Source organism: Benincasa hispida, chromosome 2, assembly GCF_009727055.1.
Source record: "Benincasa hispida cultivar B227 chromosome 2, ASM972705v1, whole genome shotgun sequence".
Lineage (NCBI taxonomy): Eukaryota > Viridiplantae > Streptophyta > Magnoliopsida > Cucurbitales > Cucurbitaceae > Benincasa > Benincasa hispida.
The window spans coordinates 45835256-45907344 of record NC_052350.1 but is presented as its reverse complement, the minus strand read 5'-3'; the positions used below and the strand labels follow the sequence as shown (position 1 = coordinate 45907344).

The 72089-nt window shown below is 32.5% G+C and overlaps 2 protein-coding genes, 1 long non-coding RNA gene and 1 other non-coding gene across 4 annotated transcripts; 1 reads left to right on the top strand and 3 right to left on the bottom strand.

Moving 5' to 3' along the window:
• Positions 1-26888: 26888 nt before the first annotated feature.
• TRNAL-CAA lies at positions 26889-26972 on the bottom strand. Its single transcript has one exon. It is a non-coding gene; the product is annotated as a tRNA-Leu (tRNA).
• A 3222-nt stretch (positions 26973-30194) lies between these two features.
• On the bottom strand, positions 30195-33634 carry LOC120071849 (leucine-rich repeat protein 1). Its single transcript, XM_039024243.1, has 6 exons — positions 33187-33634; positions 32928-32999; positions 32072-32215; positions 31679-31750; positions 31488-31559; positions 30195-30542 (listed from the first exon to the last, which is right to left on the bottom strand). Exons 1-6 carry the CDS (start codon positions 33414-33416, stop codon positions 30470-30472), a joined length of 663 nt encoding a protein of 220 aa, XP_038880171.1. The 5' UTR covers positions 33417-33634; the 3' UTR covers positions 30195-30469.
• Positions 33635-47651: 14017 nt separating this feature from the next.
• Positions 47652-48788, bottom strand: LOC120072124 (lamin-like protein). The gene is made up of 2 exons (XM_039024535.1): positions 48599-48788; positions 47652-47971 (listed from the first exon to the last, which is right to left on the bottom strand). Exons 1-2 carry the CDS (start codon positions 48786-48788, stop codon positions 47652-47654), a joined length of 510 nt encoding a protein of 169 aa, XP_038880463.1.
• Positions 48789-58770: 9982 nt separating this feature from the next.
• On the top strand, positions 58771-64264 carry LOC120070637. Its single transcript, XR_005480000.1, has 3 exons — positions 58771-59158; positions 63868-63969; positions 64046-64264. It is a non-coding gene; the product is annotated as an uncharacterized LOC120070637 (long non-coding RNA).
• The last annotated feature ends 7825 nt before the right edge of the window (positions 64265-72089 follow it).

Below are 72089 nucleotides of genomic sequence, written 5' to 3'. Positions count from 1 at the left end.
ACTTGGCCGCAAACTATGAATTTTACAATATTTGCATACCATGGGACATTAACGCATACCGTCATAAGTTGCTCGTCAGGGAATCTCTCTTCAATCTCTTTCTCTTTCTTTTGAACCTCGCAATTTTCTAATCGTGATAAATGATCTGGGACTTGGTTCTCAGTGCCCTTCCGGTCTTTGATCTCCAGGTCAAATTCTTGTACGGGTAATACCCACCTTATCAGTCTTGGTTTTGCATCCTTTTTCGTCATGTGGTATTTGATTACAAAATGATCAGTATACACATCTACATTTGATCCAATCAGGTACTACCAAAATTTCTCCAGGGCAAACGCCACTGCAAGCATTTCTTTCTCTGTGGTTGTATAATTTTCTTGTGAATCATTCAGCGTCTTACTGGCATAATAAATAGGATGCAAAATCTTGTCTTTGCACTAGCTCAAGACTGTGCCCACTACATATCCACTGGTGTCACACATCAATGCAAACGGTTGGGTCCAATCGGGCGCAACCAGAATAGGTGCGGTGATGAGCGCATTTTTCAGTGCATGGAACGCTTCAGTGCATGCATCATTAAAATCATATTCATGATCAATCTCGAGGAGTGCACTTAGCGATCTTACGATCTGAGAAAAGTTGCGGATGAATCTTCGATAGAACCCTGCATGTCCCAGAAAACTCCTAAGTGTTTTCACATTGACTGGTGGTGGTAACTTGGATATTGTGTCAATTTTTGCTTGATCAACTTCCAACCCTGCCTTTGATATCTTGTGACCTAGCACTATTCCTTCTTCTACCATGAAATGGCATTTCTCCATGTTCAGAACCAAATTCGTTTCAATGCATCTCTTCAAAACTTTTTCCATATTTGATAAACAAGAGTCATAGGTGTTGCCAAAAACCGAAAAGTCATCCATGAATACCTCTACTGACTTCTCCAGGAAATCTGATTGTTGATTGTTGTTTTGATAAACAAGAGTCATAGTTGTTGCCATATTTGATAAACAAAAGGCAGTTGATTGTTGTTGACCTCACTCATAGACAAGCAATGCATTAGCCTATAGATAGGCATTGCAACAGCTTCACACTAAGCAAATAAGGTTACTCACACACTCGCGCAATGCACACCTCTTGGTGGGTTGCTACATGCTTCATATTCCTAATCCACATGACTAAGTATGCAATACCCAAGTAATCCCACTAAGTGCTGCAATAAAAGTAAAGATGCTAAGCAAAGAAGATGGAGATGGAGTCGAGGGAACAGAGAAATGTATTAAAAACAGATTGTATTAATTCCTTAATTCCAAAATGTCATACAATACAATGTAGGAAAAGAAAGGAAAAAGAAATGACCATCTGGAAGCAAAGCTTTGCTTCCAGCGGATGTGCGTCAAGGCTGCCGGTGGTGCCATGATGCGCGGAGGAGCTGACTCTCTCAAGATCTAACTTCGGTCGAAGGCTCTGGTCGTCACTCGGAATGGATGAAGGAGGTGAAGAACTCTCAGCCCTCTTCTCACGCGTTTGTCTGGATCGCAAGGATCCACCATAAGCAAACCTTAGGCGAAAACCTTGGATAAAATGAATTTTAGCTCATCGACTTCTATTTATAGAGCTTGGGTCACCGACAGCATTGATTGGACTACTTTAAGTTTGACATTCGGCGCGTTAGTCCTTTTCTGAACCTCTGCCACTAACGGCGTGGTAGGTGAAATGTCAACATCGTCTTTTGATTTTTTCAAGGTAGATGTGTTGATGCGTTCATTCCACCTACCTTGCGTTGATCCCATTAGAATGCGTTGTCGCGTAGCTGCAATCATTTAATGGCCGCATTTTCTTAACACCGTAACTTTACATGGTGACCGCAATTGTTTGACGAGCGCAACTCCCATGCGATGGACACATACGGCTGATTACCACAACATCCATGCATTGATCGATATGTTTGCCTTGCGATGGAGTGTCTCTTCACATACGATTGTCTATGTGAATGTCTGATTCCCATGCTTGCGTTCATTTCTTGCATTGGCTACAAAAATAGAACATTGGATGCAAAATTAATGCAATATAACGGGTTAGCTGAGATTCGACATGTTGATCGACACAAGCTCATATTCTTGTGAATCCTATCATGATCGATGCATATTCTGCCTAACAACCTTCATAATTCTAAGTAAAAGGCCTAAGATGACACGAATTTCTGCATGTCATCACACCCCCAAACTTAAAATCATGTTTGTCCTCAACAATTCGTTATACTCAAGAAATTCTAACTCACCTTCATTCTTTCCTTTGCAATGACTAGCTTCTCAGAATATAATTTATACATACCTTTGACCATCACCGCAATGCTCTCCTCCACTTTGGCTACTTCTTCAAAAAGATCTTTTCTAAGTTTAAATCCGGCAAGCCTTTACTCAAAAACTTTTATTCATTCACCACAATTTTGGCTTTTTGAGATTGCGTTCATTCAAAATATTTCAAAACTTTTGCGATGGTTTATTCAAATACGGCGTTGAACTTGGTTACGCCCTTCATTTTAGCTTACCCCAACGTGTGTCATGCAAGCATCTAACTTCGGTTGCGTTCCATATTCAACTTTAACTCTTGTCTCTTTTGATTTGGCTTGTGTCGGGCAGAGGAGTTGTGCTAATGCGTTGATCCTGGCGACTTGCCTTCGTTTTGGCTTGCCCCCACGTGTGTCATGCAGACATCCAACTACGAGCAAGTGCCTTTCACGACTTAACTCTTATCAACATGGGTTTCCCCATGGCGTTGACAGTGGAGTTATTATTCCCAAAAGCTCACTTCAACTTTTTTTTTTTTGTTCATTCATTTTTTTTTTCAAATGATCGCAATATAATGAATGCAATTCTCCGAGACCGCTGCAACCCCCAAACTTAGAGGTTGGCAGCATTCTCACCGCAAAGCTAAAAAAAAATTACAAGAATGCGTTAATAAATGTTTGAACAAAGGTTTGCACAAGATAAAACTCAAGACTTTCAAAATTTGAAGAAGCTAATAAAAGTGAAGAATGTCTTGCGTTGATTAGTTAGAAAATGCGGTGAACTATACGTACCCTCATAGAAACATCGCAAAACAACGAAATCGGGAAAAAGAGAATTTCAAAAGGATAAGGCATAAAAGATAACAAGAAAAGACCTTAGGCGGAGCAACACATGCGCTCATGCATTGGAATCCACGCGATTGAAGCCATGTGTTGAAGGGTGAAAGGAATTCTTCCATTGAACTACAAACCAAGGAGACTTATTGATGCACCTAAAAGAGTAAACGTACCACAACCAAGGAAGCAACCATATATCCAAAATAACAATGAAAATAAAATAGAAATAACCTATACTAAGAAAGCAAAGTAAAGATAGAGTAGAAGACGTCCCTGGAAAAATAAGAGTGTTGTTACCACAAGGTGTCTTCCATGCAGGAGATGGTTCTCAACTGCTAGGGTCAAGTTGCCCTGACCATTGGAACTTCCGGTAATTGTTAGGCGTATGTTGGCCACCATGTGCTTAGAACTACCTTTGGCTCTTTTGCGACTGATTGCCCTCCTACTTTCGGGTCAATGCTGACTTTCAGTGCATCGCCTACACTTCAATATTGTTTGCAACCTGGTCGCATAAGCTGCAATACGCCCAAGATAAAAAGTTGCTCGTAGAGATAGAGAACTTAACAAACATTTAGCTGCCAAGTCCCCGGCAACGGCGCCAAAAACTTGATGCGTTGATTTTATTGAATGGAAATATGGATGATATGCATTGATGGATTACATTGTGCACTCAAGTTTTCTTGCGTTCACACCAAGTATAACATGGACGCAAGTTTCTCGGGTAATCCGAGGTCGAACACAGGGACTTGTAACTATATTTTTCGATGATGTGCATGCGGCAGTTTGAATAAAAGAATGGAGGGGATATTGCTATGTTAATCCTACTCCTACTTCTATCTATCAGACAACGCAATGAGAATATGCATGAAAGGTAGAGATGCGACAAACCTTGACATGGAATAAATGTATGGGAAAATAGATAAAATGCAGAGATGAATTCATTGCAATACTTAAGAGTGACCGCAAGGGCAACCCTAGTCAACACAAACTAATGCGATCATGCAACACTCATACAATAGTAAACCACCTCTCGGTGAGAATGCTACGACTTCTAATGCTAGAACGCATGTGATGTATGTGTAGAGGTGTCTATAAGGCCTACACATAAGCCTTTAATTCTTGTCTATGCGATGATACACAAACAAGGTGACCACATATCATCATTCCTATTACTAGGGTGCATGTGATGCAGTGTTGACAAACAGAGCTTATCTCTAAGTCCCTATCTCTTTCTTATGCCGATCTAATCTCGCTTTCTTGAGTCTAGATTCTAACTTAGCTCTCTCGAGTAGGTTCTTTCTTTAGACTCTCTCTCGAGTAGCTCTAAATGGGTGTTGGGCACAGCATAAAACAAGACAAACGCATGAACTTGGTTGACGCAAGATTGTTACTATCCCTAGTGAACAACGCATACCTTGCCTAATACGTGACTAAGTATGCAATACCCAAGTAATCCCACTAAGTGCTGCAATGAAAGTAAAGATGCTAAGCAAAGAAGATGGAGATGGAGTCGAAGGAAGAGAGAAATGCATTAAAAACAGATTGTATTAATTCCTTAATACCAAAATGTCATACAATACAATGTAGAAAAGAAAGGAAAAAAGAATGACCGGCTAGAAGCAAAGCTTTGCTTCCAGCAGATGTGCGTCAAGGCTGCCGGTGGTGCCATGATAGGGCGAGGAGTGACTCTCTCGAGATCTAACTCCCGATCGAAGGCTCGATCGTCACTCGAAATGGATGAAGGAGGTGAAAGAACTCTCAGCCCTTCTCTTAAGTGTTTGTCTGGATCGCCGAAGGATCCGCCATAGAAGAACCTTAGGCGAAAACCTTGGATAAAATGAATTTTAGCTCATCGGCTTCTATTTATAGAACTTGGATCGCCGACAGCATTGATTAGACTGCTCTGAGTCTGACGCTCGGCGCGTTAGTCCTTTTCTGAACCTCTTCCACTAACGGCGTGGTAGGTGAAATGTTAACATCATCTTTGGATTTTCTCAAGGTAGATGTGTTGATGCATTCATTCCACCTACCTTGCGTTGATCCCATTATAATACATTGCCGCGTAGCCGCAATCATTCAATGGCCGCATTTGCTTAACACTGCAGCTCTACATGGTGACCTCAATCGCTTGACGAGCGCAACTCCCATGCGATGGACACATACGGCTGATTACCGCAACATGCATGCGTTGATCGATGCGTTCGCCTTTCAATGGAGTGTTTCTCTGCATAAGGTCGTCTATGCGATGGTCCAATTCCCGCGTTTGTGTTCATTTCCTGCATTGGCTACAAAAATAGAACATTGCACGCATAATTAATGCAAAATAATGGGTTAGCTGAGATTCGACATGTTGATCGACGCAAGCATATATTCTTGTGAATTCCTATCATGATTGACGCATATTTTGCCTAACAACCTTCATAATTCTAAGTAAAAGGCCTAAGGTGACATGTATTTCTGCATGTCATCATTTAACTTCTTGAAGATTGACAAGGGCATCAGGTTTATATTTGCCCCTAAGTCACACAGCACATATCTGACTTCTTTACCCCCTATTGAGCATGGCAATGTGAAACTCCCTGGATCTTTCATTTTCTTGGGGATGTTATTCTGGAAGAGCGCATTACATTCACACGTTAGTGTGACAGTTTCATTGTCCCCTATCTTCCTCTTGTTGGCGAGTATGTCCTTGAGGAATTTCACATAGCTCAGCATTTGTTCCAGCGCTTCTACTAAGGGGATATTGATATGTAGCTATCGGAGAACATCCAGGAACCTCTTGAATTGTTTACTATCATCTTTCTTTTTCAGCCTAGTCGGAAAAGGTGGAGTATCCCACCGTACTTTTTGATCATTTGACTGCACAATGAGGTCCCTTGCTTGCTGTATTTTTGGGGCTGGAGGTTACGATGACTTTGATTCTAAGTCTTGTTGAGATTCATTCTTTATAGAGGTAGTTGCTTCTGAACTGGTAGATCTGTTGTTGGTGATTGAGTGGTCATTGTTGGTGATTGAATCTCCGGGCCGTTTTACTGATTCCGGTACTGGTGGCATGGGGACTGTCTTCTTGCCACTTCTCAATGTCACTACTTGACATTGTTCCTTGCCACTTGGTCCCGGTGCTTTCTCTTATACACATCTAGATGTGTATAAGAGACAGGGCTTGCGCTGCACTTTGAGAGAGATGTCCTTGATTAATAGCCATAGTCTGGAGGAGTGAGGTTACTGTGGCCATCTGGGCGGCCAGGGTGGTCATTGTATCAGCTGGTACAATGGCTGTCTCTTATACACATCTAGATGTGTATAAGAGACACGGCCAGGGTGGTCATTGTATCAGCTGGTACAATGGCACTTTCTGCTCTTCTTCATTCCGGGCCTCTTCCCCCTGTCTCTTATACACATCTAGATGTGTATAAGAGACAGGTCTAGAGGAGCGAGGTTACTGTGGCCATCTAGGCGGCCAGGGTGGTCATTGTATCAGCTGGTACAATGGCACTTTCTGCTCTTCTTCGTTCCGAGCCTCTTTCTTCATACCTGTTACTGTCTCTTATACACATCTAGATGTGTATAAGAGACAGGTGGTAACTGTGGCCATCTAGGCGGCCAGGGTGGTCATTGTATCAGTTGGTACAATGGCACTTTCTGCTCTTCTTCATTCCGAGCCTCTTCTTCCATACCCATTATCCATCCAATCATCTGTATTTCGCAAAATGCGATCTAAGATGATCTTCGCTTCTGTATACGTCTTGTCCATGAACCCTCCTTCCGCGAAGGCGTCAGCAACTGCTTGCGTTGATCGAACCAAACCATTATAAAAAGGTTCCATCAGAACGCAATCGAGACCCCGATGTGCGGACAGTTCTTCACTAATCGTCTGAATCGCACCCAGGCGGTGCTCAGAGTTTCATTAAGCCATGAATCAGGAAATGGAGTCTATATACTTCAATTCCGTCTAAGAACTTGTAGATCAGCTTGATGGGGTAAAACTTAATGGTGATATACTATATACTTCAATTTCAAATATGACAACTGCTACACTAAATTTTCTTGTCACCGATAAACTTAATGGTGATAACTACACTACATGGAAAAATACTATCAATACAGTGTTTATCATTGATGACCTGATATTCATCCTCATTGAGAAGTGTTCTCAAGTTCCATCTGCTAATATCACCCAAAATGTTTGGGAGGCATATAAGCAATGGGTCAGGGCACATGAAAAGGCTTGAGCATATATCTTGGCAAACTTATTTGAATTCTTGGCCAAGAAGCATGAGCCCATGTTCACTGCCCGTGAGATAATGGAGTCCCTATGGGGAATGTTTGGACAACCGTCCACTCAGCTCAAGCATGATGCACTCAAGTACATCTTTAATGCTCGCATGCCAAAAGAGGCCTCTATTCGAGAACACGTTTCGAACATGATGGTCTACTTTAATGTGGCGGAGATGGATGGGTGTCATTGATGAAGCCAATTAGGTTAGCTTCATCTAGGAAACTTTACTTGAAAGTTTCTTACAGCTCCGTAGCAATACTATTATGAACAAGATTTACTACAACCTAACCACCCTGCTCAATGAGCTACAGACTTATCAATTCTTCATGGAAGTCAAAGAATAGAAGGGTGACACAAATGGTTCCTCATCCTCCAAAAAGTTCTACAAAGGTTCGTCCTATGGAACCAAGTATGTACCCTCTTCTTCCGGCACCAAAAAGTGGAATAAGAAGAATGAAGGCTAGGGGAAGGCTAACCCACTAGCTACTGCTCACAAGGGCAAGAAAGCTAAGGCTACAAAAGGAATTTGTTTCCGTTGCAACTAAGAGGGACATTGAAAAAGAAGTTGTCCCAAATACTTGGCAAAAAAGAACAAGATCAAGCAAAGTGAATATGATTTACTTGTGTTGGAAACGTGTTTAGTGGAGAATGATGATTCACCCTGGATAATTGATTCAAGCACCACTAACCACATTTGTTCTTCATTTCAAGGAATTAATTTCTGACGGCAACTGAAAATTGGTGAGATAACGATGCATCTTGAAACTACGCACATCATCGCAGCGAAGGTAGTGTGAGGACTCCGCCTTTCTTAACAGAAATCTTGTATTTTGTTAGAAAATGTATATGTTGTTCATGTTTGGAAAGTAACTTGATTTCTATAAAGTGTTTAATCGAACAAAATTACACTATAAATCTTTATGTAAATAAAGTATTAATGGTGTTTAGATTTGTTCTATTAAGTTGGAAGATAAACTTTATGTGCTAAAGCCGTCAGCAATAAAGGCCCTCCTTAATACTAAACTGTTTAGAACTATAGTAACTCAAAACAAAAGACAAAAAATTTCTCCTAAAGAAAACACCCATCTTTGGCACCTAAGATTAGGTCACACAAACCTAAACAGGATTGAGAGATTGGTTAGAAATTAATTTCTGAGTTAGAAAAAAATTCTTTACCTGTGTGTGAGTCATGCCTTGAAGGCAAAATGACTAAGAGATATGTTACTGAAAAAGGTCATTGAGCCAAATAACCCTTAAAGCTTGCACATCCGGACCTTTATGCTCTTATGAATGTTAAGGCAAGAGAAGAGTTTGAATATTTCATCTCCTCCTGTTGATTATTCAAGATATGAGTATGTTTACTTAATGCAACACAAGTCTGAAGCCCTTTAAAAGTTCAAGGAATACCAGGCTGAAGTTGAAAATGCACTAATAAAAACAATTAAAACACTTCGATCTAATCAAGGTGGAGAGTGTCTGGGTCGAAAACAATTAAAACAATTAAAATACGAGTCTGGAAGATGACCATAACTCATCATATACCGAACCATGTTCAACAAGGTTCTGTTTCTCCTTTCAGATACACCATTTTGCTGAGGTATACCAGGGGCCAAGAGTTGGGACGCAATCACATGTTCTATCATATAATTCTAGAATTGGAGGTCCATATAATTTCCACCACGATCAAATTGTAGTGTTTTTATCTTCTTACCTAACAAGTTTTGAACTTCAGCCTTATACTCCTTGAACTTATCAAGGGCTTTAGACTTATGTTGCATTAGGTAGAGATACTCGAACCTTGAATAATCATCTATGAAAGAGATGAAATATTCATACCCACCCCGAGCTCTAACATTCATCAGACCACGGAGGTCTAAATGTACAAGCTCCAAGGCTTCCTTTGCTCTGTAACCTTTTCCAGTAAAAGGTCGTTTGGTCATCTTGCCTTTGAGGTATGATTCACATACTGACAAGGAATTTTCTTCTAAACTCTTTAGAAGTCCATTTTTCACTAACTTCTCAATCTTATTGAGGTTGATGTGACCTAACCTCAGATGCCAAAGATGGGCATTTTCCTTAGGAGAAACCTTTGGTCTTTTAGTTGTTGTTGTCGTACTGAACATTTCAGTATTAAACAAGGCTTTTATGACTAACAGCCTTAGTACATATAAGTTACTTTCCATTGAACCATAACCAATCTCCATTCCATTCTTGAAAATAAACACTTTATTCTTAGAAAAGGAGACGGTATAGCCTTGTTCAATGAGACAAGAAACCGAGATTAAGTTCCTCTTAATATGAGAAACTATAAAAACATTATCCCGTAATAGATAACATTTCTTGTCAACAAATAATTGCAGCCTGCCTATAGCAACAGCTGAAACAACCTCACCAGTAGCGATTCAAAAAGTTATCTCTCCTTGTGGCAACGTTTGCCAGGAACTGAATCCTTGGTAAGAGGAACTGACATGATTGGTAGCACCTGAATCTAAGATCCAGACAGAATCATCATTCTCTACCAAACACGTCTCCAAGACCAATAAATTATATTTACTGTCTTTCTTCCTCTTTTGGAGAGTAGTGGGACCAATGTCAGAACAACTGACACTACTGGTTTTGTCATCCATCCCTTTATGCTCGAAAAGTAAGAATTGACGTTCAAAAAAATCTTGAAGTGAGTACATGATCTCGCGTGTAATGATCATGTTCTCAACCCTTTTGGCCAAAACATCAGATATGTTAGCCAAAATGTGAAGTCGGGCCAACGAATTAGCCTTCATCCATACCTCATTCGCATTGTGAACACTTCGCGGTGCATCAAAGGTCAAGACTTGAGGACACTCCTCAACCATGACAAATACGAGGTCGTTTGCCACGAAATACGTTTCACATTATTCTTTCCACTGTATGTTGTCGATCATATTAAAAGCACTAAAAGAAAATACTAACGAGTTGCTAAAAAAAACATATTGACCTACATTAGGTTTTAAGCATATACCCATTGTAAAACAAAACAACATCCAATAAGATTTTAGCAAAACTAATATGAACCCCGTCTAACATCTAGTTTCGCAATGATGCTTCAAAGGTTTAGGACAAAAGCCGCTAAAGGGAGGTCAATTATCCCTCCTCTGAATTAAGAAGTTCTCAACCAGTCATTAATACCAGAACAACTCTTGCTCCTATAACGACTAGCCATCATTAATTTGGCCAAGAGATCATTAACTTATTTAACAATCTCCCGTAAGTGTGACCAGCCATTTTAGCCCAGAGATCCGCCCCGAAAAGCCAATCCAAAGGGAAAATCCGATTGGGGCAAAACCTAAAGACCCTATCCATTTATGGAGTTCACTTTGATCTTGACCAACTGCACAAAACCCATCCGAAGGGGGACGCTCCCAGGGTGCCACTAGAATGATATCACAGTGTGAACCAATGACAGAGACCATAGGATGTGTTGACACACACCCTTCACCCACTTACTATAAACACTCTCTCCGTTCACCTTGATATTGACTCATGCAAACACCATCCGAAGGGGGATACTCCCAGGGCAACACGAGGCCAAGCATGAATCTTACAATGTGAACATACAGGGAGAAACGTGAGTGAAATCATAGACATATCAGATATATCTCTTCCTTCCACTGAATATTTTATAATCTAGGGTTTAGCTTACTTAGAAAAAATACAGCTAAGGATTTTAACTAAGTGACTTTTAGTTTGCCCAAGAGTAACTTTTACCTTGGATAGTTAACAATTTTTTATCATCATCCATTAAACTCTTTAACGGAGTCTTTGACCAAATCGTTGCATGCTTGTTGAAAATCTATTTAATTCACCTTTCTAGATAAGTTCCCAGGTAGGGGTGTTACGTTTCCGTCAATTTAAGAACCCCAGCCTAGCCAAAACTCGCCTTAGACAAAAGGTCCCTTATAGATAGATTTAAAACAAAGTTAATCTTTTATGCCAACAAATTTAATCCTATTAAATCGATTTTAAAAGATTAACCTAGGTTACTAAAATCTTTAGAACCACTTGAACTTAGGTCTAACTCAATCCAATTTTAAAACCCTTTTAAAAAACTGGAGTTCACCCTAAGTCCACATGCAACTCTTTCTTAGTGTTTTTAGGTCTAGTTTCCTTTATATCACTTATAAACGGAAACCATAACCACAATGTTAAGCTAACACATGCAAGGCATTCATAACGCTTATAAACAACCTAAGTGTCATGTTAAATTCATTGTCCATTCATTGCTACTTCTTTTATATAACATTTATACAAAATAGTAATGAAACAAGCAATAACATGCTTTCATTTACCCTTAGACTATAATACTTATAATAAAAGGATGATGCATGATAATGCTCTCTACATGCAAAATATAACTCTTATATTTCATGATGCATGCACATGCTTTCAAGTAATTTCTTCACGCTAGATTATAACATTTATAATACATGATGCATGAATAATTGCACAACCTAAGGTGGGTTTTAAACTATATGTCAAACACTTTGGCATATAAGCACCATACATCACATGTATAATAAATAAATGTTGATGAACCGGCTAAAATTGCCTTAAAATCACAAAACTAAAGCTAACTATTACAAAGACAAGGAGTCTCCGGTTCAAACAGGCGAAACGGGTCTTGAACCGCTCGGGCGAAGCTTGCGTCTCTAACCATCGTGTACTAAACTCCCCGCGATCGCCTATACGATAAAACAAACGCTTCATTCTATCGCTTACCAATGCTCCCAGAGCTAAACAATCGTTTAGCAAATACTACACTATCGTGTACCTTTTACTAAGCGATGAAGCTTAAGGTACGCGATCGCTTAGCGCGCACCACACAACGCCCACCTTACGAGATCGTCTAAACGACTACGATGCGGCAAAGCACNGCGATCGCTTAGCGCGCACCACACAACGCCCACCTTACGAGATCGTCTAAACGACTACGATGCGGCAAAGCACCATCGCCTAAACGATCGCTTAGCTAGCGCCTCCGTATTGTATATGCGCGATCGTGTAGGTAGTAACTAAGCGATGAGGCTTGCTAGCTACACGATCGTCTAGCACACGCCTTTTACTAAACAATGAGCATCACATGCTCCCACTACGATCATCTACCTCCAGCGCCTATGCGATCGGGTAACCAATGCTACGCGATAGAGTAAATGATTTACCCCATCGCATAGCATTAGCTAAATGATCGTTTAGTAAATACTACACAATCGTATAGAAAAATCTACACGATTGCTTTGTTAAATCCCAACAAATTTTTACCTTAGGCTACACGATACAACCAACATTTGGTCTTCTTCCTCATTGAGAACCGCATCTTCATGCTTCGAAACTTCATCACGAACAACTAGATGAACTCAAACTCTTTGAATTACAGACTCAATTGCAAGTTAATTATGCCCGAAAAACACAGGGGCTCTTACAAATTAACACTTTGTAATTGAAAAAAGCTTTAACTAAAGGCAATTAAACCTGAAACATTAATCAACTCCATCCGCAAATGCACTTAACAATTAAACATAAATGTAGAAACCCACCGAGACTGTAAAATGAAATTCAAAACAGACTTGTAATTTGGAATATCAGAACAACCTGTCTCTGATACCAATTGAAGGAAATCGTGCATGAGGATTTCCATAAGCAGCTAAAAGATCATTCTAAATTACAATCATGTATAAACATTACAATTACAGTCATAAACACAAACATATGATTATGCATTCATTACAGAAATTACAGCATGATATAACAAATACTCAAGGAGAAATCTACACACATTCATCGCCAAGGTCCTTGCTCACGAACGCTCGTACACAGCCACACCTGAACGCTCATCCAACACGACCGCTACACTGCACGAACACGGTGCACTCAAACTCAGTGATCAACTCGGTCACAAACACCTCAATAGCACGAACAGCCTCCACAGAACCTTAACGATGTCGAGTTAAGTATGACACTACCAAGAAGGCTACCTTGGTATTCTCGATGTGAGAATCCAAAAGGTGGGCTCTGTGTGGACTTGGTTTGAATCAGAAGATGGAGGATTCAACAATCGTGTAAACGATTGAACAAATGGGAGATGGCTGAACCTATTGCATAGGTCAATGCCTAATCGTTTAGCAAAAGCTAAGCGATCATTTAGCTCATCACTTAGTTGTGTGTCTATCACTTACAAACACTACACAGTCGTTTAGCTCGCTCCAAGTTGTCGCTTAGTAAATCTTATTTACTTGACAACTTCAGTGAGATTATTTTCCGAGAGAGAAAATCTCAAAATCAATTTTTTCAACCTTGTAAAAAACTTACTAAAATTAGGAAAACAATTTTTCTTTTATCTCACGGTTACCATGAAACCACATATAACCTCCCACTCAATTGGTTATTAGAGAAAAAGATTTAATTATCCAATAATTAATATTATTATAAATATAAATGATAACCAACTTATCATGCTATATTTATAACCTATAGTTTTTATATTTCATCTCATGAAACATATAAACCATAGCTCTTTTTCTATTCCATGGTACTTAATGTAAATCTCATTTACATTAATCCTCTAATAGATGTATCTCACACATCATACCGATCATATCATATATAATCGAATTACCTCTTGTCAATTTGAACATTTTAAATCAACACCAAGAACTGATCCTCAACTGAATCCATTGAGCTACCAAGGGGACCTTATGAACCTGTAGCTCGAAGCTCCAACTGTACGTGAATAACTGACTAAATTCTTTAGTCATGGGATCCACCATCCATTAACTGCCAGGCACTCCACTAAAGACTGACAGTTGAACTTTCCTTACTATAGATATATTATGTGTCCATCTTAACTAATCAGAAGTGCGACAACTCTTCACAGATCGCTCGTAAGTATAGCTCGGCCAATAACTGTTATGCCCCTGTAGTTACATCTAACTCCTTATGTACCATTGTTCCTCCTAATGAATATAAGTCATAGTTCTACTATGACTGAGTCCTTTCTTCCAAAGAAAAGTTGTGGCCACTATGTTCAAGTCCCGGAATCAGCCCTTAAGGCAGCAATCTTTCTACTTATCCCTTCTTCGGGATAAGAGTGAATTTCATCTTGTGGACTGAGTTCTCTGCTCCCAAATCAGACAAGTCCACTAAAAGGTAGGCATGTTGAGTTGGAAATTTGGCCACTCTCACCCATACTAATGAAAGAACCGCCCTCAAAGGCAGGAGTTCCCAAAACACTCAGGATTGAAGTCGTGTCACCTATGGTCGTTTAGGTGAGATGTAAGTCTTTAGTATCAACGGCGTTATATACAAAGTCTAATCATCTTGTGGTTCGATCTTATACAAACTCTTTGTATATGACACCCCCACTCGCACTTCTCCACATGAATGGTCAGGATCTGCCATTTGTAGTAGTTTACAACACTTGCAAACCTCTATAAAGCAGGTCGTATCTGTAGTGTCACTAAGCTCAGGTATCCCACCTTAATACTTATACTACAGACCTATTTAGATTATCACTTAAGTCATGATCCATTTTCATATCACATATACATGCTTAAGCTTACATAAGATAACCAAGGAGCTTTGTTTATTAGATATGAGTAAATGCCAGAATGAAATAATATTTATTTTATTCATTAAAGAATGTGTATCATTACAAACAATGAGACTCCGAGAGAATTAGGACACCAATCCCAACACCTTAGATGCCAAAGATGGGGGTTTTTCTTAGGAGAAACCTTTGGTCTTTTAACTGTTGTTGTCGTACTGAACATATCAGTGTTAAACAAGACTTTTATTACTAACGGCCTTAGTACATATAAGTTATTTTTCATTGAACCATAACCAATCTCTATTCCATTCTTGAAAATAAACACTTTATTCTCAAAAAAAGAGACGGTATACCCTTGTTAATGAGACAAGAAACCGAGATTAAGTTCCTCTTAATATGAGGAACTACGAAAACATTATCCAGTAATAGATAACGTTTCTTGTCAACAAATAACTTCAGCCTACCTACAGCAACAGCTGAAACAACCTCACCAGTACCGACTCGTAGAATCATCTCTCCCTGTGGCAACGTTTTTCAGGAATTGAATCCTTGGTAAGAGGAATTGACATGGTTAGTAGCACCCGAATCAAGGATCCAAGCAAAATCATCATTCTCTACAAAACACGTCTCCAAGACCAATAAATCATATTTACTGTCTTTCCTCCTCTTTTGGAAAGTAGTGGGACCAGTGTCAGGACATCTGACACTACTGGTTTTGTCATCCATCCCTTTATGCTCAAAAAGTAAGAACTGACGTTCAAACAAATCTTGCGGTGAGTACATGATCTCGCATGCAATGACCATGTTCTCAACCCTTTTGGACAAAACATCAGGTATGTTAGCCAAAATGTGAAGTCGGGCCAATGAATTAGCCTTCATCCACACCTCATATACATTGTGAACACTTCGCCGTGCATCAAGGGTCGGGACTTGAGGACATTCCTCAACCATGACACATTCGAGGTCATTTTCCAGAAAATATGTTTTACACGATTCTTTCCAATGTATGTATTCGGTCATATTAAAAGCACTAAACGGAAATACTAACGAGTTGTTGAAAAGAAAAACACATTGACTTACGTTAGGTTTTAAGCAAATACCCGTTGTAAAACAAAGCAACATCTAATAAGGTTTTAACACGTGTGACATCTAGTTTCGCAATGACGCTTCAAGGATTTAGGATAAAAACCGTCGAAGGGAGGTCAATTATCCCTCCTCTGAATTGAGAAGTCCTCAACTAGTCATTAATACCAGAACAATTCTTGCTCCTATAACGACTAGCCATCATTGATTTTGCCAAGAGATCATTAACTTACTTAAAAATCTCTCGTAAGTGTGACCCACCATTTTAGGTCCTAGAGATCTACCCCAAGCAGCCAATCCGAAGGGAAAAAATCTGATTTGGGCAAAACCTAAAGCGACTCCATCCATTTCTTGAATTCACCTTGATATTTACAAACTGCACAAAACCCATCCGAAAGGGGACGCTCCTAGGGCGCCACGAGGGAGTACAGAATGATCTCACGGTGTGAACCAATGACAAAGACCATAGGAACATGTTGACACGCACCCTTCACCCACTTACTATAAACACTCTCTCTGCCCACCTTAATATTGACTCATACAAACACCATCTAAAGGGGGATACTCCCAAGGCACCTTGATATACATGCTTAAGTTTACATAAGATAACCATGGAGCTTTGTTTATTGGATATGAGTAAATGCCAGAATGAAATAACAATTATTTTATTCATAAAACAATGTGTATAATTACAAACAACGAGACTCCGAGAGAATTAGGACACCAGTCCTAATAAAACCCTGGTCGCTATACCTGATGGCGATATTGAGGATCTATTATCTTATAAGAAGGAAATGAAGGATGTAGACAAAGATGAATGGATCAAACCTATAGATCTTGAAATTGCATCTATGTACTTCAATTCGGTCTAGGATCTTGTAGATCAACTTGATGGAGTAAAACCTATAGGTTGCAAATAGATCTATAAGAGGAAAAGGAGTGCTAAAGGTAAGGTGAAAACCTTCAAGGCTAGACTTGTGGCAAATGGTTATACCCATATTGAGGAAGTCGATTATGAGGATGCTTTCTGACCTGTTGCTATTTTAAAGTCTATCCTGATATTTCTGTCCATTGTCGCATATTATGACTATGAGATTTGGCAAATGGACGTTAAGACTGTCTTTCTGAATGGTTATCTTTTGGAGACCATTTATATGTAGCAACCTGAGGGATTCATAACCCAAGGCTATGAGAAAAACGTTTGCAACCTTAATCGATCCATTTATGGAATGAAACAAGCTTTTCGATCATAGAATATAAGATTTGATATTGTAATCAAAACTTATGGTTTGGATCACAATGTTGATGAGCCTCGTGTTTACAAGAAAATCATCAACAATTCAGTAGCTTTCTTAGTCCTGTACATAAAGGATATCCTTCTCGTTAGGAATGATGCAGGTATACTGACTAATATAAAACAGTGGTTAGCGACCCAATTCCAAATGAAAGATTTAGGAGAGGTACGATTTGTTCTAGGTATTCAGATATTTAGGGATTGAAAGAAAAATAGACCGAACAATGTCCTCTCGGTAGCTTAAGTACCATTGGAGCTTCAATCTATGGGTCCATAAGATCCCTTCGATAGCTCAACTGGGATTAATGAAAATCGAATTAATTTTGGATTAATTTGAACTGTTTAAATTAATTGAAGAAATTAATTATATATGATATAATTAATACAAATTAATTATATGTGATATAATTAATATAATGTGTTTGATACATTATAATATAAAGTTTTATTTGAGAGAAAATAAATATTTGACTATGATTTCAAATATTAATTATATGAATTATATTCATATAAAAACTATAGGTTAAATTTAATATGAACTTGATTCATATTAAATACTATAGGTTAAATGAGAGAATATCAAACTATAGATTATATTATATTTGATATAATATAAACTATAGGTTATATGTTACATATAACATATAGTATACTATATATTATATAATAAGTTAGTTATTATATAAATATATATTAATTAAATTAAAAAATAGTTTTTTAATTTTTTGAATTAAAAGGAGAGAGTTATGAGAAATAACTTCTCTCCCCTTATTTCTCTTGGTATCGTGGAAATTGGGAGTTTTGGGGATATAATCTTCTTCCTCACTTCTCATGCAAAAGATGGTTTAATCATCCCAATCAATTTCTCTGGAAAAGGTTTTCTTTCTCTCAAAATTCTCTCCATACCCTCTGCCAAAATTATCTCAAAGTCCACCCCTATCGTGGATTCTCACCCCTATAGAGAATACCAAGGTAATCGTGTAGTGGTGTTTAGCCAATTGGGTTTTGGTATTACTGTGTTTTAGGAGATTGTGATCCAAGGAAAGTACGAAGAGTTCGTGATCAAAGAGGAATTCAAGAAAATATAGTCTTCAAGGGCAAGTATTCACAAATCCCTTTAATTCTTCTTATTTTCTTGTTAATAGCATGTTGTAGTTTAAATGCACATGTATCGTTTTCGTATTCTGAATTTCACGTTTCTGTAAAAATAAAAATTGGGATACAACTCACTTCTGCTACGGTGTTCACGCATCCTTCAATAGGCATGATGGTAGTGATGGGGAAGGGCTCAGAGGTATGCTCGATGGGAATGGTCCCGGTGAGGGAGGCATTAGCGATAGGGTTGATGGGAGTGGTGTTGAAGAGGGTAAGAGTCATGGTTGTTATAGGCATGATAGCAATGATGGTGATCAACTCAGAAGTATGCTCGATAAGAGTGGTCCCAATGAGGGTGGGATCGGTATTAGGGTCACGTGGCTCGTCCTTCCCATTGTTCTACACAATTACACCATTTCCTTAGTAAGAAACACACAAAACATACAGACTAAGTGACTCATCTACAAATCGTGAAATATACATACCCGACAAAATGTTTGCAATATCTCAGTGATTGCCCACAGTTGTACCTTCACCTCCCCCAAATCAGACTTCACATCCCCCAATGTAGTCTTTACTCTCGGGACCAGCTCTCCTAAGATTTGTAAGTAGTCGCTACACCGAACCCTTGACCTGTTTGAGTTGACATTTAGCTTAGGTACTCGGCGATCTGACAACATTTGATCCTCCTTCTGAAGCTCCAAATACACTGGCATTCATCAACTCGAGTGTCTCTAAACTACCTCTCCGTATCAGACATCTTTAACAAGGTGATCACCAACTACATGACAAACATATTGTAAACAATGTTAAATGATGTTAAATACTAAAATAATGTGAAATGGTGTTTGTTACTCACTGCGGGGAAGTTGAAGACATCTTTCTACAATCGTTTGTTGGACAATGAATGAGAGCATGACCACCTTAGAAATCAAGGCATGCATAATTGTTCAGTTGGACTGTAGCTCTCCCACCAATAGTGGATATAATCTCATATACCCAAAACTATAAAATCATTTTAGTTTATTAACAAATAATGAGAATTCATTAAATATTTTATGATAAAGTAAATGTAAGAATTGATACCACATGAGGAAATCCGTGTAGATTGTACATTAGCATGTAATTTTATTTGTTTTTCACCTTCTCCTTGTATGAGCTAACCTTGTCCTTCAACGCTTTTTTCAGAAAATTGAAGGTTCTCTCCCATAAATTATGTCCCCAATTTAATATTTTGAAGAATTCAAGGTCCTCCATGTCATCCAACAACGATTTGAAAATGCTACTTTTTGTCTTATCTTTTCCTATCGACTCCAACTCATAATAATACACAAGACTAACTTTCACTATGTCCAAGTCATTTTCGAACTCTAACGTCTTATAACATTCTTCAAACTTGGTGAGATGCACTTCTTTCGCCATAAAATTCTTGAAATAATTCAATCATAGTGATTCCGTCACTTCAACATTTCGAATCAGTTTAGTAGGTGGCTACCACAATCTCGTCACCAATAGGAAATCCTCCTTCAAAAATTCAACAATCGTCCCATCCAAGTCAAAGCTCATGGAATCAGACCTACTACTTTCCACCTCCCTCAATAAAATATGATGGACTAGCAGGTTGTTGAAGTCTATGTCCATATCTACGAATTTTCCAAATACAATCCTCCTAAACATTTGAAGCTACCTCTCTGTAAGTTGCCCTTTGATTATCTTATTTGTGATCCCAATGTGAGATGAAAGACTTGTAGCATGTCCAAGAAAACGATCCTTTATAGCAATCTTCATATTAGCCAGTATAACTGTAGGTAAAAGAAAAAACAGAATTAGAGAAAAAAATGGTACAAAAATCACATTATCTTGCATTCTGTAAAAATCTCGTTTCAAGCTTTCACTCCTTCCTCTCGTTGTCTCGTTTCTTCCTCTTGTTCTTTCTCTCGTTCTTTCTCCAGTTCTTCCTCTCCTTTCTTTCTCTCTCCTCTTCCTCTCCATATTTCCTTTCATTTCTTCCTAAACTCTAAACCTAAGGACAATTTATGATATCAAATGCAAGTGAAAACCTAAACCACAGTTTGCATCAGTATTACCTTAACTTTTGGAGGTGTAGAAAGGAGCGAACGAGATGGTTCATGTGTGTTGCAAGTTACCAATAGAAGAAGAAAGTCCACAATTTGTTGGTGTTCGACGGTACTGAAATCGAACTAGACGCATGCAAGTTGTGGTTTTTATCGACGACTGAGAGAGAGAAAAATGTTTCACTGAAGAAGAGGAAAGAAAATGAAATGAGAGGAATGAGGGAGTCGGACTGAAATTTAAAATTTAAAACGTTTAATTTCTATCCGATGAAGAACGAGAGGAAGGCATGAAAGGAAGTAGTCTACAACGGGAGGAATGCATGATAATCTGGGACAAGTGTGTGATATGGGTATTTTAACGAGAGGAAAGTACGAGAAGAAGGAGTCCAAAACGAGAGGAATCAGCGAGAATTTGGGAGGTGTGTGTGACATCGAGCGTTTTAGGGACTAAACGGACATTTCATGCGTGGCTGACATCATCAGAAGGCCAAATTTCGAGTGTTTTTTAAAGTTGGTCAAATTTCAAGTGGACCTCAAAATTTGACCCATCCGTACAAATTTCCCTATATTTATCAACAAACTTTGAGTTAATTTATCATAATCTTGATTAAATAAACTTTATACTACATATTTTTTTCGAGTATAACAAGTGGAGTATGGGTATGTGAACTTCCGACATCGTGAGAAGGAATATGTGTCACTCACTTTTAAATTATGCTCTCACTTATGCACAAAATATTGATATTTTCATTAACAGACTTTTTACCATTTTATTTAGGCTTAGTTTGATAATTAATTAGTTTTTTGTTTTTTTGTTTTTGAAAATGATGCTGGTTCTTTTTATATAGTTTGTTGTCATCATGGTCTTCAAGTCATCTTTACTAAATAACCATTTAAATATTTAGCTAAATTCTAAAAACAAAAACAAGTTTTTAATAACTATGGCTTTGTTTGACATATCTTTAGTTTTTTATTTTGAAAACTATCCATGTTTTCTCATAACTTTTTTTACCATAATTTTTACCTTTCATAAGTTCACATTTGAATTATTGGCCAAATTTTAAAAATAAAAAATAAATCTTGTTAAAACATTTTTTTCCTTTTTTTTTTTTTTTTTTTGTAGCCAATGTTGTTTTATATAGTGGAAAGATGAAAAGACTACTAAATATATATGGTAGTCTAAAGATCATTTTAATTTTTAAGCTTTTACCTTTTAATAATCAATGTCTTTGTACCAAAAAAATAAAATAATTATAAAAATAAATAAATAATCAATATTTCTCAAATGTTAGGATTGAAATTATATATATATATATATATATAGCAACTTCCGACGAAAATTGTCGGCAATCTACTTATTTTCCAACGAAAATCATTGGCAGTTTTGTCATCCATCGACGTTTAAAGAGTAGTGAGTCGGCAGAGACTAGGACCTCGACATCGAGAATAGGCATAAATATCAACGTGATCCTACCATAGCAAAAAGCTATCAATGTTATTCCAAATCATCGGCAAATAATGTCAGTCCTGACGCTCTAAATACATCGTCGGGAATGATGGCTTATTGTCGACACTATACACAAGTGTCTAGAATGACATTATTTGCCAACAATGTCCTTCAGAGTGTCGACATTTGTTCTCCCGACAGATGTCTCGTGACTATATGGCCGACGATATATATGGCATTGGGAGATCATTTCCAAACAATTTTTTGCGGTTTCCCAACGGTTGGGGACGTCAGGAAATACCAATATCTTTATAATGAAACTTGCATATGTTGCCACTGAGCACCGAAACACTGGAGAGTGAGATTAGTAGAGAACAAAAGAATGAGAAACGAAAGAGATGAAAGTGATATGTGAGAGAAGGAAAGGGAACGAGAGAGAGGAACGAAGAGCGACATTGACAATTTTGCATGCATGCAAGGGTTTTGTTTTAATAATTTCTCCTGATGTTGATGTCAGCAAATGGTAAAAAGAAAAAAACAACAACCCTCATTTTCAAAAATGAAGGATTCAAATAGCTTGCTCTAGGATTCAAATATTTGATTGTTAGAAGTGAGATTCGAACCCACGCCCTCTCACGAGGACCAAAACTGTCTAGCACCTTAGACCACTCGACCATCCTAACTTATGTCTATTGACTTATAAAATATAATTTATTATCTTATTGTTGATTTTTCATATAGTATGAAACAAAAATCTTAAGTTAAACTTTATGAAAATGTCAATGTCGAAGAAAAATTACGGTCTCAGTTTTATGAAAATATCAATAAAATGTTGGCTAAAAAAATACATTTTTGGTCCTTGAGGTTTGAAGTCAACCTCTAGTCCCTAGGATTTCAAAATAAACACCTTAGTTCTTGAAGTTTGAAAAATAGTTCTAAATAATCTTTGGAGGCTTCTTCAACCATTACTTGACAAACGAAAAAATGATGTGATATTAAATGATGAGTTGACTAATTTATTTGACAAAAATTATTAATTTTATTTGTTTTAATGATGTGGCATTCCTCTCCTTTGCATCTTCATCCTCTCCTTTCATCACCATTATTGTGTCTTTCATGTCATCGCCCCATGAAAAACAAGGACGTCGCTTTTTCTATTATAGTCATGCATTGTCAAGTGAGGAATGAAGGAGAAACATTTGGATCCGAATTTTCGTTCATTCTTGAGCTCAGATCTGAACAAAGATTTGTACGAAAAAGATTAAGACTAACGATAGCCTTCTAATAGGCATTTGTTTCACTAAATTTCTCCTTTTTTTTATCAATTTTGGTAGAAAAGTTTATGGTTTGATTCTAATTTTTTAAGCCTCCTGAAAAGATCCAAAGAACCCAATATCATAGATTTACTTATAAAATTTGTTGGCTTTGCGGATTTGCTAACAACATTTCTAAAGAGAACCATTTCTCAAACCTCAAGGACCAAAACATTCGTCATTTCAAAACTTTAGGAACAAATAGACATCAACTTTAAATCAGACCAAAAATGCATTTTTCCTTTATAATAAATACCCTTAAACTTTTCTCTTTGTTTAAAAAGTACTCCTATACTTCCAAAAGTTGCGATAATATCCCTCAACTTTTATAAGCGTTTCAAAACTACCTTGGAGTATAAATTCTAAATTGCAACTTAAAATTATGTGACAATGACCTAAAACAATGCGGTGGTCCAAATTTTTGTTTATATTACCGACTCACCTACCACATCATCTCATAACTCCATTTTTATCCAAACTTTGAAGAATTTCTACTCCAATTGTATTTTGGAAACAATTATGAAAATTTAGAAGCAATATGACAAAGTTGTTCAAAGATATTTTTTATAATTTAACCTAGTCGATGTTAATGTTGATGTATATTTTCTAAAAAATTATATAAAAAAACATTCACATTAGTGACATTTTGAAATGTCAATTATTTTTATAGATTTTATAGATTTTTAATTACAACATAATAGAAATATCGATTCACCCCTAATATCAATATCAAATTCAGAAAAATATGGAAAAGTTTATAGAAATGTCAACAAAAATTTAATATATTCAGTTAACTAAACAACCTCCATGATCTTCTCGACTTCATAGAAATATCTCTAAGCTGGTAAAATTGAACTGTTGGGTTCTTTTCCAATGAAAAAGACTTGGGTGCGTCACATCCCACTCAATTATTGTCAGTGCCAAACTCTTTTTTTCTATTTTTCTTAAATATTGAATTTTGTTTTTCTTCGATTCCTTTTGAAGTTTTCTTCAAAAAGATGGTTGCAGTCTAAAAAGCATTTAAGTATTAATCTTTTCCGAACATTTTTTTTTAATTGGACCTTACACTAATATACACTCATTTTAAGCCAATAAATTAAGAGGACTTCCGGTTTGCCTTTTTTTTTCCCTCCTTAACCCTGCTGATAGAAAGAAAATTTTAGTTGAAAACTGTTTAGTTTCTGTACTTTTAAATTTGTAATGTTTCAATACCTTTTTGTAAAAAATAATATTAAACTTTAATGAATTTTTTTTACCTATGTTGCGATAAACTAATAGGGGATCAAAAAATGTTTATAAATCACACTTTGTTTAACTTTTCAAATATTTAATTTTCAAAATAAGTCATTTTATAAAAATAAAAAAATATATTGAACGGCTGGCAATCGCTAAAAATAGCTTTTGAAACACTTTAAAATTGTGTTTTAAACAAATTTTATCAAAAGAGTTTAAATAATAATGATTTTATTGAAAATTATTTTTTTGTTTAGTCAATCAAAATGGGCCCTAATCCATTTGTAATAAAAAAAAAAACGATACTTAATTTTGATGAGATTTTTCATTATAGAGACTAGATTGTTCCAAATTTCAAAGTATATAAATTAAATTATTTCAAATATGCATGTACAGGAATTAAATCGTGATCAGTTAGTTTAGGGACTTAATTATTATTTCTATGAAAGTTTAGGAATCAAATTTTTGTTCCTTCCTATCCTTTCCGTTTTTGAATTCCATTTTCGTCGTTCATTTCATTCCCTTCCTAGCATGTCAATCGACTTTTCATCGCATGATTTCTTTTGGATTAGAGTTTACAATCATGTACATATTGAAATTTCTCACAAATTGGGGCAAATGATTATCCGATATTGTATGTTCTTAGCTATGAATATCGATTATCAACTGTGTATCCATATGTATCTATATTGGCATATTTGCTTGTATTTATCAATACCATTTCCATGCTTAAATGTGTAAGGTTTATTGAATCATTACCGATGTCAATATGGATATCGATTTGGATATCAATACTGATGCCCATCCGTATTGATATTATAATGATATGAGTTGGAAAAATTGATATATACCAGTATTATTCATAATTCATGACCATTTAAATGTCAATTAACGAATGCATACCTAGCATACTGACCAAATCAAACAATACCCCCATGCAAAATAACGTAACGTGCATGCATATCGGTATCGGTACTCGATATATGGAAAAAAATAAAGAAACGATAAAACTCGAAATAAGAAAGTAAGAGACATAAAAAGAACTTTATCGTTATTGTTATTGCTTGGACGAAACGGTAAAATCGGTATATATCATAATACTGAAAAAGGTATACGAGGATTGTTTCATTGCTGTTACCAATTTTATTCAACCAAAACTGTCTTATGGTAATTCATGACGTGTGAGGGCAAAATCTGGAAATCCATAAATGTTCACATAAAAAGACTAGTGGATCTCGCGTACTTATTGACGGCAATTGGATTGATCACCATCCCCTTGCAAAGAAACCTTGAACTTGAAGTGGTGTGATTTGAATCTTTAAACTTTTTACCTTTTTATTTAGGTCTGATAACTATTTAATTTTTTTCTTTTTTGTTTTCAAAAATTATGCTTGTTTATATATATATATATATATATATATATATATATATATATATTGTCATCATGGTGTTCATGTCGTCTTTACTAGTAAATATTTAAATATCTAGCTAAATTCTGAAAACAAAATCATTTTTTTTAATAACTATGGCCTTGTTTTACATTAGATAGCATTTGATCTTTAGTTTTTTTACTTTTGAAAACTATCCCTACTCTCTCATAATTTTTATCTTTATTAAGTTAACATTTGAATTCTTAGTTAAATTTCACAAATAAAAAATAAGGTTCCGCTTGATAACCATTTCATTTTTTGTTTTTTGGTTTTGAAAATTAAGTCTATTTTTTTCTCATTTCTTACAATGATTTGCATATTTCTTAAATACAATGATTGAATTGTGAATCAATTTCTAAAAACAAGAACAACTATTTAAAAAGCTATCATCACGTTTGATAACTATTTAGTTTTTTATTTTTGCTTTTGAAAATTAAATCTATTTCATCCACATTTCTTACAATGATTTTGCACCTTTATTAAGAACAATGGTTGAATTCTTACTAGATTCCAAAAACAAAAATAACTTTTTGAAAGTTACTTTTTTTATTCTCAAATTTTGGTTTCGCGAAAAGTAGATAACAAATAAAGAAATTTGGAGGTGGAAGTAGTATCCATGAGCTTAATTTTCAAAAACAAAATGGTTTCCAAACGGGACCTACTTTTTTAGTTTTCAAATTTTGCTTGATTTTTTAAAGTATTAATAAAAAATGAAAAAATTTGAAGGTAAAAATAGTGTCTATAGACTTAATTTTCAAAAACAAAAAAATTACCAAACGATATCTAAATCTTTTTAAAAGAGAATTTTTTATAAGTAGCCAATGCTATTTTGTATAGTTGGAAAATGAAAAGACTACAGATATACGCGTTTGTCTAAAGATCATTTTAACTTTTTTAGCATTTTCTTTTCTATAAAATTAATGAAATATTAAAAAAGAATGTCAGAAGTGGGATTTGAACCCACGCCCTCTCACGAGGACCAGAACTTGAGTCTGGCGCCTTAGACCACTCGGCCATCCTGACCTGACACTTCTGTTCATAGAACAAACTAATTTTTATTTATTCCTTTTATTTCTAACCTTTTTTCTTTCAAACAATCCTGAAAAAAATCACTATAAAATAATGTCTTAGATGTCACACCCCCTCCTAAGCCTTAACTCAAGACTTAAGAAAGAGTATGAAGAAATCCCAACCTAATTCTAAGACAGCGTTTATACAAAATTGATTAAAGACTACAATTGATATATCAAGTTTTACACAAATTTTAAAAATTCCACTACTGTTATTCCTCTATTGGATCCAGTCATGTCCTGAAAGATTACCAAGTTTCTGATTGTGGGTGTCTGACTTCTCCCTGAACGCACCGCTCGGCTACCTGGAGAGAAAAGAAAACATTTGGAAAACATGAGCTAATAAACCCAGTGAGTGGTATTTTCTTTATAAACATACCATTGGCTATCGAAAATAAACTTTTGGGGAAAACAACATGCAATCAACGATACATTAATACCATTTCATATTCCTTTCCTCAGCCCAAACCGCTGAATCGTTTCCTGTTGATAGTCAACTACTGTCAACACAACAACAATGTTATGGAAACTTTCCCTATACCCCATTTTTCCGCCAATGTGTACATCGACCATTTCTTTCCCGCTAGTTATGCTTAGGTAACTTGGCCATTTTTTTCCTGCCGATCGTCACCGACTGTCATTTTCCACCGACTAAAGCCGACCATATTTTCCCGCCGACCATATTTCCCTGCCAAGTACCCTTTTCAAGCATACTAACCATATCCCGAGTATAATTCTAGTTTCCATCACAATATAACATGCAATATCACGGCAATCACAACAGAAATCATGCATCCCTACTCATGCACATTTGACATTACCCTTTACGTACAGGGCTCATATATACATATACATACATTAATCAAAACAACACATAGTAACCACTCACCGTCAGCAAATCCTCCTAATGCAATTTACTTGTAAATATCTTCCTGCCATTTTCATTGTTTCCAAGAAAATTCCCAATTAATATTATTTCATAAATATATTTAAAAACCCCTTAAAAAAATACTACTAGCTTACACTACTCAAACAGAATATGAATCTGTGCAGCACCTCCTTCGAATTCCTTGCCTCCACCACCAACGACAGCTTTCCCACTAAATGCTCACTCTCTNGCCGACCATATTTCCCTGCCAAGTACCCTTTTCAAGCATACTAACCATATCCCGGGTATAATTCTAGTTTCCATCACAATATAACATGCAATATCACGGAAATCACAACTCAAACAGAATATGAATCTGTGCAGCACCTCCTTCGAATTCCTTGCCTCCACCACCAACGACAGCTTTCCCACTAAATGCTCACTCTCTACTTAGGATTTTTACTACTGAAATTGTTTGGAATGAGTTTAACTTTCATGCTTAGGCCTCCTATTTATAGTCGTTCCCAGCCTCTTTCCTCACGACAACTCACCATACAAATGGCTCTTCCTTAGGCTGCCCACGCTAACTCTGGCTAGCCGAGCTTTGAGTTGTCTAATTATGGGTTTGCCGACCAAAATTATCTTAATTTGCATGTAATCTCAACCATACACCACCTACTTAAGTTGATAAAAATCTTCCTACATGTAATCTCCTTTTACCACTTCATCTGCTTAATTTCTGATTTATTTATCCAAATTACTAATGAACGCATCCAATTTTCTTCAAATGTGTCCATTTGTCCCAATCTAGCTGGTTTCGCTCTCGTGACTCTCGCTCTCTCCAACTTTCTCGCTGGTTTTGCTCTCATGGCTCTCGCTCTCTCCCACTTTCTCGCTCAAACTCTCGCTCTCTCCACTCTCGCTCTCTCCTATTCTCTCGCTCAAACTACTCTCTCCAATCTCGCTCTCTCCCATTTCCTCGTTAAAACTGCTCTCTCCAATCTCGCTTGGCGTCATGCGTAGGACAGTGGTTTGGTCCAATGCCTCCTTCACCGCATGCAACACGTGGATAATACTTACAGCTTCAATTTCCAGTTTTAACACGTGCACAGATGATTAACCAACCTCAAGGCCATCCAATGAGAAATTTCAAGAGAAAGCTCCTCAATTTTTCCAAAATCTCTCAAATTCTCCTTTTTTTTCCTCAACCTCTCGATTTTCCTATTAACTCACTAACTTCCAGTCAAAATTAGCTGTAACGTCCTTTACAAAAATGTCAATAAACCTCTTAACTTACCACAATTTCAGTTTCAAATTCGATTTCTACAACTCGAAAACTTCAAAACACTCGACCCTGCTTAAACTGTCCGAAATTCAATCTTTAACTCGATTTTTCTCTAAAATTTCCTTTGATTTTTAATTAGCTTTTCCCTTAAACCATCACATTATTTCGTACTTAATTCATTTTTCTTTGATTTTTCCATCACATTATTTCGTACTTAATTCATTTTTCTTTGATTTTTCCACGTTTAAATTCCTCTTAATTTAATTATATTTCTTATTTTTAATATCCTATTTCCTCATGCATTCAAATTAGGGTTAGGATATTACATTAGATACCAAGAAAATTAAACCACTTGGAATAAGGTGTTTGTAGAAGAGAGAAATTTGCTCTTCCAACACATTCATCTCAATGAATATAGGTACATAGAGAGTTTATAAGTGAAATTTACTTTCTCTAGTTCACATTGTACGATTAAATCATTGATAAAATTTACAACCTCGCAATTTATACAACACATTTATAATCAAAATGGTTTAACCCACAGTTATCTCAGTTTTCGTTATAGAAATATACTGGACACAAAAAATTGTTTTTCCTACATATTTTCAACAGTACTCTTTTTAAGAAAAAATAGAATCGTAAAGTTAAACATTTAAATAATTCCATGTGATTAATTCAGAATGACAAAGGTAATTTTAACAATTTTAAAATCATCAAATGTCTATCAATGTTTAGATAGCTATATTTGTATTAAAAGGTTTATGCAATCTTAAAAATATATTTAGATAGCTACTAGGCAACATTGTTCTAACATTTCCATTATTTCTCCACATTAAGAGATTCATTATCTAATTACAGATTACCAAATAAAATGTGATTGATCTAAGGCCACATCTTATAAATACCAACCCAACTCTCATCACAACCATCTAAAGGATGACAGGTCCAACTTAAGAAGACAGCTTTTAATCATAGCATTAAGGTAATTAATTACCCAAGCTATGAGTAAATTTGGAAGTAGATAACTCAAAAATACGACTAAATTTCTACTGTCTTTACCGAACAAACAGTTGTTAGAATTACCATTAGCACAAAGTCATGGTCGTGGCAGCTGAAAAATACTGTTACAAAATACCAAAGCATTTGGTATTACAATTTACAAACACTAATCTGTCATTTTAGATTTTTAGTATTTCCCCAATTCAATTCACTATTTTCAGTGAAAAAAACACTATTACTTTCCCCCATTGCCCTATTCTTCTCATTCTGAAAGCTGTAAATTTTGTAGCATCACCTTCTATGTGCAATTTGTGTCATAGCTAGCAAGTCCTAACAACTCTGGCCCTTCCATTCTAGGGTTATTTTCAAAGCTGCATCAAAAAAAAAAAACTTATTGATTAACTTTTTTTCCGGAAAATAATACAAGTCTTTTCATTAAGAAAATAGAAGGGGACTAATGCTCAAAGACACAATAAGAAAAAAAAGAACGGAATAAAGAAACAACTTCTTATTGATTAGTTAGTACTTGGGGAAGAGCTAAAAAACAAAATGAACATTATATAGAGAGAGAGAGAGAGATGGAGAAAACCAAGACTACATAGCATATCTCCCATATATGGCCTGAAATCATGAGAATCAAAAAGCTCCACATAGCGACCTCAAAGAAAAGAGTAAACAATAATATAAACAAAGCTACAGCAGCAGACAATGTGCACATGGAGTATCTAAGATCTAAGAATTAATTCCGCAGCGTCCTATCACAAGTCTCCAAATGAGAATTAAGAGCAGTGGCTTCTAGTCATCTGTTGTGCGGTTAGGCAAAGGTGTAGGGGGAAGAAGAAATAGTGATTAGTTAAAGATGAAGTCCCAGAAAGATGTTGCAAAAGCTCTTTCTACTTTTGGGTTCAAGCATTTCAGATTGCCTTGTAAGAGAGAGAGACCTCTTGAAGCACCCTTTGTTAGGGAACAATTTCCCTAATTAATACAGCCTGTAGAATTTTCTTACCTTACTTGGCTAAGGAAGGATCTACCAATAAGTTACTGAACAGTGAACAACATATATGAGAAGTTAAATAATGAAATGTCTCTACTTGATATCAGTTTCAGACACTAATTTTGATTTAAGCACAGCAATAAAAGGGGAATGAAGTCCACATATTATGACAAAAACAGAGAATCATTCATTCTATTTTCTTTTTTTACACTTTGGGTTGATGTTGGCAAAAGAGTGTTACTCTGCATTATACACTTTTATGCACTTCAGAATATGAAATAGTGAAAATAAAAATGTGGAAGAAAAAAAATCAGAAACCTACTTGTTTAAAGGTATATGCTCAAATGGTCCACTGGTTGGTATTGTTCCACACAAGTCATTATTTGAGACATCCCTGAAACAAATGAGACACAATCCATCATAAACCAATCACATGACATGGCACAAAACTTCCAGGGATGTATATCACCTAAATGAACTAACACACTATGGAGAAATCATACAAAGACTTACACAACTTTAAGGCTTGTAATTCCAGTAAGTTCTCTCGGGATTGGTCCATTTAATCGGTTATCATTAAGCCGTCTGCAAAATAGAATAAAAGTTCAGACAAAAGATTGTGAAAAGAAAGGGCCAAAGGAAAAAGCATTCATTCAGATTTTACTTCCATCCAGAAGCAAAAAGATAATGGCCATTGGTTTCACGATCCTAACATCAACTAACAAGCAGAAGTGGAAAGAGATTGTTCTTTAAAACATGGAGCAATGACTTGTTGTAAGATGATGATCATACCATTATCATATAAAAAAAATGTTGGTCCATACAAGTTGAAGTTACAAAGAAAATAAAACTTCTAAACCAACGTAACCACGCTAAACAAAGATGAATAACGCAAATGAAACTCACAAGAACACAAGAGATTTCAATTTCCCCAAAGAAATTGGAATTCTTCCACTGATGTTGTTGTTATACAGATCCAAACTGATGAGGCTCTTCAAGTTTCCAAGCTCATCTGGAATAGTTCCATGGATGTTGTTTTTGTAAAGTTCCCTACATATTCAGTCACAGCAAAATCAACAATCAGAACATGCACACATATATATTTAATACACCCAACAAGCTTCTTATACCAACCCTTTTTTTCTTTTACATTAGTACTAATTAAGAAAGAAGGGAAACTAAAAATTCAAATTAAACGGAAAATATGTGATAGCCTTCCCTTGGATAGATTCTCATGATGAGATATAAGAAACGGGTAGCAAGGGAAATGGGGAAGCAAAAATTGGGAAAATGGGTAGAAGAGATGTAAACATGAGGCCCATGCAACTGAACTTTGCATTGTGGAGGGTAGAATGGACGGTTGTAAATAGTCGTTCAGGGAATTGTAACAGTTAGTACAATCAGTTAGTAGTCTGGGAGAGAGAAACAATCCAATTCTCCTTAGTCGCATTGTACTTAGTGAGTTCTTTCCGCTAGTTCATGAAATTAAACTAAGGTGATTCTAAAGTGGTTAAAATCACTCCAAAATATGTTGTTAATCATTCAAAATCAAAGGCGTATTTCGAAACTGATTTCGAACATTTTAATCCCAAACATCCACTATGATTTTCATGGATTATGAAATTTTTTCCCTCAAGTTGAAACATGATCAAGAAAACAATCTTTCGAAGAAATAATTTCTAAAAATAATTTAAATAACTCGTATACAATTATTGTCGAATCATATCATCCAAAGAACATAAGTAAATTAAAAACCACATACAAATATTGCAGGTGCTCAAGCCTTCCAAGTTCAGGAACAAGATGTCCAGACAAATTAGAATTACCCAAGTCCCTGAAAATCAAAACCAATTGTCTGATCAGACAATTACCCAGATGGGTGATTTTAAAATTCGTCAAATTTCAAGAGAACCCAGATAATAGAATACAACACCCGACCAAAATCGCAAAACAGTATTATAAATAAAGAAAGGGCAATGAAATAGTAAAGAAAAAAAAAAAAAAAAAAACAGAAACCGTACACTCGGGTAACGCGGTTATCTTGATTACAAGTGATATGGAACCAAGTACAGGGGTTAACAAGAGTAGGATCCCAACTCTGAAGAACGTTATCGGGATCGGAGAAACTGCGGCGGAGAGTGTAGAGAGCGTCGCCTTCGGAGTTAGCAAGACAAAGGGGAAGAAGAGAAGTTAGGGTTAGGGAAAGGAGAAAGAAGAAGGTGGGGAAAGTCCAGAAGCGAGTCGCCGCCATGGCTAACGCTGAGACTGGATGATCAAGCGGCGGAAAACGGTGCAATTATGGGGATTGATTGAAGAATTTGAACGGGAAATGGTGTAATTTTTGAAGAATTTGGATCGGAAAATATGAAAGAGAGAAGAAGAAGAGACGGAACGGGAAGAGGGAAAGTTGGGAGTTTTTTTTTTTTCAGACGTTGGGAATGACAATGTAAAGAAAACGTGAGTGACTTTCTTGAGATTCTCTTTTTTCTTTTTCTTTTTTTTTTTCTTTTTCTCTCCCTCACTCTCTTTTTTAAAAGTTAAAAATATAAAATTGATCCTTTTTAATTCCCCTATTTTCATAAAAATAATTATTTGTCCAATCCGGTAATTATTAGATTTTTTATTTTTAAAAATTAAATATATTTCATTTATATTTCTTATTAAGATTTGGATACAATACTTGAATTCTTAGCCAAATTTCAAAAATAAAAGCAACTATTTGAAAGTTACTTTTTTAGTTCTCAAAATTTAGCTTTGTTTTTTAAACCATCAGTGAAAAGTATATAATAAATTAATAAATTTAGAGGTGAATATGGTGTTCATAAACTTAATTTTCAAAAACAAAATGGTTATCAGATAAGACCTAGTCTCTGATCTTTGATTTGTAACGATTTAGTATTTGTAATTTCAATTGTATAACAATTTAGTCTCTAAATTTTACTACGTAACAATTTGGTCTTTGTACTTTACGATTTGTCACAATTTAGTCTTTATCATGGAAATTAGTGTTAAGATTTAATGAAATTTTTTGTATAAATAAGCCGAAAAAAAAATTAGAGATTCAATATTTTTATATAATACAAAGTCTACATCATAAAAAAAAATAGAAATTGACATCTAATTTTGATAATTTTTTTACCTTGGGGATTAGATTGTTACGAATTTAAAAGTACAATGATCAAATTATTATACACTAAAGTTTAAGGACTAATTTGTTACAAAACTAAAAATTTATGATCAAATTGTCATAAATCAAAGTTCAAGGACTAGATTATTATTTTCATGAAAGGTTAGGGACGAAAAGTATTTTTTAACCTCATTTTTAATTATTTTACTTTCAATATATTTATTTTTTTGTTAAAAACCACTTTTAACGTATCTAAAACAATCACTTTTAGTGCCTAAACTTTAATAAAAGTAGCGAATTAGTCCTTGAACTTTGGTTTGTAATGATTTGCTTTCTTTGTAACAATGTAGTCCATGAATTTTATTGTATAACAATTTAGTCCTTGTACTTTACAGCTTGTTAATTTAGTCCTTATCAAAGAAATTAGCGTTAAGATTTAATGAAATTTTTTGCATAAACAAGCCGATAAAAAAATTTGAAACTCAATATTTTTATATAATACGGATCTGCATCATAAAATAATAAAGCTTGACATTTAATTTTGATGTTTTTTTTTTATACTTTATGGTCTAAATTGTTACAATTTTGAAATTACAAGAACCAATTTGTTACATACTAAAGTTCATGGACTAAATTGTTGCCACATTGAATTTTTGTGAACTAAGTCATTACTAACCAAGTTGAAGGACTAAATTGTTAATTTTATGAAAGTTTAGGGACCAAAAGTGTTTTTTAATCTAAATCTTAAATTTAGTTTCTCTTACTAAATTATGAATACTTTTTTTCCAAACTTTTTATTATCTATTAACGTTTTTATTATAAATGTTGAAAACATATTCACATATTATATTTGATTGCATGCAAAATATTATTATCGTTTGATCAATTTCGATAAAAAAAAAATTAAAATATTAAATTTAGGATTTCTTGAAAGTAGATAGACTAAAATTAGACATTAAAAAATATAATGACTAAAATCGAACAAACTTTAAAGTACATGGACTAAAATAGTTAAAATTTTTATTTTGTCCGTATTTTTAAGATTCATTTAATTTTAGTCTCTATACTTTTAAATGTCAATTTTAATTCATATTACTTTAAATAAATCTTAAATTTAATCCCTCGCGGTCAATTTTTACGATAATTATCTAAAATAATAATAATAATTTTCATGGATGGAAGTATAATAAGTTATAATGTTTTGGAAATTATTGAGAAATCTAATTAATAATAAAAGGTTTTAGAAAAATCAACAATAAATAAACAGTAGAGAGTAAATTAAAATTTTTTTTAGAAGGTATGGACTAAAATTGGATATTTCAAAGTATAGAGACTAAATTTGATATTCAACCTTTTTAATTTACTATTTATTTATTTTGTGTGTGTTTTTCTTAAGAATTTACCATTTATTATTGTGTATATTATTGAATTTGAATTTAAAAAAATCAATTTTCAAACTTAATGTATGAATTTTCTATCTAAATTTTCAATTCGATCAAATTTGAGGAAATCGAAAGTTTATAGTCTAAATGATAGAAAATGTCAGTTTATGGGTAGAATTGAAAGTACAAAAACTACATTAAAGGTTTATGTATGCTTGAGTTGACACTAATATACGAGTTCTTTAATTTATGTCATTTTTATTTAAATTAATTAAATAATAATTAAAAGTTTCATTAAAAAAAAAAAAGGTTATGTGAATATATTTTTAAAGCTGGGAGAGAAAATGCAAATAAATAATATAATTAGCGATGAAATATAAAATTTACTAATAGTACAAACTAAAAGTTAATGTTTGAAAGATAAAAACTAAAATAGAATAAAATTCAATGTGGACCTAAATTGTAATTTAACCTAAAATAATTTATAAAAATGACATAATAGTAAGAACTCACATGTCAATCAACCTAAACCTATTTAAATTTAGTTTAAACATATATTTTGGACTAAAAGGTCAGATGTTTAAATCTATATAAAAATGGTATCTTAGTATATAGTTTTTACCTAAGAAATTAAATAATATATTTTACAAGTATTTTATTTTCTTTAAAACAATAATACTATCCAATAATTTGCATAATTTTAAATAATAAAAATAAAAATGGGAAGTAGAAAATTATAAAGTTTTAATAGGAATTGAGTGGAAATGATGGGCAAAAGGCACTAGCTTTTTTGGAATTTGGAAAGTCAATGGATTTAGAAGGCCTTTTGTCATTTGGTAATTATTTAAATTGTCCTCTCCCTCCATTTTCTTTATTCTCTCTCATTTGGGTCAAAAAGGCAATTAAGAAAATTGTCCATTCAAATTCCAATCATTTAATGCAAAGTTGAAATAGTTACTTCAAATATGGAGATCTTAATTTCATAAAAATTTTGATTAAAATATTTTTAAAAATTAAAAATAAATTTAAATAAAGTACTTTATAAGTTTTAAACAAATCAGTGACATTTTATTGTTTATTTTTTATGTTTGGTAGATTTTTATAAGACATAATGAAAATATTGATTTACTTTCCATATCGATATCGAACTCATGAAAACATAAAAATATCAACCATCCATGAAATTTAATATTTTGTTACTAAAGGGAAAATATACTTCTTTTGGAGGTGTTTTAATTTTTTTTTTTCTTTAATGGTTTTATTGGACATGTATTTTCAAATTTCTATTGTATTAAAAGAAATTCTATTTTATTTAATATATTTTTGGACAAACTTATTGAAGTCTTTTACAATGGATATAGTTATGAAAAACCTTTTCTCTATCAAAGTGGCTACTAAGAAAATGAAAAAGATTTTTTTTTAAAACAAAATTTTAATGTGCACAATTTCTCTAAACCCACTTGTTATTTAGTTGGAAAAACAATAAAATAAAGGAAGATGTGACTAATTTTTTTTTATTTTTTATTATTATTGCAATTTGACTCCCAAAGCACTTGTTGCCATGATATGATGAATGAATTGAAAGGTTGATCCCTTCCTCAATTTGAATACCTAAAAAACAAAACTTTCAAAACTTTAACGATACATCAAAATAATGTATCACCTAATTAATCAAATTAGTTTTCCTTTTTTATTTTATCATTATTATTTTTTAAATAGTCTATATTGTTAGTTGATTGTTTATTTGAAAAAAAAAAATAGTATTTCTTAGAAGTTTCTTTATAAATTTTGAAAATATAAAATCACAAATTTTTTTCTATTAAAGTATTATCATTATTTAAGCAATTCGATGAAATTATTTTTAAATGATTAAATTCAAAATTTATAGAAAGTACAAGGACTAAATTTGGAAAAGAAATCTAAAGTATGAGAACTACACTTAAAACAAAAAAGAGACAAAAATGAAATTTTAACCTAATTAATAAAGTTGGAGATGAGTTTTATTTGTTGTTATAAATGACTTTTCTAAAAAAAAATTAAAGATAAAAATCCAGGGAGTCGATAATTAAAAAAAGGTTAAATTAAAAAATTAAATTTAAATTAAAATGAGTAATATTTTAAATGACAAAATTACTGAAAATATTTTCAAATATAGCAAAATGTCATTGTCTTCTGTTAGTGATATATAGCAAAATGTCATTATCTATTAGTGATAGACAATGATCGATATGATAAATGACTAATAGACAGTAAAATTTTATTATATTTATAAATAAATTGATTCATTTTTCTATATTTGAAAATAACCTATAAAAAAACTTTCAAAACTCTAATGATACATTAAAATAGTACTTCGACTAATTATTATTCATTATTATTATTTGATTATAGATCGTTTCTTTCTTTTTAATATTTTTAGATATTTCAAATACAAAAGGAAAATGACAAAACTATTGAAAGTATTTTAAAATATAGTAAAATGTCATTGTCCATTAGTGAGAGATAATGATAAATATCGATAGATGATTAATAGACCGTGTCATTTTGCTATATTTATAAATAAGTTGATTTATTTTCCTATATTTAAAATCAACTCTATAAGAAAGGCTTCCAAAACTCTAATGATACATCAACAGAATATTTTAACTAATTATTATTCATTATTATTATTTGATTATAGATTGATTCTTTCTTTTCAATGTTTTTAGATATTGCAAATACAAGAGGACAAGAGAATATTGATTTTTTATTTTTGGAGATGATGTTTCTATTAGCATTCCTTTTACAAGTTTTAGAAATAAGTTCATCTAGTTTTTTTTTTTTTTTAATTAAATCATTATCATTATTTAATCTATTTTGATAGAAATTAATTTTGAATAACTAAATTCAAAATTTATCAACCATGCACGAACTAAATTTAAACATTTTAAAGTATAAGACTTAAATAAAATTAAACTCAAGGTATATAGATCAAAATGAGTTGTTTAACTAAATTAATAAATATCAAAATAACTTTTTTTTCTTAATTAAAATTTGCCTTTTCTTTCTAAGAGATTCAATAATTAAAAATAGGTTAAATTATAGATTTGGTCCTTGAACGCTGAGGTTTGTATTGATTTAAAAAAAATTATCCATAAACATTGATTTTTTTTTTTTAATTCACAAACATATTGAACACAAAAATGAAAGTTTATATACTCTCAAACATATTTAAAAGATGTGAGGACCAAACTTATAATTTAGTTTAAAGATCAAAATGGATACTTTATTATTATTTTTTTAAAATTTTTTCAAAGATATTTTGAAATTTTGGTAGACCTAAAATTACATTAACATCACAACTTAGATATCAAAATGAGATTATTTTTTTAATGGTAATTGAAAATGAGGTGGCAAGAGTAATGGAAGGATAAGTTCAATCAATTTGACCAACTCCACTACCCAACAATTTTGACTTTATTGTTCCAATTTTGACCCCCCTCTCTCTCTCTCTCTCTCCTTTTGTTGAAATATTCCAATTTTGATTTTGGTCTTTGCCTCTTTCTTATTTGTGATATTCTAACTTCCCCACATCCACTTTCCAACCTTTTTCTTAGAATGAATTTACATAAATACCCTCTTTTTATTTTAATATTTCAATATAAACTATGTTTATAATGCTATACACACTTACCCCATTATTTTAATATACAACAAATTTATTTGAAGTATTAAATATTTGAGGTTAAAAATCATTTTTAGTCCAATAATTTAATCGTTAAATTTTGATTTGTAACGTTAATGTACTTTTAATTTCGTAACAATTTAGTCCATAAATTTTATTATGTAACAATTTAGTCATTATACTTTAAATTTTATAACGATTTAGACCCTATTTTAGAAACTAATATTAAACTTTAATGAGATTTCTTACATAAATAAACTAATAAACTAATTTGGAGACTCGATATTTTTACAAGATATATAGTATACATCATAAAATAATCAAAATTGACATCTAATTTTCATTTTTTTTTATGTTAAGGAATAAATTGTTACAAAATTAATAGTATAACGACTAAAGTATTACATACTAAAGTTCAATGACTAAATTGTCAAACAAAAAAAAAGTATAGGGACTAAATTGTTACAAACTAAAGTTTAGGACCAAATTGTCACTTCCATGAAAGTATAGAGATCAAAAGTGTTTTTTAACCAATATTTAAAGGAAACTTTTTACAAATAGAAAAAATGTCAAACTATTTATAGAAATAGCAAAAGAAATATTGATAGACACTGATAGATAGATATCAGCATCTATCAATGATGGACTTCTATCAGTTTTCATCACTGATAGACACTATAGATTTCTATCAGTCTCTATCAAAGAATATTAAAATTTTGTTATTTTATGTAAAGAGTTTCCCTTTTTTATATATATATATTTTTTAAAATCCCCCATAATTTAAACCTCATTTGAACTTAAGAGAAATGGTACATGTTTATCATCGTTGTATGTTCATGTTAATATATACATCTATCACATTCAAAGTATTGAAGCAATAGAGTTCTACTACCATTATTATTAAAGCAGATATTGAAGCAATTTCTAGTTCAATTCCAACGATTCAAAATGTGTTGTTATTTCTCGTGCAACAGTTTTAAAAATGTTGCAATAAGTTGCTCTAGACCACCGCTATTGAAGGCGCTATTGCAACGATTTTGACTTTTGATTCTAGCGGTTTTAAAAATCATTATGATTAAGCTCTCAACACCTTATTTCAAGAATTTTCAAAATTGTTGCTATATCAGTTGCAACAGTTGCAAACTGCTGCTAAAGGTCGTATAAACCGTTGCAATAAATAGTTTTTCCTATAGTGAATTTTAATAATAATCATGGTTGAGGTCGTGGTCGTGGTCGAGGTCGTGACCGTGGTAGAGGAAGAAATAATAATTATTTTCATGGTGGGTGTTCTAATCATTCAAATTTCAAAAGAACCACACAAAATGATGGTCACAAAGAAAAAGTCCCACAAGATAAGAGTTCAAAAAGTGTTGAAAATAAATGCTTCTGATGCGGAATGACTCAACATTGGTCATGTACCTGACGTAGTCAAAACACTTAATTGATCTCTATCAAGCCTCCCTGAAAGAAAAAGAGAAAAATGTAGAAGTTGAATACTAGGATAGTGACATATTTGACCCATACCATATGATAAATTTGGATGTAGCAGACTTCTTTGAATCTCTTGAGGAGAAAATCGGCTGAGTTGATGGAACATCAAGTGTTTCATTTGACTTTGAAAATATCTAGATTTAATGTTTTTTTTCATCTTCATATTTTTTTCTTCTCTTAGTATACGTTAACTTTTGTATATTCCAAATGTTGTTTTTCTTATTGTAATTATTTACTTTTAATAAAGAAACATGGATCATTTTCATATGTTAGATGACTAAAAAATAAGTAAAGAAAATCTGTCTAGCTGACAGTGCAACTACACATACAATATTTATAAGTAGAAAATATTTTTCCAAACTGACAATGCTAGAAGCAAAAGTCAATATGATATCAAGTTCTGTAAACCTGATTGAAGTCTTTAGAAAAATAAACATTATTTTTCCTAGAGCAACAAAATTTACAATTAACAATGCATTGTTCTCTAGTCAATCAAAGAGAAATCTATTTAGTTTTAAAATATATATTGCAATGGTTATCATATTGAGACTGATAGTAAGAATAATGTGAAATATCTATATATCATATCTACTGTCTCAAATGAAAAACGTATACCGGAAGAGTTTCCTGCTTTATCATCTGGATTATATTATACTCATATACGAGTAATTGAAACATATGCAACAATGAACTTGAAGTTCATGAATCCAAACATGTTTACAATTTGGCATGACTGATTGCGTCATCTAGGATCTATAATGATGAAAAGAGTTATTGAGAATTCAAATGGACATCCATTGAAGAACCAGAAAATTTTTTAATCTAATGAATTATCATGTGATACTTGCTCAAATAATTAAATTAAGAGCACAATTTCTCGATTAAACAATTAAGATCATTGTCTTGATAATGTTGGTGAATTTACATTCCAAGCTTTTGATAATTATTGTATGTCAATTGGGATAAGTGTTGAACATCCTGTAGCTCATTTTCATACACAAAATGGTTTAGCAGAATCAATCATAAAACATTTGTAGTTAATTGCTAGACCATTGATTGTGAGAGCTAAGCTTCATACATCTGTATGGGAACATGCTATTTAGCATGCAACATCACTTGTATGCATTAGGCTAGTAGTTTATCATAAGTACTCACTATTACAATTAGCTTATGGCCATGAGCTAAATATTTCTCATTTGAGAATTTTTGTATGTGCAGTATATGTTCCAATTGCTTCACCATAACGTACTAAGATGGATCTTCAAAGGAAGTTAAGAATATATATTGATATAATTCCTCATCAATTATCAAATATCTTGAACTTCTGACGGGTGATGTATTTACTGCACGATTTGTTGATTGTCATTTTAATGAGACAAATTTTCCAACATTAGGAGGAGAAATTAAGAAGTTGGAAAAAGAAATTACATGGAATGCATCGTTAATGTTTCATTTAAAACCCCATATAGATCAATGTGAACTTGAAGTTCAAAAGATATTCATTTGCAAAATATAACAAATCAATTACCATATGCATTTATAAATGCAAAGAAAGTAATTAAATCACATATACCAGCTACAAATATTCTATCGAAAATTGATATCCCAACACAGCAAGTTGTCACTAATGAGTTTGGAGTACGCTAAAAGCATGGAAAATCAATGAGTTTAGTCTATCACATATACCACCTGCAAATGTTCCATCAAAAATTGATATCCCAACACAACAAGTTGTCACTAATGAGTTTGGAACATGCCAGAAGCATAGTAGACCAATGGTTGCCAAATATAAAAATCCTTGGAAAATAAAATAATTAATAGTGAAGAAGACTTGGTTGAGGATGTAAATACTCATAAAGAAATCTTTGACATGAATAGTGAGAAATGTGAAATACATAAAAATAATAATGAGATTTCAATAAGCTATGTCATGAAGGAAAAATATGGACGAACTCATGTAGTTATTGACAACATTTTTGCGTATAATGTTGCTCTTGATATTATATCTAAAAATGAGGATTCTAAACCAAAATCTGTTGAAGAATGTTGAAATATAAAAGATTAGCTTCAATGGAAAGAAGCAATCAAGGCAGAATTGAACTCACTTTTAAAATATCAGGTTTTTGGACCAGTAGTCCGAATACCAGAAGGTGTCAAACCTGTGGGATATAAATGGGTATTTGTAAGAAAAAGAAAAGAAAATAATGTCGTAACAAGATATAAAGCAAAACTGATTGCACAAGGTTTTTCACAAAGACCTGATATTGATTATGAGAAGATGTATTCTCTGGTGGTGGATGCAATTATATTAAGATATTTAATTGGTCTGATTGTGTATGAAAGTCTAGACATGCATCTTATGGATATAGTTACTATACAATAAATTTGAAAATGATAACTTGGCGGACTTATTGACAAAGTCATTACTTACAGCAACCTTTGAAAAATTGGTGCACAAAATTAGAATGCGGCAACTCGAAGATTTCAAGTGATGTTTCCATGAGGAAAAGTAAATATACTGTATTCTTTTTAAGAGTATTAGATTATATGAAATATATATTAGTTTTCCTTCATTATGATTTTTTTCCCAATGGGTTTTTTCTAGTAAGGTTTTAACGAGACATATTTCATATATGTAATAGGCATCTAAGGGGGAGTATATCAATATTATGTTTAGTATCAATTGACTATGTGTCATATCCCCATTTTTCCAAAGTGTTGTCCATGTATCTTGTAAATACATTAGTGTCCATTGTAATCTATGTAAACCCCGAACTCTAAGTTCCTTAGTTAAAAATGTTTAGCCAAAGGAATGTTATATTACATATTTATTAAGTAGAAATTCATGTTGGGATTATGAAGGAAGGGAAGGAAAATATATTAAATGGAGAAACTCATCCATTAGTTTGGCTGGAGGCACTAAGTGTGGGGTGACGTGGCAATCTACTCCTTGAACTTGGGAAGTGGTAGAAAGATTAGAAGGGAAGTGAAACTTCAAAAGCATGGTTTCGGCAATTGACAAGAGCAAATTTAGTGAAATCGATGCCATTTGAAAGCTGGGAGAATCTAGTTTTCAAGATTGTCCTGTCGGAGAAAGATTGCAAGGGGAGAAGAACAAAAGTGGAGAATTTGCATAAGAGACTAAACCTCGGATTAATTAGGGCCCAAGGTGAAGATTGGAAGCTCCAGACCAAACTATAAGGAATTTTTAGCTGAAATTTTAAGGTAAGAAAGTTAACTCAATTCTGAAGGAAGTTTCTTGAAAAGAGCTCTGGATTTTGAGTTGTGAATTTTTGAAGTTGTAACAGGGAAACGGTGCATAAGTAGACAGCTGCTTGGGAAGAACAAGCAAACAACTCACCGTGGAGAGTTATAGCGAGATATGAGAATGATGATCTCGCTTATGAAGGAAATATAGCTAATTTTGTGATGAGGATCTCGCTCTTGAAGGAAATCTCGCTAGAAATTGGGCTGAGTATCGCTGGTAAGGTGAGTATCGCTAGGATGAAAGTTGCCAGGAAAATCTTGATCGCGCTCATGAGGATCTCGCTGATCTCGCTGATTTTGCTCATAAGGAGGATCTCTCAGTAAAGCTGTCTTTGTTGATGAAAGTTCCTTTAGTAAATGAACTATTTGAGGTATTTTACTAAGAATTCTAAGTAGTTTAATCGGGAATTATGTCCTTTCAGGCCAAGAAGAGCTAAGAGAGGCGTATAAACCGTTAAGAGCCCTGACGAGCGGTGAGTGACTAAGTGAATTAATGTCTCCAATACTTATGCATATAAGATCAAGTAAGTTACAGTGACATTAATGATGAATTTATACTCCCTCAAGCAACAAATGGTTGGAAAATAACTTAACACATGTTTCCCGGCTTGTATATATGTAACACAGGCCAAGGTATGTCATGTGGTCATTACAAAAGTTAAGTTTCTAATGTTGAAATATGTTTCCTAGAGAAATGCTATGAGAGAATGAGTACTTGTGTAGATGGTAGGCAATAGAATTTAATTTGATGCTACAAAATACCTTGGTACCGAAGGACATTTGAGAAGGTATCTTAGTAGCTCGATACTGAAGGACAGGTTTGAGAAAGTATCTGAGCGAAAGTATCTAAGGTATGACAGTACTTAGTATGGCCATGTGCACGTAGGCAGTTCTGAATGAGAGACCGAAGTATGAGTCTCTTGGCTGGTATTAAATACTGGGAGCTAGAGCGTTTAGGCTCGTTCTCAACTAGGGAATAATGATGTTTGATGATGTCTAAGAATGTTTAAAGCTACACTTAGAGACAATTTATTGAGATATTCATTAGTATATTTACATGTTTATAGTGATGTAATGCACGATGTTATACAATTCTATAGTCGCTCACTGGGCTTTTAGCTCATAGAATTTCTGTGTTTTCCCTTCTCAAGTAGCGGTTAGATTCCTCAGGACTGATCCTGCTACTGCTTGCCACTGAGAGACTCAGCTTATTAAGAAGACTTAGGTTGATGATCTATTTATGTACACATGTTTTGAGAGAGACTAGGGCTTTGCTAGAGATGTTTGGGCCCATCTGTGAATGTTTCTCCTCTTAGATGTTATATCATGGCTATTTGCATGTGTTTATATAATATTTTGTAGAACCTTAAAGAGACATACCATATGCATACCTTATTAATATTTAACAGGTTGGCATTTAGATTAGAGGGCTAAGGTGGTGGGTGCTGGCAGACTAGCAACTACGGTCATATCCTCTTTTAGATTAAGAGGGTAATCTGGGAAGGGTGTGACAATCTACCTTCTATTTATCAAATTGTTTATAAACAGTGACATTTGGTGGGTTTTGAAAGACACACATTAGGCAAATTTCAAAAAGTTTGGAGAAAGTAGAGAAATCTATAATTTGTTATTTTATTTTATATATTGATATATATTATATTTGATTTATTTTAATATTTATTTATTTCATATATTTATTTCATTTTAACATTATATTTTATTAGCATCCGTGTTCCTGATGTGCTTCTTAAATTTACAATAATTTCATCCAAAATTCAACCACAATAAAAGACCTAAATCCAACAAAAAGACTTAATGAACCAAAATTGATGTCCAAATTTGCCTATATTTAATAATCATTTAGTTTTTTTTTTTTTTTTTAAGTTAGTTTTTATGGGCATTGTTTCACTTATTGATTTTTTTTAAATATAATTTTGAAGAATGTTATAAAAAGTCAAGCTAAAATTTGAAAATTAAAAAAAAAAAAAATTAAAAACTTGCTATTGTATTTTTAGAATTTGGTTAAGAATTCAAATGTTTAGGTCAGAAAAGATAAAAACATAAGTAGTAAGAAAACAAAAATAATTCTAAAAAACTACATGATTATTAAATGAAAATATATTTTACTTCGAAGCTGAAGATTAGTTCAAAAAGTGTGAAAACTTAAACGAGTTTAAAATTTTGAACATGTCCTCAGAAAAACTATTTATAAAATTGACCAAATCTAACTAACTATAAATATATCGAAAAACAATTATTCAACAAATAAAGGGTTTTGATTTCACATTATATTCAATTTGTTGAGTATAATTATATAGTGAAATACATTGAAATAAAAATTCAACTTTTCAATTAACTTGAACATAACACAATTAAATCTCACCTTACATATTATTTGAAGTACTAAAAAAAAAACTTTTTTTTTTTTCCAAATAGAAAACTCTATACTCGAGAACTGATCATTTAGAATATAAATTTGCAGACATAAAAAGCGTAAAGACACTTATTTGGAATGATTTTTTGGGAGTTGAAAATATTTATTTTGCACCTAATAAATATTTATTTTTTAAGTATTTATTCCCGTTGAGATTTTGGATAACATATTAAACTATTAGGAGGCGTTTGGGACAATGAATTAGTTATTATAGTTGAGTTATAATAGTTTGTATTAGGATGTAGATTATTTTAGTTTGGGTTATAATAGTATGTATTTGAGGTATAAACTATTTTAGTTTGAGAAGAAAATAGTAAACACTGTAGCAAATAAAAAAATGATGAATATAAAATAGTAAACACTGTAGTAAATAGTAAATACTGAGAGTTTTGAAATAGTGTTGACTGTAACTAATTAGAGGTTTTGAAATAGTTTTTACGAGGTGGTTATTATATTTTAATGACAACTCTCACCTCAAACGCCCCCTTAATTTTTGTAATGACCATAATTGATGTCCTGCCCACTAAAGTATGAGTAGTTTGAATGTTGGTTTTTTATTTTTTAAAAACGAAACAATACAAAAGGAATTAATCAAGACATGAACAAGAAAATTCAGTCTTAGAAAACTAACCGATCTAAAACGAGAAATCCTCCCACCAAACATGAGAATACTCATTGAACGTTTAACCAAACGGTCTGCCACATGATTCTATGAATGTCTTATATGACGGAATTGACACAAAATTCTATCCTTATCTACCTCCAAAATCTCCTCCACCAAAGAAAATAAAACTATCAAGTAAGGTTATGAAAATAAAACTCAATTGATATTTTCCTTTAGTAAAATTAAATATTGAAAAAAAGTACTTTTATTTTATCATCTCGAACGATAATCGAGATTCAAATTTCAAACAAGTCAAAGTTCAAACTTCAACCAACCTAACTCTAACTCTAACCCTAACCCTAATGACTAACTATAGTTGACTTTAAATTTATTATAACATCCTTTTAACAAAACTTAAACTAGAATCATAGTAAAGTTAAAAGGATTCAAACCCAAGCTACATAATAAAAGCTACCCAAGTTGTAGCCCTAATCAATATATAATTTAGAAGAAGGAATTAGTCATAGAAATATTGATGAATAGCAAGAGGGAGAAAGGGGAATATTAATGGTTGTAAAGATGGAGAATGATTGGGTAAATTGGGTAAATTGGGTGGTGAAACTATGGGAGGAGATTCTTCAACAAAGACAGCAACTTTCATTCCTTGAAAGCAAAACCCTCTTCCACTTAGAAAGTAGTATGTTTTTGCTTCTGTTAGATTGAACACATCTCTTCCTCCCCTCGTTAGGTTGAAAATGAAACCCTTATCGTTGCAACTCTCGTAGCTCGTTTTGTTCACTTCCAACACGTTGTAGATATGTTTATCGAACCCAAAATCTAAAAATAATGAAAACCCACAAGAAAAGGGTTAGAAACATCGTAAAAGTCAATATTAACTTCACTTAAAAGTACATTCTTAAAAGTTCGAATCTTCATCAAAGTACACATCTTCTTTGAACTCAAAATAATAATAATAATATTTTCTTCCAATAATATGTTTTTTTTAATTTAATAATTTGACCAATAGTATTTATGGTACATGCATGTAAGATTATCATGAAAACAACCCTTAATTAGATGTTCCTCATGTAAATATGACTATATATGAGCCAAATTAAAATTTGTTTTTCTTATCAAGATGTGAGATTTCTTTGACTTTAATGATCATATGCTGTTTGAAAAAAGAGGTGAAAACCCCAAAATGAAAAGAAATGGAGTAAGCACTAAAAATTAATGATTACTTAATACAATTTTAAAATGGGTTATGATTTGCTTAGGTGAAAATATACCTTAATTACCTTGCAAATGGGATAAATTACCTCTAAATATTTGACTTTCTTAACCCTAACTTTATATGAAAAAACTGACCAAATTTCTACTAGATCTTTAGATAACTCAATCCCATTGCCAAATTTCCATCACAATCATAAAAATTAAACTTAGAGGGTAAAAAAAAAAACTTACAAAGCCAATCACCAACATAAAAGTGCTCATGAATTGACCAATCAGTGAAGTTAATATTAGTTGTCCAAGTATATTTTCCTCCTCCAACTCTATGCAACACTGGCTGCCTACCCTCAGCTCCAAATAGCAACCACCCGGCCACCGCCATCGCCACCACGGTCGTCACTGCCTCCACCGCCATCCCGAACATTTCTTCAGCTGCTTCAATTGAAATTGAAGAAGGGAAGGAGAGCCCTAAAAAAGAAGAAAAAGAAAGGCCAAAATCTCATGCATTTTCATGCAATGGAGGTTGAGAGAGCATATAATTTGTATGATATAACGAACTCTACAAATTCAGTTGAGTTTGGAATGAAATATGCCCCTAAAAATTCTACATTGTTAATTAGTTATTGCTTCATCATCCACTTCAATTTTTTTTTAATAAAAAAAGGAAAAAAATATGTCGGAAATTGACCAATTGGAGAGAGACACGTATCTATTAAAGATGATAATCGATATGTCGAAGAGATTTCAACATTTATTGTAATTAAATTCTTATCGAGTTTCTAATTGTAAATTTTTTTAAGGTTAAAAGTACAATTTTAGTTACTGATCTTCAATGTTTCTGTCTTATTTACTTTTAAAAGTGATTAGCTCTAGTTTCAATTTGTGTCAGTATGTTTCTCAACTTTAAAAATATTTATAGGTTATTAAAATTTTAATTTTATGTCTAAGATTCTTCACCTATTCGATTTTTTTCCTTAATTCACAGAATTTCTAGCCACAGAAGTAAAAGTTTAGGTCTTGTTTGATAATTATTTCGATATCGTTTAGTAATTATTTGATTTTTTTTTTAGTTTTTGAAAATTAATTCTATATACTCTCTTTTCACCTCTAAATTTCTTATATTTCTATATACTTTTTTCCAATGTTTTTAGAACCATTCCAAATTTTGAAAAGTAAAAAAAATAGTTTTTTTAAAAGGACCGTTTTCAAATTAAAAAAAAATGAGCAAATTTATTTTTAGCAGTTTTACCATTTAACATGATTACTCTTTTGAAAACTTATCTCTATTTTTTGTTTCTGAAAATTAAGTTTATGAACTCTCCTTTCTTTTACCTTTGAATTTCTATGTTATGTTGTCCAACCTTCTACCAATGTTTTAAAAAACACAAAGCCATATTTTGACAAAAAAAAAAAAAAAAGGAAAAAAAAACAAATTTTTAATAAACTAGTTTTTGTTTTTAGATTTTGATTAAGAATTCAAATGTTTCTTTAAGAAAAGTAAAATCCATATTAAAAAAATGGAAGAAAACTAGTACAAAGTACAAAAATAGAAAACTAAAAATGAAAAGATTATCAAATAGAACCTTAATTAGAGAATTCAAATCCATATCTAATAGGTTCATTATTTTTTTTTTTCAAAAAGAAAAATTGAATTTATTAGGTACTTTTAAAACCATATGACACAAATTTCAAACTTCAAAGTACTTTCTTTTTCTTTTTAAAAAGAAAAACGTGACAGTATTGAATTTGTAATTTAGGTTTTTTTAATTAGTAACATGATTGTATAATTACTTACCAAAATTTGGCATTTAGGCCACGTTTACGAAACCATATTGAAAATTGGTGTAATTGTAATAAAATTTTATTGATGAATCAATTGTAATAAGCTTGCATTGTAAACATAATTAGATTGATTTTGATCGCATTTACTTTAAACTATGAATTTTATCAAATTTACTGTTACCGTTACCTCTACCTCTACCTCTACCTCTATCTCTAGGGATCAAGCGATAAAGATAACGGTAATAATAACGATAACGATAAGAGTAAAGATGTCAAAACTGATAATCTTTTAGCTAACATTAGTGGTAACCATAATAATAACTATAATGATAACAATAACGATCGAACGTAATTTTCAGGCACAATTAGATTGAGTATTTTTTATTCATCAATTAGATTGCATTATTTCATTATATATTTGGATATGAGACCCATATGTCAGTAAACCTACAAAATACTCGTAAATAATAATAAAAAAATAATCAAATGGGATCTTTTTTTTTTTTTTTTTTAATTCCTAAGTGTGGCCAAGCTTAAAAGGTTTTAATTTGGGCCTAATTGTAAAAGGGCCCATTAATTTACCTGGGCTGAAGACATTGGGAAAGCCCACAATATTTTCATCGATCTATAAGTTAATGTCCTTTTTTTATTACACAAAAATAAGTTAAATGCAGAATAAATAGATTATCATATAAATTTAAATGGTTAAAAATTGATTAAATAAATTTCGATTTAAAATGTTTGAAATCATTATTATAATAATAACTACTAATCCAATTATTTTGCCAATTATCCTGTTACTTATCTTATTTGATTTAGAAAAATTATTTTTAAATGGTTGTAATTAAAAATGTCTCATAATGAATAGATAATTGTTTTCACGCACATTTGATAATGCAATTAGAGCTTTTTTATTAGTATGCCATCTTCGATGAACAAAACTTGATCTATTGATTTTGGTCACCAATGGTTGTCGATTTTATTGATGTTTCATGAAATCAATCGCCTGAACATAATACCGACTAATCGACATCCATTCGACCGATTTCGATAAATCGACTCAATTTGTCGGATTGCTTTGATAACCCTTCTGACAATTTTTTTTTTCATCTAAAGTTGGAAAAAGCTTTTAAAAAATATTTGTCTTTTGTAAGTTTTTATTTATTTATCATATAGGTTCCTTGTAAAACAAAATCTTTGACTTTCATTACACACTCCACAATTACTGTTTCTTTAAAGCATCTTTTATTCTCTTTTGGTATGGGTTAAAAACACTTTTGATTTGTAAAGTTTTGTAAAAGTTATAATTTTGTCCACAAACTTTAATTGATAATATAAATTTATAATTTTTATATTAATTTAATCCATATCATGAAAAATAATATTAAAATTTAATCAAATTTCTTACACATGTAGATGGAGAAATTAACCGAAAATCAAATTTATTTATAGACTAAAAAGATTAAGTCGTCAATAATAAAAAGTTAACACTTAATTTTGCTGAGATATTTTCAATAACGACTAAATTATTATAGACTTTAAGATAGAGACTAATTCGTTATCAATTAAAATGGTTACTATATAAAAATTCTTTTTAGGCATATATATAGACACATTAGGGAGTTGGTTTTAATTTTTATTTATTTTTTTTTTTTGTAAAAGTATTGTAATTAAAGTATGGAGTGAGGGAATCGAACCTCAAACCATGAGGTTGATAGTATGAATACTATGACTAGGGGTGTACATGGGCTGAGTTAGGTTGGGTTGAAGGTATTTTTTGGACCAACCCAAAAATTTGGGTTGGTTTGATTGACTACCCAAATGTCCCAATAAAGTTTTCAACCCGAATTTTAAGGATTGGGTTGGGTTGTCGAGTTATAACTTACTTTTTTATTTTTAATGAAAAATATATAAATTTATATACAACACATGATTAATAACTAAAATCTCATAAAATTAAGATGTTAAATACTAAATATCTATGATATTTATTATAAACTTTAAACAAGGACAAATATCATAATAATTTTAAAAGAAAAATATTAAAAATTAAAAAATTAATCAATGTAAAGAAATCAAACTTTAAACAAAGAGGGTATATATATATATGTATATATATATATATATATTATATCATATAGTATTATAATATAGTATATAATAGGTATCGGTTTGGATTGGGTCAACTCACATTTTGTTAGCTTAACCATCACAAACTCACAACCCAATAAAAATAGAAAAATTCAATCTAATCCAACCCAAGAACAAAACTAATCTAACCCAATCCTTACATTTTGGGTTGGGTAGTTCGGGTTGTCGGGTTATTCGAACACCCCTAACTATGATAATTGAGCTATGCTCTTGCTAGGTATTTAAAAATATTTCATAATAATGATGTTAAAAGTAATCAATGATAGATTGGACTAGAAGTTGTTCATCAATTGTCATAAATAGCTTATGGTTGACTTTGAATTTATGGATAAAAGAAAAAGACTAATATTTCAAGGATGTTTAATGTTATAAATAGTCAATATTTTATTAAACATTGGAGATTGTAATGTTGTATCATTATTAATAAAATGTTGACTTGAAATGCTTTTAAGTTTTGGATAAGTTGATTTAATGTATCAAATAATTTGATATAGGCTAAGAAACCTATTCTATAGGTTTTTTTTCTTTCTTTTTTTACAATGTATAATAAAAAGTTATGGTGACTTAATAATGTGAAAGTATATTATACTCTAGATAGTAAAAGATTAGAAAAAAAATATATTTATAATAACTCAAATGGAATAACAAATTCAAACAAGTAAAAACAATAAACTTATCACAATAACAAAAATATTAAGATAATATCATCCCGCAAACTAATACCAACTAATTAGAGGTCAGTTTGATCATAGAAAAACAAAATCGATCATAAGTTAAATGGCTTTGTAAGTATATCAACGAGTTGAGATTGGATAGAAATATCCAGCAAATAAAGATCATTTCAAACCATTTTTTTTTTTTTTTAAGAATGAAGTGAAAATCAATTTCAACATGTTTGGTATGATCGTGAAAAATCGGATTACGAACTAACTAAATTATAAATTTCTTATCACACCAAATTTGAGGGAAAGGCTATTGCTCAATACTATATCAAACTAGGGGAATTCAAATAACCCGACAACCCGAACTATCCAACCCAAAATATAAGAGTTGAGTTGGGTTAGTTTTGTTCTTGGGTTGGGTTAGATTGGCTAAAAGAAATTTGGGTTGACCGTGACCCATCCCAACCCGAATTCTATATATATAAATAAAATATACTATACATGTTTCTTTTAAAATTTGATTACTTTGTATTGATTAATTCATGAATTTTAAATATTTTTCTTCTAAAATTATTATGATATTTGTCTTTATTTGAAATTTACAATAAATATCTTAGATATTTGGTATTTAACATTTGAATTTTATAAGATTTTAGTTATTAGTCCTGGGTTGTATATAAATTTACATATTTCTAATTAAAAAGAAAAAAAAATTATAGCACGACAACCCAACCCAACCCAACCCGAATTTTAAGGGTTGAGTCGGATTGGGTTAGAGATTTTATTTGGGTTCTTTGGGTTGTCAATCCAACCAACCTGAATTTTTGAGTTGAGCCAAAAAATACCCTCAACCCAACCTACCCCAACCCATGTACATCCAATCTAACTTTAGGAAACGCTACTCTATTTCTTTGTAACTTAATGAGGTTGGATGAACATCTCACAAAAATATAATTAAGTCAATTGCCATTTGAAACAATGAGTAATATATCTTAAAACACACTAATTAGCCATAAACAAACTGAAATGAGATTCTAAAGGTTTGTGAGAAGAAAATTTGAGGATCTAAGATCCTTAGAAGAATTATAAGTACCATTGATACAAGGAAAAAAAAATGAGAGAGAATAAGTGTGTGCAAGGATTAAAATATTAATGTTGATATCGATATCGAGATTTCAATTTTATAGATATATTGACAAAATATCATTATCGACGGATATTTTTTTAAGCAATGAAGTTATAAAATTTATTTAAATTAAAATTTAAGTTGTTTTTACTCTCAAACTAAGTTATGAATATTATTATCAATAGTCATATTCATATTAGACTCAATAAAAGATATAAAGAAAGGATACTTATAATAATAACTCAAACAAAATAATAATAAACTCAAACAGAATAATAAAAGATTTATTGAAAAACTAATACATATCAAATAATATGTATGATATAGTTTTTTTAGGGTAGTTTTCAAAGACAAGAAAATGAACCAAAATATTTATAAATAATAGTAAAATTTCATTATCTATTTGCGATAGACTACTATATGTGTCTACATGTGTCATGATAGACATAGTAGTGTATTATAGTCTATCACAGATAGATGGTGATATTTTACTATTATTTGTAAATATTTTTAATAGGTTTATCATTTAAAATAATTTCTTTTTTTAATCACAGTTAAAAAAAGATTGGATCATGGTTATACTAATTACTGTCACTTTTCACTAGGGTTGGCAAAAATCTCTGTGGGTCCCACTCCGATCAGGGTGGGGAAACCATGGATAAAAAATGGTATCCCTACCCCATCCCTAACCCCGACCCCACCTCGAATATTTTTTTAATAATTTTTAATAATAATAACAATAATAAATAAATTATTTTATTATATTATATATATAATAACAAATAGCTTTTAATTTTTTTATTAAAAATAAAAAAAAATATAAATAAAAAAATTTTCCCCGCGAGAATCCGATCCCCGAATGGGATTCTCCGACCCCAACCCTGACTCCCCAAAATGGGGAATGGGGTGGAGACGAGGATTATAAATCTCCACGAGGGCAGGGACGGGGAGTGCATCCTGACCCCGCCCCATCCCGTTGTCAACCCTACTTTTCACCTTGATTTATTTTGGAAAAAAAAAAAAAAAACTATAGCCTAAACTTGAAGATTAAGTCAACACGCAATTTTGTCTACATCATATAATGAATGTGCCATCAAGAGTCGAGCATGCATACACACACTCTAATGCTATATCTATAACTTGTCACTAATCTCAAATTCCATATATACTATCCATGATTTAAGTTTGAGATATAATTCAGAAAAAAAAAAATTTATACTACCATGATATATGGATACTACTTTTATTAATCTTTTTTGTCACTTTAGCATCCTTTAATAATTATATAAACCCCAACAACATTTTAAAATTTTTAACGATAGAAAAAGAATCTTGTGTAAGTATAGAGAGTAGATTAATTATGAAAGTACGTACTAAAATATTTTTCCCTAATTTACTCGATTTTTAGAATAATATTTAGATTGCATCCATTTCTATGCATCATCTTCAATCACAAAGGACAAAAAAAATTATTAACAAAACAATATGTTCTAAAAATTTCTTTTATCATATGACAACCTATAATTTAATATTCGGTGAAATACTCAAGGATAGATGTAGCTCGAAATGCATGTATTCAAATAATTTTTTTTTTACTTTTTGAATATTGCACGGGATTTGATGTTCATTCAATTTATTTACAATCATATTTAATGTCATGGTAAGTATACGTCAATTTGTACATCATCATTCAACTTTAACGAGTTTTGGCATTTTATCATGTATATATTGTAATTAATACTATAAAAACTTTATGCCAAACCTCACACTAAGAATAATACAAAAATATTATCATAATTAATTAAATGAATTAAAAATATATATGTCCTAATCAATTATCCCTTCATCTAGATTAATTTTTGGAAAATGATACTTAATTATCCCATTCCATTATGGGGTATTTGACATAACAACACGAGTTGAGTTGAGTAAGTAAAAATTATCAACTCAATGTTTGCCCCACCAACTTTCAATGTTTGTGGACTTGAGTTGTTTTTTCTTATCAACTTTACTATAATTCACTCAATTCTCCTTCCAACTCACCCCAACTCTCCCTCCCTCCAATATTTTCAATGGATCCACCCATCGGTCTCCGTCGACGCCTATCGCTACTACACTCTGACAACCACCTTCAACGACCAACTGGGGGCTCCGACAACTACCTTGGACGATAACTACGACAACCACATTTGCACAAAGCAACTCCGACAACAACCTTCGCATGGCCAACTCCGATGACCAATTCCCAGCTATGGTGACCAACCCTAGACTTCAACAACTACTTTCAATGCTACTTCGACAAAAGCCACCTTTGACGATCAACTCTGGTGACAACCACCCCTGTCAACCAATACTAACATTCACCTCAAGTAACCAACTCCAACGAAGACCACCTCTAACGGGACCCTCAATAACAACCCTAGTCCAAATTCGAGGTTCATTAGTTTGAGACTCATCGGTTTTAAGTTCGGAGTCTACTTTTTATAGTCCAAATTTTGTTTAATTGTTGGAGAACAATTTGTGATGTATAGTATTATTTATTGCTACGCACCATTTTACATGTACATAGATATCTTTGTGGATATTATAATTTCATTTGTAAGTGGCAAATTAGATTTAACCATAAAAAATGTTTGAACAAAAAAAAAATTTGCACAAAAGAAATATTATTTTGTTCCATTAACGTAAATTGTAACGAATCAAACGTTTGTACAAAAAAAAAAAATCATTATCCATAAAAATTGAAACTCATATTTCAAGGGAAAAAACAAGATAAGAATTTGTTTTGTTTTGTTTTATTCTTTTTAATTAACATTTATGGTTGAGTTAAAATTAATTAAAGATTAAAAATTGAGAGTTAGGAATTAGAGGAAGTATTCATTTTATTAGAATATGACATGTATTTAGGGATGTAGATAAAATTATTATGCAATTGAGTGTTCAAGTTGTGTCGCAAAAATATGTTACATTTTTCAAGAAGGAAAAACAAAATGTTGTTCAATTTTTAAGTACTTTTAGTGTTCATTGAGGACTAAATAATTGTAAAAAGTTATTTATTTGTTTAAACTATGTTTGGTGTTTAGGAATGAATATATATATATATATATATTATAGAATTGAGTGTTTAAAAATTATATTCAAAATTTGTGTTTAGTATATGTTTACTTTGTAGGAATTTGTTATGTTTTAAGAATGGGAAATAAAATAAAGAACTTTTTAGTATTAAAAGTTTTAGAAAAATATGCGTGTAGTTGAAAATGAAAAAAAAAAAGGAAAAATTCAAGACAAAACCAATTTCATTTAGAAAAACTCACACAAGATACCACAACTCAACTCAATTCAACTCTACACCTCAAACACAAACATTCTAACTCAATTCAACTCAATTCAACACCTCAAACACAAACATTTCAACTCAACTCAACCTAACTATACACTCCAAACACAGACAATCTAACTCCACAGATAATTAACTTCTCAGATAATAATACAACTTAATTTAACACAATTTTGCGCTTCAAATACCTCTAATAGGAAAATGTAGTGAGTAATAGTAAAAAAAAAAAAGGCACAAGACATGCACCAACCGTTTAATGTGAAAAAAATGGAAATAAATAAAATAGAAAAAAAAACATATAAACTATAATCAATAATCAATAGTGAGAATGAATCAAAGTAACCATTGTGAGTTTTAATTTAATTTATTTTATTATTATTATTTATAATATACTCTTTGAGTTTGTATTTTGTTTACTACGGTTTCACTACAACAATCTTGACTTTAGATGTTAGTTGGCATTTTATAAACGACGACAAATTGACTATATGATGTCAGTTTCGAAAAAATAATACATATAAGATGTCAATTTTAAATTTCCATCGAAATGGTAGTTACAATGGTGGTTGTGAACTGCCATCTATAAGCATAAAACGACGAGAAAGAAAATTTTAATCAAACTAGAGGTTATAATGGCGGCTGACAACTGCCATCTATCTTATTATCTTATTATTTTATTATTTAACCATAAAATATAGTTTTTTCTTATTGAAAACGCCATCTAACTAACAATTAAACGACTCTGTTAGTGCAAAAAACCCTAAAGAGCTTCATCCTCTCTCGCGTGCGGCAGCGTTTCGAATTTCCCACAACCACTTGGCGTGTGCTGGTTTCTTCAATTGACGAGGGAGTTTTCGTTTTAGTCGATACTGGCTGACGACGAAAATAAGGTAGATGGTGGCTGACGATGGCAATGAGGCAGACAATGACTTAGAGTTTGGAGATTTATTCCCTTCAATCAACGATTTTGGCGCCTCAGAGTTCGACGACATGGGTCTTGACGGTTTGGAGTTCGCAATGTGTGTTTCAACGGTGTGGGTCTCGATGGCTCGGAGTTCGCAACATTGTTTTGACGGTGGGGGGTTCGACGACGTTTAGAGTTCGGCGTCTTGGGGTTCGATGACTTGCTCATAGTGTTAAACGATTGATTTTAACATCACTACAAGAAAAAGAAGCTCCCTTGACGCCTAAATCTATCGTTGGGAGCTCGATCGTCAGAAGATAGGGTCTCTCCCGAGGACGTAAGGGACCGTCGGGAGTTCCTAAGGAACTCCTGATGACGTAAGGGCCCTATCTCCTGTCTCTTATACACATCTAGATGTGTATAAGAGACAGGTCATCAGGAGATCCAATCTGGTATATACCAGATCTTTCCCTTCCTCTTCCCCATCTTCCCCATTAACCCAAACTGAAAACTCTAGTCACCGCCCACTTGCCGTCGTCGCGTCCCTTCCCCTTCTTCCCCATTAACCCAAACTAAAACCCTTAGTCGTCACACACTTGTCATCGTCGCGTCCCTTCCCCTTCCCCTTTCTTGCGCCTCTGCCTCGTCGTTGCTGCCACTTGCCCTACCTGGCCCGCCTTCCGTGGCTGCCTCCCTTGCCATCGCCCCATTAACCCCATTAATCCCTTTTCTTCGCGTCTCTTCTCCTTTTCCTTCGCCGTTCATTTCCTTGTCGTCGCCATTCCATTGCTTGCTATTCGCCGCTCTGGTGTCCTTCGCAAGCTTTCAACAGGTTTGCCTACATCTCTTTTATTTCCTTTCTCTTATTTTATGAATTCAAGCGATTGGTTCATTTCTCATGAATTTGAAATCTGATACTCTTTGAAATCTGATTATTATTGCTTTGATTTATTGTCATTTAGCATCTATCTCATTTGTTGTTCTTTAAATTAAATCTAATGTTTCTAGCATATGATTTTTTCCTTCCTTGTTTCCATAATTGAGATTGACATATTTCATTACGTTACAATTTCTGCAATTTGGTGGATTGTGGATGTTATTGTGCATTGTGGATGTTAACATTTCTGCGATTTGGTGGATTGAGTCTTTTTTTTTTCCTTTTAATTATTAAGGTTAAGGATTTAGTGACTTGTTTGACTAAAACTAATTTTAAATATATTTCAAATTTACTATGATGTTTGTGTATATGACTAAAACTTCTATTGAAAATTCTATGAACATTTAATCATCACTCTTCTTAAAAGTTATGCCATGGTCTCTAATGATGAGCATGGATAGGAAACTTGTTTTAGAAGTTGATGATTTTCTTGAGTTTTATTTCTGAAGCCTAAAATTTTCTTGAGTTCTAATAATTGTACAAAGCAGCTTAGTCTGACTAATCTGAATCAACTATTCAAGGCAGTACTTGTGAAAGACTTGTCCGTTCTCTTTTATAGGATATGACAATAGTGTGTTCATTTGTTAAAAGAGTTTAAAGGGATTCTTCTCAAAAGATAAACATGAAGAGGTGGATATTCAAATTGATAATGAGAGGAGTAACTGATGTATGTTATTTAGTTTATGAGTGTTTGACACATGTATAAGTAAAACGATACATCACATAGTGTCCACCTCTGTTAATTCAACTAACTTAATGAAGGAAAATTCAACTCTATACCCCTAAAAATCTTTGGTTTTCAAACCAAATTAATAACATTAGGGGCAAAAAAAGGGACCCCTTTTACTTATTACTTAATTTTAGATTTAGTTTAGGGGCAAAAAAATCAATAACATCAAAAGCAAAAAAAGTCAAATCACCTATTAGAGATTATTTAAAATTTTAAATTCTCCGAACAAACTTGGAATTGTTTATTAAATTAATCAAAATTCATGCTTAATAAAGACTTTGTACTTTGTCCTCTAATACAGGTTATTGTTTTGGATTACAAGTTGGTCAAAAAAGATTTATTTTTAAGGATGAATAAAGAATGAATTAAACTAAGGAATAAGTTATCAGTGGAGTATAGAGAAGAAGTATCTCAGTTTTTAGATATGGCAAAGTTTCATGTTAATGATTCCAGACTAATAAGATGTCCATGCAAGAATTGTATGAATTCAAATTGGAAAAAATTAGATATCATGGAATGACATCTATTAACATATGGAATATCTTCCTTATAATGTGAATGAGTATATCATAGAGAGCCAGTAAACTTATCTAGAGGTTTTCAAAGTCATACAACTCATTCAATATTCAATGTTGAAGTAGATAGTATAGAGAGTAATGTTGTCGAAGAAAATGAGATGTTGAATCTTATAAACGATCTACAAGTTCCAATTGAAAACGAAGATGCAAATGAAGAAGGGATTGAGAATGAAATATCCTCTAATGGTCAAGAAAGAGATATCATGAACTTATTCAAGGATTTAATGTCCGAAGCACGTAATAAACTATACCCTGGTTGTTCGCAATTTTCGTCTTTGAACTTTTTAGTGAAGTTGATGCATATCAAAGTTCTCAACAACTGAAGTAACAAATTGTTTAACATGTTATTGGAATTGTTGAAAGTAACATTTCCAGCTGGCACCGCTATACCTACTTCATTTTATGAAGCTAAGCGAAAATTGCGTGATTTAGGCCTAGGTTATGAGTCTATTCATGCGTGCAAATATGATTGTGTATTGTATCGGAAAGAATTTGTAGATTTGCAACAATGCCCCGTTTGTGGTGAGTCTCAGTACAAAGTTAATGATGGCAAGGGTAAAAAAAAAAATACTGGTCTTGCGTCATTTTCCATTGATACCAAGATTAAAACGATTGTTTGCATAAAAAGAAGGCGCTTCTGACATGAGATGGCATAAAGATAATCGAGTTGAAACGGAGGATGTATTGCAACATCCTGCTGATGCAGAGGGGTGGAAACATTTTGATCGTTAATTTTCTCATTTCGATTTAGATCCTCGAAATGTTCATTTGGGATTAGCTTCAGATGGGTTCAATCCATTTGGAAATATGAGTACTTCTTATAATATGTGGACCGTGGTGATAATTCTTTATAATTTACCCCCTTGGAAAGCATGAAGGAAACAAACTTCTTCATGTCTTTGCTCATACCTTATCCAAAATCTCCTGGAAAGGAAATTGATGTTTACTTGCAGTCGTTGATTGAAGAGTTGAAAGAGTTATGGACAATTGATGTGCGAACTTATGATTCTGTTACTGGTGATTGAAGAGTTATCAAGCATGTCCAATATGCAAAGAAGATAATTCGTCCTTCGGGATAAGAGGAAAAATATCATTTATGGGACATCGACGTCATCTTGCAGAGAATCATAGTTGGCGTCGAAGTAGGCAATATGATGGAAAAGTTGAACATAGACCTCCTCCAGTCGTAATAGATGCATAAGAGTTCTTTCAACAAATAAATATGTTGAATTTTTTTGTGCTTAGCAAACATCCATCAAAGCAAGATAGAAAAGAAACGAATTTTAAACTGGAATAAGAAAAGTATTTTTTTTTCCAACTTCCATATTGGTCCAGACTATTGTTACGACATAAATTAGATTTAATGCATATTAAGAAAAACATAGGCGACAATTTGGTGGGCACATTGTTAAATATTTAAGGAAAGACAAAGGATACAACGAACGCTCGATTAGACTTACAAGATTTGAAGATAAGAAAGGACCTACACTTGATACAGATCGATAACAGATTTGTAAAAGCACATGCAACGTACACGGTAACTAATAGTGAATGAATTTCATTTTGTAAGTATTTGAAATTAGTGAAATTTCCTGATGGATTCATGTCTAACATAGCACGATGTGTGAATGACAAAGATGGAAAAATATCGGGGCTGAAAATACACGATTGTCATGTATTGCTTCACAGACTACTCCCTATTGGTATTTGAGCATACCTACCGAAGAACGTATCCACTGCTTTTGTTGAATTGTGTACATTCTTTTGCGACTTATGTGCAAAAACAATACGTGTAAGTGATTTGAACATACTACAAGCAGACATCATAGTCATACTTTGTAAGTTGGAGAAAATATTCTCGCCTGCCTTCTTCGATGTAATAGTACACCCTTGCTGTTCATCTACCATATGAAACCAAAGTGGTGGGTCCAGTCAGTTACAGTTGGATGTATCCTATTGAAAGAAATTTACGATCATTAAAACAATTTGTATGAAACAAAGTACGTCCTGAGGGGTCTATAGCGGAAGCATATGCAATGAATGAATCATGGAACTTCTGCTTGCGATATCTAAGTGGGATTGAAATGAGATTCAATAGAGATGAACGAAATGATGATAACATTCTCGATTATGAGATATTTGGTGAATTTTAATTATTTAGGCAGAGAGTATGACCATTAAGGGCATCAACTTTACAGACACTATTAGCGGAGGAAAAGCATATCGCACATTGGTACATTCTCAACAATTGTAAAGAAATAACATATTATCGCAAGTACGTTTCAAACTTTATAAATTTCTAAGTTTTAGGATAAATCCTTTAATATAACTTTCAAATGATCAATTTTCTAGGAAACACTTGAGGTTAATTCGTTGTGAAGTTCAAAGCGCCTCTGACTTATATATAAGACATCAACACAAATTGGAAGTTGAGAGATGATTCATTTTTTGTAGCCAGTTTTAATGTATAATTAATTATCAGGTTCTACAACGGCGTGGGAGAGAAAATATCTTCAATGATTTCTTTTCACTTACAATAGGACCTTTATCTGACGTGCGCTCTTATAATGGATGCATTGTTAATGGGGTATGATTTCACACTGTCGAGCGTGATAATCATCGAGCTACACAAAATAGTTGAGTCCTAGTGGTCGGGGAGATCAGTGGGAATGGAAATGTGGATAACAATTTCTACGGTGTTGTAAACGAAGTATTAGATTTCCAATATGCGAACAAAAGACGCGTTTTTTTGTTCAAGCGTAGATAGTTTGACACGAATAACAACAAAAATAATAGGACACATGTAGATGTAGGATACAAATTGATCAATACATTACGCTTTTGGTATGTTGATGAGCATTTCATCTTTGCTATCCAAGCACAACAAGTCTTTTACATTGATAACAAAAAAATATGGTAGAAATTGGAAAGTTGTTCAAGTAGTCCAAAATAAGCGAATATGGGATGTATCAGAAGTGGATGATGTTGAAAATGCACACAAGACTTACTAGAAATTGTCGGTAGAGTCCGAGTGGATGAAACCATTGAGGAGGTTACTTTATGCAGAGTTGACGTTGATCCTCTAGTTGTGGAAAGACCAATTATTCGACATGGCGATGATGACTTCATAAATGATGATGAAGAACAATTATCTCCCAATAACAGTTCAAGTGCTGACGAATTGTTTAATTTATATGACGATGATGAGTAATCATGTATCTACTCAATTCTCTTTCTCTGTTTACACATATTTCATATTAATTTAATATTGTTTTATCTTTTTTGTGTTTGTATAGATACGGTGTCAACCCCTAATAGGCAACAAGAGGCTCATGAAGAATTCCAAGAGCAAGAGATACATCTAGGCAACACGGGATCTTCTGTGGGTGACACTTCAGGTTAGTATATTTTGAAATATATTCAATTAACTGAAATACATCCTAAACTGTTTTAAATTTTTTATTCCTCATATAGTAGCTCAGCATCCACTCGGAGGAAACGCGAGCATTCGCAGAACATCGAGTTAGAAAAATACGTCTAAAAACATGGCAAAATTACAATCGTGATAAATGAGAGGGAGACGAAGCCGATTTCTCAACATTCGGTATGATTTAGTAATGCAATTGGTGTCGCCGTGAGATTTGCATTTCCAGTACGATGTCATACTTTTGCTGAGGTTCCAAACGAGTTTATAGAATTGGCTAAGAGTCAATTGTTGGTAAGTTATAAGTTTATTCTTTTAGAGTCAATTGTAGTCTAAGAGTCAGGAATATCATATATGTTAATTCTTCCTTTATTCTTTTGTAGCCTCATTTCATGCTTGATCTATCCAGTCAACGACTTAATCATTTTGAACATCAAATGCAAAACTCCTTCAAAGAATTTAGAGGAGATTTGCACAGACATTATAGGAAATGTGAAGATCCTCAACAAGCACATGTCAACTTGCCTAGCTGACTTAAAAATAGACTAGAAGATTGGTATTTCTTGTGTGACTGCTTTGAGAGTGAAGCGTTTCATGTTAGAATAATTTAGGGCGTGTATCATTTACTTTATTTACTATTATATAATGTTTGTTTTCTATTTTTTTTTGTTCAAATGTAGGAAATATCAGAGACGAACAGGAAGAATAGAGAGAAATTACCGTTCGATCACGTAGGCGGATCGAAATCATTCCTGCAAATTCAAGCAGAGTTGCAGGCAAAGGAAGGTCAAGAAATATGACGTATTGACCTATTGAGGGAAACACACTCTAAAGGTCGCAAGTTCGTGAACGAGGTAGCTGAAAATGCACATGTAATATTTTTTGTTTTACTTTCGTGTTGTTTTTCATTTCTAACTTCAGTCGCTCGTACTTACCCATTTAATTAATATGTCCAGAATCAAATGTTAGAATTACAACCCAACTCTACTCCAGAAGGTTCTCAACCACTAACAGGGGATGAAATTTGTGAGACGATTTTGGGTAGACAACTCGGATATTCAAAAGATCTAGGTTGGGGCCTAAACCTAAGTCAAGAAGGGATAGCAACTCATCGAGTTCGTCATCTACTCAAGGAACGGAGAGGGAGGTGAGGGAATTGAAAGGCAATTTCGAACAGTCTCAGTCGAGGATTAAAGAACTTGAAGACATTAAAAAAATGAAAGAGGATCATGCAAGACAAATGAAAAAAATGAAAAAAATGATTGAAGACATACGATCACAGAGAGGAGGGTCATCGAATTAGGTATGATTACTTCATTATTTAGTTGTCTTTATGATAAAGAATTGTTGGCTATCATGCATTTATGACAGCCAAACAACTGGATTTTGATGTGTTTTGTGTCGTTTTGTCGTTTTTTCGTTTTGTCATTTTTGTATGTTTATGAATGTTTATGAATTTCGAATATGTTGTAGGGGGTGGGTCGAGTTCAGTTATAATCGTTTTGGAGTTGAATTTGTAGGTTTTTGTTTGTTTTTTTTTATGTATATAAGAAGTTTCATGTTTGTTGTGGGGGTGGGTAGAGTTTGATTATACTCGTTTTACTCGTTTTGTTGTTGAACTTGGAGTTTTTATGTGTTTATGAATGTTTATGAAGTTCAAATGTGTTGTGGGGGTTGAGTCGAATTTGGTTTAGATTGTTTTGAGGAGAAAGTTTAAGTTTTATGTGTGTTAGTTCTTGTTTATGAAGTTTGAATATATTGTGGGAGTGAGTAGAGTTCGGTTATAATCGTTTTGGAGTTGAACTTGTAGGTTTTCGTGTGTTTTTTTTATGTTTATGAACATCGGAAATTTTGTGGAGGGTAGGTAAAGATTGATTATACTTATTTTGCTCGTTCTGCCGTTGAACTTAGAGTTTTTGTGTGTTTATGGATGTTTATGAAGTTTGAACGTATTATTGGACGATTATGACATTTATGGATGCTTTTGTTTATAAAGTTTGAACGTGTTGTGGATGTTTAAAGGTTATAAAATTTGAATGTTTTTGTTTTATTGTAGGATGTTGTTCGGAGATGAGGTTGGACGATTGTTCAAGATGTTGTGTTCCAGACGTTGTTTTCTTTTCTGTATTTATTGACGTTGTTTTCATTTTATTTCTTCTATGTATTTCTGAAAACAAATTTCTTTTATTTAGTATCGACTTTGTTTTGTTGTAGGATCTTGTAACTTTTCATTTATTTCTTATAATATGGACTTCGTTTTCTTTGTTTTATTTATTATATGAATCTGTTTGAGTTGGTTAATGATGCTTTATAAATTTTTCAGATCAATTTTTTTAAAAAAATTACAAATTATAAATTAAAAAAAAATTAAAAGCCAATATTCGACCAATGAAGGAACTCTCCACGCATATTTTAGCGTGTCGGAAGTTTCCGTAACTCCCATGAATAAAACAGGTCATAGGGAGCGCATAGAACAGAGCGTCGGGAGTTTCTACAACTCCCGATGCATAAAACAAGCTGTCGAGAGTTGTTCTAGAACTCCCGATGCATAGAATAGGACGTCGGGAGTTCCTAGAACTGTAGACGTCATATATTATGCGTTGGAAGTTCCTCTCTCGATGGATTTTTCTCGATCAAACTCCCGATGAACCATCTATTGTCGGGAGAGGATCTCCTGATGCAGTTTCTACCCTTTCCCGACGATTTGGGGCGTAGAGAGAACTGCGATTTCTTGTAGTGCATGCAAGAATTTTAGAATACTCTGTGAGACAAACGACTATCTCTGACTCACTAAAGACCCCACATTGAAATCTAGGTCGGTTCTTTGTCAAGTTTCTAAGGTATTCTTTATCTTTTCTTTATTTATTAATTCTTACATCAAATTTCATGTTCATTCTTTGATGGTTGTGAATAGATGTGTTCTAGGCAATAAAATATCAATTCTCGATCACCCTTATAGATGTGTTCTGCCACTGAGTTGAAGATTTATCTATAAAGACTTTAATGCAAGCCTTACAAGAATCACAATGTTCACCCTTCTTTAACAGAAAAAAAGTACCATGGCATTCACATTAATATACAAGAAAATTTATTGGGAAATTTGGACGGGGAATCTATGCTTTTCAATTACTTCCAAAGAGTGTAGGCTTCAAAGTGGTATTTTGAAGGATTAGAAGTATTGAATACCTTCAAAGTAGTAGATTTGAATGACATCACATCTTATTTTGGGACACTGGCCAATCGAGCAAAGATTCTATATATAGTCTTCTCAGATCAACCACGACAAATGGTGCTCATTTCATGCAATCCTGAGTAAGAGTTACATTATTGTATATTAGTTGGATTTTATGTAGCTTTTGATAAGTATGTAATCATACTCATTTTCATTTCTTTTGATATGGGTCATTAGATATTATGTGTTGTTAACATACATGCAAGACTCACTACACTCTAGCAAGTTAGATGATCTGAAACATGCTATAAATATGTAAGTTTATTAAATATTGTATTAATATAGTTTAATTTTCAATTATGTGAGTTTGTTAAAAGGTCTGCATTTGTTTTTGGATGTTCTTGTATTTTATTTAGGACAATGAAAATGTATATGACTAAAAGTACTCATCAAATACAAAAAAGTGCCAATATGGCATGGCTCCCTGTAAAGGCAAATAAAATTGAGTTATAATCATTTAGCTACTATTACATCTACAAAAAAAATCTTAATTATTGTTATTTAATTTTGCGGTTTAGTGTCTTCGCCGAAAAGGTTGCATAGAGTGTGGGTACTATGTGATGAAGTTCATGAGAGAAGTTTTACATCATTCAGATACTCCTATCAAGTCCCTTATATGTCACTATTCTAACTTTTTACATATTGTGAACTTATTGATAATGATTTTTTTCTAATATTTTTTTTTATATATTTTCTTTGATGTAGTTTAATATTAAGAACCCTTTTACCAAAGAAGAACTCAATGAGGTCTGAGTTGAGTGGACAGAGCATATATCAAACTACATTTGATCGGGTTGCATGCATGGTGCTATAATATATGGATTTTGCTCTGAACGTTTGGTATATCCCTTTGGGCATTTTGGTTGTAAAGTTGCTAGAGAGTTTTCTGAAATTTTGGTAGATCATAAGCATTATGTTGTTTTGATACATATCACATAGCATTATTTGGTTCTCAAGCTGTTGGAGATGTTTTTTTGAAATTTTGGTAGATCTTATACATTTTTGTATAGGTTGGAAAACATGCTATGTAGCTATATATTGAAATTCAATTGTCAAATGATCATCAATACTGAAATGATATGATAGATTGGAAGTTCGTCTTTGTTTTGCTGAATATTTGTGTGAAGAAATTAATCGAAACAGAGGATGAGAATCATTAATATTAGAAAAATTGTTCATGCAAGATTTGGTTCCATATTTTGCTAATAATTTGTTGCAGGTTATAACAAATACAGTGTCAGTGTTAAACTGGCATTGACAACAATAACAATTATTAAATGTCATCTAAACAAAACAACTTTGATTAGAATCAATGTCAATTCCTAATTGTCATCCATGACCTATATTATGTTAGTTACAAACTGACATCGTACCTAACTATCATCGTATTATGTATGATAACATGGGTATGATGTCAGTTCCTAACCGCCATCATACAAAACTGCCATCAAATAGTTATGATAAAATGATAGTTCACAACTGCCATTCTAAACAACACGATGACGGAAAAGTTGATGGCGATTCAAAATCGTCATCAAAGATAATTTGCCATCGTATCCTAAGATGACATGGAATATAATTGCCGTTTGTAATCCGCCATCAAATATATATGATGACAGTTCATAACTAACATCTAAAACTAAAATGATTATAGTGTTTCAAATATTCTATTTACTCCAAAATTCTACTCAAATAAATAAATAAAAGTAAAAGAAAAATCATAATATTTTTTTTCTAAATGATTGTGTACGACTTGATGTTCATTAAAAGTTAATTAACTTTAGCTTGTGACTTTACATATCTAGCCTTGATTCTAAAGGATTATCTTGTCAACAAATGCATGCACAAAAGTAATGCATAGTAATTCTGCTGCAACAAAGAAAAAGGGTTTTCATGACACAAGAGGAAGCCAAATCAAAGGGAGAGAGAAAAAGAGCCATAAAAGTTAAAATCGTGTATTTTGTGAGAAAAAAATAGAGTTTTTTTTTTTTCAATAACTTTTATAATAGTTTTTTCATTGTCACCCATTTATGATTTGGATTAATAAAAATATTTAAAATATTAATTTTTTAATAACTATACTTATATGAGTTTAGGTCGTAAATATTGGACATAAAATTTAAAAGAAATAAAAGAGATAAAATAAAGCGATATATTTTCATTTAAAATTTCAAATGTTCTGGAGTAAAATGAAATAAGACATTAAGCACGTTATATGAAAGATAAAATATGAAATTATGTAAAAAAAAAAGAAAAAAAAGAAAAAAAAGAAAAAAAAAAAAAGAAAGAGTAAGACATATGGTTATACTATGAAGGAATACGTATATTTGTCAAAGAATGTTTGTACGATTTTAAATTTCATTTTATTATTATTCCTTTATTAATGGAAAAAAATAAGGTAAAAAACTAAGAGATTTGTATTGAATGAGAAATTTTGACCAATCACAAATTGTCATGTCATTTTTCAAATTAAATAACAGGATTACAAGTTATCAAATTTGGGTCTAATCGCCGACATTTGTCCCAAATTGAAATTGTATGCAGAAATTGACAGATGCTAATGATGTCGTGTGTTTCCACCATGACTGTTGAGTCGAATAAGCTAACTTGGTCCAATTTGGTATTGATATTTAGGCCCATGTTCAATTGAGCTCAAATATTGGTCTAGTTTGACCCATAGGTTAACCAAGCCCAAAATCTAATTAATTGAGTCGAATGGCTAAGTCTTTGGACAAACCAAACCCAAACTCACATGAGAACTTTATAAATATATGAGCTATTCTTCGTTTGAAGGGTTCAAAAATTTAAGATTCCATAGAATTTAGAGATAATTCTCTCAACAATCAAATGATTCCCTAAACTTTTGAGGCTAAACACTCCTCGAAGATATAAGTTTTTTAAAAATACAAACATTCTTCCAAGACTTCAATTTAAAAATATTCACATGTTTCTCTTCCTCAAATCAAGCGTAAACATTAAATAGAGAGAATAAAATGATCAAATATTAGAGATCAAACCACATCCACGTAAATCAACGTAAACACAGGTTAAACTACAGGAAACATATTTCTTCATAAATCTCGTACTAACTGCTCCAAAAAGAAAAAAAATAGAAGATGTACAAAAATATATATATATATATATAATATATTATATATATATATATATATATATATATATATATATATATATGTGGGATTACATAGAAATTAGGAAGATCTAACGACAAAAATGAAATTTAAAATTAAAAGAAAAGAGAAAGTGAATGAGATTCAAATAAGCATTAATCCTAGTTTATAATATACACCACATACAATAACGTCAATCATGGTAATTATAACTCGAATGAGAGCTATAATAAATAATCGTGATCTATATCAATATTTATAACACATAATTTATGATCTTAATTTTTTTATTTTTTACTCTGTTGAATTCAAAACCATGAAAATGTGGAACGGTCGATAAAAATGTCGAAATGTCAATATAAATTTAAACATGTTTCTCAATAATATTTTTTCTTGTTGTTCTAATTTGTTATTGGAAAAAATGAATGGTAACCAAACCTTCGGAAGAAAAACAAACTAACAAACATGCTAGTCTTAAAAGGGAAAAAAAAAGTACATTTCATTAAAACATCGAAAGATATGTTATTGGAGGTTTTAAATTTTAGTTTATAAAAAATATAAAATTAAGAAGAAACAACGTTTTTTATTCTTTAATAAACTTGACAACAATTTTGTTCTTAAATTTTCAAACTCGACAATAACATAAAATTAGGGATATACATGGATTGAGTTGGATTAGGTTAAGGATGTTTGTTGGAATTCGGGTTGGGTTGGGTTGGATTGTCGGGATATAACTTTTTTTTTCTTTTTAATTAAAAATATGTAAATTTATATACAACACATGACTAATAACTAAAATCTTATAAATTAAAATATAAATACCAAATATCTAAGATATTTATTGCAAACTTCAAATAAAGACAAATATCATAACAATTTTAAAAAAAATATTTAAGATTCATAAATTAATCCATACAAAGTAATTGAATTTAACAAAGAGAAATATATATAGTATATTTTATTTATATATATAAAATTCGAGTTGAGTTGAGTCGACCCAAAATTTTTTTAGCCAACCCACGACCCAACCCAACAAAAATAAAAAAAGATTTAACCCAACCCAACTCAAAAACAAAATTAACCCAACCCAACCCTTATATTTTGGGTTGGGTAGTCCGGGTTATTCGAGTTGTTGGTATATTTGAACACCTCTACTTAAAATTGTTAAGATTAAAGTTTTGAAATTAAAAAGTCCAATTTGGAAACTTAAGACACACCAAAATGCTATTAAATCAAAATCTCGGTGACAAGTAGTGTATCTTTGTCCAAAATTAAAAGACAAAGATGGTTTTGTCCTTGTTCACAACTTCAAGTACTGAAAAAAAATGTGAAAAACAAAGGAAACACATATATCATGTACATAATATCCAAGTTTTTTATTTTTTAATATTTTTATTATATTTATAGCATTCATATTTTCCAGGCTAATAATTACAAGAAATGAAAAATAGCAAAATTTAACCCTACATTAATGCAATGTAGCTATCTAGTATCTAACTTATTAATATTTTCTGTGTAACATAATATTTCAACTGTCAATTTGAGAACATTGTACATTTTTGTTTTTTAATATGATTTTCTTTTCTTTTCTTTTCTTTTCTTTTTTTCATTTAAAAAAAAAAAAACAATCATAATCCATAGAAATCCTTCATAGAAGGAACAAACAAATTCCTTCCTCCGGTGTTCTATTTTTAAAAACTAGTTAAACGAAAATATTTTAAAAATGAAGTTGAA

Bases quoted from the DNA above. Each gene is read 5' to 3' on its own strand.
- LOC120071849 (XM_039024243.1), bottom strand. From the start codon at position 33,416: ATGGCGGCGACTCGCTTCTGGACTTTCCCCACCTTCTTCTTTCTCCTT. The intron at 33,000-33,186 runs GTACGGTTTCTG...TTTGATTTTCAG, and splicing joins GATAACCGCGTTACCCGAGT to GGACTTGGGTAATTCTAATT. The intron at 31,751-32,071 runs GTGAGTTTCATT...TCTATTTTGCAG, and splicing joins TTGAAATCTCTTGTGTTCTT to ACGGCTTAATGATAACCGAT.
- LOC120072124 (XM_039024535.1), bottom strand. From the start codon at position 48,788: ATGTTCGGGATGGCGGTGGAGGCAGTGACGACCGTGGTGGCGATGGCG. The intron at 47,972-48,598 runs GTAAGTTTTTTT...CATTATTTTTAG, and splicing joins TTATGTTGGTGATTGGCTTT to ATTTTGGGTTCGATAAACAT.